At 41.3% G+C, this 71,546-nt stretch overlaps 3 protein-coding genes across 3 annotated transcripts in view; 1 reads left to right on the top strand and 2 right to left on the bottom strand.

Moving 5' to 3' along the window:
- LOC116317819 (carbonic anhydrase 12-like) overlaps window positions 1-3,509 on the top strand; it is a 4,505-nt gene extending 996 nt beyond the window's left edge. The window contains exons 5-9 of the mRNA XM_039616612.1: window positions 65-213; window positions 326-421; window positions 601-679; window positions 777-949; window positions 1,064-3,509. Of these exons, the coding sequence (XP_039472546.1) occupies window positions 65-213; window positions 326-421; window positions 601-679; window positions 777-949; window positions 1,064-1,255 (689 nt within the window). The 3' untranslated portion in view covers window positions 1,256-3,509. The remainder of the gene's footprint in view (window positions 1-64; window positions 214-325; window positions 422-600; window positions 680-776; window positions 950-1,063) is intronic.
- A 34,014-nt stretch (window positions 3,510-37,523) lies between these two features.
- On the bottom strand, window positions 37,524-51,891 carry LOC116317822 (integrin alpha-M-like). Its single transcript, XM_039616600.1, has 30 exons — window positions 51,777-51,891; window positions 50,976-51,078; window positions 50,629-50,732; window positions 49,578-49,648; window positions 49,019-49,133; window positions 46,670-46,797; window positions 46,400-46,545; window positions 45,866-46,016; window positions 44,782-44,932; window positions 44,498-44,571; window positions 44,255-44,375; window positions 44,002-44,141; window positions 43,730-43,876; window positions 43,423-43,635; window positions 43,186-43,319; window positions 42,086-42,228; window positions 41,827-41,981; window positions 41,568-41,690; window positions 40,922-40,995; window positions 39,910-40,051; window positions 39,723-39,821; window positions 39,555-39,634; window positions 39,384-39,470; window positions 39,239-39,308; window positions 39,041-39,139; window positions 38,838-38,918; window positions 38,611-38,721; window positions 38,337-38,450; window positions 38,138-38,248; window positions 37,524-37,971 (listed from the first exon to the last, which is right to left on the bottom strand). Exons 1-30 carry the CDS (start codon window positions 51,811-51,813, stop codon window positions 37,873-37,875), a joined length of 3,423 nt encoding a protein of 1,140 aa, XP_039472534.1. The 5' UTR covers window positions 51,814-51,891; the 3' UTR covers window positions 37,524-37,872.
- Window positions 51,892-59,694: 7,803 nt separating this feature from the next.
- LOC116317820 (integrin alpha-M-like) lies at window positions 59,695-71,182 on the bottom strand. The gene is made up of 30 exons (XM_039616602.1): window positions 71,094-71,182; window positions 70,558-70,660; window positions 70,273-70,376; window positions 69,846-69,916; window positions 69,242-69,356; window positions 68,491-68,618; window positions 68,220-68,365; window positions 67,726-67,876; window positions 67,213-67,363; window positions 66,748-66,821; window positions 66,456-66,576; window positions 66,096-66,235; window positions 65,794-65,940; window positions 65,494-65,706; window positions 65,255-65,388; window positions 64,432-64,574; window positions 64,165-64,319; window positions 63,907-64,032; window positions 63,258-63,331; window positions 62,641-62,782; window positions 62,453-62,551; window positions 62,270-62,349; window positions 62,109-62,195; window positions 61,948-62,014; window positions 61,770-61,868; window positions 61,571-61,651; window positions 61,247-61,357; window positions 61,001-61,114; window positions 60,811-60,921; window positions 59,695-60,600 (listed from the first exon to the last, which is right to left on the bottom strand). The coding sequence occupies exons 1-30, from the start codon at window positions 71,128-71,130 to the stop codon at window positions 60,538-60,540; spliced, it is 3,387 nt and encodes a 1,128-aa protein (XP_039472536.1). The 5' UTR covers window positions 71,131-71,182; the 3' UTR covers window positions 59,695-60,537.
- Between the last annotated feature and the right edge of the window lie 364 nt (window positions 71,183-71,546).

Below are 71,546 nucleotides of genomic sequence, written 5' to 3'. Positions count from 1 at the left end.
CCACTTACGTCTCGCAGGTTTGGTATAACTTCATCCTGTTTTTTGTGTTTCCATTCTCTTACAGTCAGAGTTAACCTTACGAAAGGAGTTAATATTACAATAGGGAACCTGTCCGATGTATACGAAACCCTACAATTCCACTTCCACTGGGGCAACGGCTCCTCTGTCCCCGGCTCAGAGCACACAGTGGATGGAAAGCGCTATCCTATGGAGGTACAGATGTTTTTTCATATTATATTAATGATATTGACATTTTTCTTTGCTAATAAAATTTTAAGATTGATATTAAAAATAAGAAAAAATCTGTATAACTTAATTTTCCCAGCTGCATATTGTGAACACCAAGGAAATGTACAATCGGTGTATAGCTGATGCCAGTAAAGATCCCACCGGAATTGCAGCACTTGGTTTCTTCATTGAGGTGAGAGAAGCAGCACACAAGTTTTTATAATGCCTGCTGTCTACTTCAGATATAGCTGTTATGTCTCAAAGAGAATTATTATGTATTGCTGCATCACGATATCTTTGAGGTGTTTTTCCTTGTTGGTCTATTTCAAACTATGAGGAAAAACTATACAATCAATATGCATTTTTTTCCAGGTAATGTCAGACAACTCAACTGGTCAGCCGGAAAGCTGGCGCAATTTGACCTCTTACTTGGCCAACATCACAGAAAAAGGTAACAGTTTTGAAAAAAAAAAAAACTCCTTTCTTGTTTCTGGCTCGAAATCGTCTCATTAATAGTTCCTTCATGTAGTCCTTGTTTCTGTCCTCAGGCAACAACGTTTCGTTTAGTTCGATTGCAGCCGGGTTTTCCCTGAAAGACCTGCTTGGCAATGTGTCTCTCTCTAAGTATTACCGCTACCTTGGATCTTTGACGACCCCCAATTGTAATGAGGCGGTGGTCTGGACCGTTTTTAAGGAACCGATTAAAGTCAGCAAAGATCTGGTAGGTGTTATTTCATTTCTTCCTTGTGTCTCCTAATTGTCATTGCTGCAAGCACATAAACACTGTTAGTGATTCATGGAGCTAACTGGAAACAAAAAAATGTCTCATGACCAGATTGACCTCTTCAGCACCACAGTTCGTGTCGAAAACAACACATCACAACTCATTACAAATGTCTACAGACGCGTACAAAATCAAACAGATAGAATAGTCTGGACTCAGAGGAGCAACGGTTCTGCCTCCACAACCTGCTTCTCCCTGGGTCTGCTGCTCCTCAGTCTTGCACTGGGCTCGAGTTGGAGCTAAAAACAGAAAGAAGACGTCATCAGCAACTTTTCTGATCAACCCGTTGCCTCACTTCAGCACATGCATTCTTTCCCCATTTAATTAAAACTGAGCTTCGCTGATTTCTAATGTAGCTCTTTATGTTTGACATGAAAAGTGTGAAAAATAATTTATTAAGGTGAAGGCTACCTCTGCTCCCATGTTATCTCTGCTATCTCTTGATTATGACAACCTGTGAGAAAGAACTTAGCTGTTGTCACACGTCAGTCTAGTTTACTTTAAGCAATGACATGCACAAGTTTTCATTTTGTGAGGCCAGCACGGTCTGAACAATTGCGGCATTTTCCACATCTCTGTTGAGCTGCCAGAGCAATGTGTGGGTGACAAACGGATGCACCTACACTATTTACAGTGTAGTTCTGGCAGTTATGAAATCCAGCGTTATAAGAATGTGCCACTTTCTGGGTAAATGTTAAGGTACGCTTTGATGTTGGCGTGTGGACCTAGTTTAGTTTACCAAGAGGTGACTGAAGGATGTAGTTACTATTTAAATTTTTCTAACCTTTCTTGCCTCCATCAGTGCAGCTACTGCTGCATTTGAAGTGCACTCGTAGTGTTGTGGATTTTATTATGACATATATACCTGTATACACTAGACAAGGAATCATAGTTACTTTCATAAATTGTGTGTAATCATATATACTCATATATACTATGCATACTCATAATGAAGTGTTTATATAGTGGAGTCACTGTGTTAAACATTTAACCCGTATGTTCAAATCACATGACCCATATATATAGGTCATATATATCTCCCAGTATATTAATGAAAAATTTGTGCCACTTGTTGTATGAACACATGTTGATTAATACTGCTTAAAAATGTAACAATGAGGGTCAGTAGGAAACCTTTGATATCTTTATGGCCTACTGTGACTAGTCCAACAAAGGGTTAATTCAACTTGGCACTGCTAAAGTATGTGCATAAGACCCTTCTTGGCATGCAGCTGCATTTAACTGTGCAGCAGAAGCATGCAGTGGTTTGAGACGGCTGTGCAGCAGAAGCATGCAGCTGTGTTTAACTGGACTGCTTCACGGCATGTGCAGCCCTTCAACTGCTGTACAACAGAGGCAGGCAGTTGTTTGGATGGATGCAAAGCAAGGGCCTGCTGCCTTTTCTGGGGCTATAAGCTAAAAAAGATGAGCCCCTTCAAATAGCTATAAGATAAAAGCATAAGCCCCTCAAACGGCTATAAGGAAATAAACATAAGGCTCCCTAAGCTGCCGAGAAGTAAGAGGTTCCTTTGATGTGAATGGCTGTAAGGTAAAAGCAGACGGCTCTGTGAATGACTAAAGCCAGAACTGTACAGCCTTTTAATATTTCTATAAGCAAAACAAACCTGGCCTCTGCAGGGCAGGCACCTGAAGTTCTGGCCCTCGCCTCAAACACCAGAAGGCAATGAAGTAAACCCTTACACAGCATGGATAGCAGCTTATGTCTAGCATGGGCGCCCAACAAAAGTGTTAGATGGATTAACTGATTAACTGCCTTTCTGTAGACTTTCAGACTCACTTTGGCCATAAAGCTGACAAAGGGACCCTATGCAGTGATGGATGAGAGATTGGTTTGCAAGAAGTTATGGTGTAGGGCTGTGTATGTCATAAGCAGAAGATGAAAAGAGAAAAACAGAGGATGAAAGGATAACTAAAAACGGGAGGGGGGATCCCTGTCCCTATATAAGATGAGTCCGATATGTGCTCGCTCTCTTCTTCCTGCTGCTTCTTTCCTGTCTGTCTCTTCTGTGTTTGTGCTTTAAGGCTCTACACTCCAGTTTGCTTCGCTTTTTCGTTTGCTTGTTTTTTATGTGTTATTTCCACTTTTAAATGTACTGTTCTGCTGTTTATATGACAATGTTTAATAAACTCTGTTCTAAGAATTCTACTCTTTTCCAGAGAATCATTTTGAGTGATTTGATTTTAATTGGATCTGAAAAGCTGGACTTTCACAGTGTTAGCGGGATAAGGTTATATTGGCTTCAAAATTTGCAAAACGACAGTAGCTTAACCCACAAAATGGAAAATGAAAACCTGCTGATTCATTTATGAAGTTCATGTTATGAAGGCTTTGTGTGTTACTTTCTCAGATGAACAAAATTATTTATCAGTGATGCACATTGCTTATGTCCTTAATACTGTACTGTATTGCTAGAACATGAAGAAAACTGTGACCTTCCTGATCTTATTAAATGACAATTAAAATTATTTATCAGTGTTTCTGCAGTTTTACTGTCTTTTTTAAATTCTTGGAAGTTTCTGGAACTTTTGAAATGATACATAGCTCTGAAAACACAAAAGTTCCCAGTTTTATTCTCTGTTGGTTCAAAACCTGTGAAGCCACCAATTTTTGTCCACACCAGTGTGGACAAAAAAGTACAGACATCCTGTACTTAAATAGAAGTACAAATGCTACTGTTAAAAATTATTCCAGTAAAAGCTGACGTACTGATTCAACTTCTTGACTCAAGTAGAAGTAAAAAAGTACGAGCTCTGAAATGTACTCAAAGTAACAAAGTAAAAAGTAGCTCTTTGGAGAATGTTTCTGTTTTTCTGTCTTATATTAACATAATTATAAAATAATATCAGTAGATGAGAATACAAACTTTAGTCTAACCTTTTTTTATTCCAACTGTGCACAGCTTGAATCTGAAGAAAAAGAAGGAAAATAAAAATACTCCATTTTCTGTTGCCTACATTGTAGAGGATGTCTTTGAATCTAAACAGACAAATTGGTACAGTTAGGGGTTAAAGTGGATTCAGGAGGTGGGGGAACTCTAAAATCAGTTTTAGTGGCTCAGTGTGGGGAAAGAATCACAACTCACAATAATTTATATTGGGTGCTACAGTAGATTTTCCTGATGTACATGCTTTGATCAGCTGACCTGCTACTCTTTGTGGATTTACACAACTGAATTCACCAAAATGACAGCAGACATTTCATGAGTTGTCCTGGCTGATTTCCCTCGCCCACACTGACTGTATGCATTTCTAGACTCTAGAAAGTTGATATGAAGGTTGAATTCAGTCACTGGATCTAATCAGGCTACTACTCAGACCCCTCTATCTCTTACTCCGACTCTCATCTGCCTTCTGAGTTCCTCCATCCATGCTGGTAAAGAATAATGCAGACGTGGCACCTTTGAAGGTCTGCAGACTGATTGCTAAGTGAAGATTTGTGTGAAGGAATCTCAAACAGGGGCTTTCGTGATTTCATTCTGGTAGTTTTAAATAGTTAGGAATAGGTGATCACTCAGCAACTGTCTGTGAGAGTTTACTGTTATTTGACCTTGTCCTAATTTTCACTCCCTACACAAACAACTCTCAAATCATGTGAATCTATAACTGTCTATTCTGTTTTATTCTGAGTGCTCAGTAGTGCAATTAACTATTAAAGTGATCTTAAAGTTATTACAGTCCTCATACCATTTGTCAGCACAGGTTTTGTAACCCAAACTTTTCTAGTCTACAACTAACTTAATAGTAAGACTACTAACTTTTCTTAAGTTAGTAACACTCTTAAGTTAGTAAGACTACTAACTTTTCTTAAGTTAGTAGTCTTAATAGTATTTGTTTTGTTTAAAATTATATTCAGATACAAGTTTTGTTCTGAAAGCCAAATTTAACACATCCATGAACCTGCTAAATGTTGAACAACTAGTTTGGTTGTAAAGGTGGGGAAAAAAGTAATTTAGCTTGTGCTTCTAAATAAACAAGTGAAATTCTATATCCGTAATTGATCATCAGAAACATTTAGGGGTAGTCTATGTTAAATATAAACATTGCCACATGTTTTATCTGGTCATTGCTTATCAGAGATTGTAATGCCAATTACAGAAATAGAAATGTCACAATACCACAGATTCAGGAGAGCATTTAGACATAGTGGTAGATGTTAAATGACTCCCACTGAAAACGCTACATCCAGATGAACAGAATCAACTTTTGGAGATGTTAAATAACTATTTTAATAATAATTACTATATGTCTTAGTGTAATTTGGTTGTATGAGAAGTACATTGACTTTCTATGTTGTAAGTTTTATTGGCTGCACAGCCATTAAGAATCAAATCAGCTAATAAACAATCTTTTGGTGTTTCTCCCTCTGCTTGCTTTTTAATTTCTTCAAGGCTCAGACCAGCACTCCACAAAATACATAAAACGCTTACAAGTCTAGAAAAGGAGCTGTTGGACAGATAGACATTAGGTAAGTGGTAAGTATTTTGATTTGCCAATATATTAGTAATCTTCATTGTCATTTATATTAATTATGCTGAATGCTTCATCATAATGGCAAGACTTTGAGCACTCACGCAGTTTTGGATGATGGGTCAGTTCTCTGGGTCATTTGTGTGCTGGCTTGAGGAAATAGTCTCTTTACTGATATTTTCCTTTCTTCTGTTATTAGACTTGAGATGTGACTGCTCTCTGATGTTGCTGCTGACTCCAGTAAATTCTACAAGACATGCTGTGTAAGTAAATACAAACAACAACAGTTTTGTCTGAATTTTTTGAAAGGTCATATCCCATATCCCCATATATATCATATCATGTCAATAGGGGCTGATCATATATAGTGAAGTCTGCAAGTTCTTACGAAAGTTCTTATGTTTCTTGTATTTTGCACACCACTGTTGCTTGTGAAGCTTGCACAAAAGAATCTCACTCACATGTGCTGTACCAGTGTACCGGTAATGTGACGTGACAATAAAAGTGATTTGATTTGATGTGAAGTTTTTGAACAGTGAAATAACTTTTTGTCCCCAAATCATTCAGCAGATTACCAGAAATAAAATTTAGTGGCGATTTTTGCATAGCCCTTTTTAAAAATAAGCTTTCATGACATTATTGTGTGTTGGGTCATGGTCAGGACTATCAAGACTGACAAATGAGACACTGAATGTCATCTCTCCGGTGGGGAGTGTGTGCAAGAGGTTGAGAGATACTCATCTCCATGCACAGCTTAGCTATCTGCAGCTGTATGTTCTTTACACTCAGTGAAGACAGGGGCTGAGCTATCAACTGCTCAAAACTCGGTGGTCAGTTGGATCAGGTGGTGGAGCAGCATGCCGGACAGACCTGGCAAGCTCAATCGTATAGTGAGGGTGCACTGAGGATGCCTGACAGAGACCCCCAGTTCAGGAGATCATCAACTCCCAGTTTCACAGCATTCTGAGGCAGGCTAGGTAGTTCTACACCTCCATAGCTGGGTGTGCTGCAAAGAGCAGCGGCCACAAGGTGGTTGATGCCTGTCGTGGTCGTAACCACCATCAAGCTGAAGAAGGGTCCTGTCGGGCTTGAATAACCATCAGATGGTGGACTCCGGCTCTCTCTGGAGCAGTTCACAGCTGAGTGTGGAGCGGTGGCAATATGAATCATCACCTCTGTGGTGTCACAAAATAAATATATTGTTGGTGCTTATTTAGTGCTTATTGTTACTTGTTTTTAATATAGTTTGCTTCCAGCTTAAGAAAGGGCCAACTTTGAGTATAAACTAGGTCAGAGGCTGACTGGAAACTGCACGCTTTGTGCAGAGAACAGGAAGCGTGCAGACAGAAAGTGAAACTAGGCAGGGTGCTGCAGAGTTGTTTTGATCGAAGCTGTGTGTGACGTATAAGAGGACTATATATACACATTTAGCTTGTAATGCTTTTAGACCTGTGGGTGCTTGCTAGCGCCTAACAGCTCTCCGTTTCCGGAAATGTACAATAAAGATGATTTCTTGAGCTTGACCACACTGAGTCCGGTCTTTCTCTGTGGGCAAAAGAATTCAAAGATCCGAATTTAATAGTGGCCATGGTCCTCAGCCGGAAAAGAATGAAGTGCACAATCTACATCAGGGATCAGTTGCTACCTCAAGTGGAGGACTTTAGGTATGTCAGGCAGTTGTTCACGAGTGAGTGTTACACCCCTGAAAACAGGGGGAAAAGAATCACGAGCGTGATTATGACTTGCGTCTCTCATGCAGTCATTTATTGCAATCAAAATGAACATAAATGTTTCACATTCTGTACTGCTTAATGTCACATGGTGGAAGAAAAACACTAAATAATAAACCAATATACTAAAGTGCTTACAATAGATGCCAGAACATGTTTTGTTGGATAGATAGCTTGGACTGGGAGGACTGTAAGGTGCTAGTTCGGGTTTGCAGCTACCACTCCCCGGAGTGTCGGCCAGAACACTGCTCAAGGCCAGAATGAATGTTCAGAAGGGAGACAATGAAGACACAGAGGATAGTGCAGACTCTTGTATTGACTTCACACAGTTAAAGGTAACAGAGGAGCAGGTATTGCATACAGGTTCAGGTGCGTGGGCATGTGTATGTGTGTGTGTGTGTGGTCTCTGAAAGGAACAGAAAGAAAATACTACATTACTAAAGTGTTCACAACAATAACTCCAGAGTACATCAACATAAACACAGGTGGGAAATAAACTAACATCCCCTTTAATACCATAGGCCATATATTACCCACGACTCACTTATAGACCCACTGAGAGAGCTAACACAGTACACAGTTATACCCAACCACACGGCAGGAGAGTTAGCTTAGCTTAGGTTAGCTTGGCACCCGCTAACGGCACAGACAGAAACATAGTCATTTCCCCCCTAACCTCAGTTACAGTCCCAAACGCATCTTATTATCACATCCTCACACATCACAAACTTACGTTGCTCATTAACGCACACTTCTCACGGAATGACCAATTCTCTGCCGGTAATCTGGAGCAGAAAAGCTCAGGTGCCTTGCCCACGTTTCTCCCTGCCCACAGTCTCTCTCATACAAAGCGGTGGGGTGAGCTCTACTGGCCACTCTAAAAAACTACAGGTGAACAACTGAACAGAATAAAACCGTAACTACGGGGCCTTTTGTACAGCCGCCCCCAAATGTATGAAGTACATTTGCTCACAACAAAAGGCAACTTTACTAACAAAGTCACAGTGATTGTCCTTTGTCTTCGTCCGGGAGGGCAGGCAGTACCACCATCCTCGCCACAGGTCGGGTGAAGGTCCGGTCCTTCACCTTGATGTCAGCAGACCTGATGTGCCCGTCGGGACTGGGGTGGACTTTGGAGATGCGACCCACGAGCCAGGAAGCGCGTGGCAGCTGAGGATCTACGATCATCACCACCGAACCTTCTGTGACATCCGCGGGAGATGACTGCCATTTCTGCCTAAGCTGCAGGCTCGGAAGGTACAGCTGGATGAATCGAGACCAGAAGTGGTCAGCCAGCACCTGGGAGTGCTTCCACCTCCGGCGACTCAGGAGCTCTTCTTTAGGGTAAGCCACTTGAGGAAGTGCTCCGTCAGGCCGCCCCATCAGAAAGCAGTTGGGGGTCACTGGATCAGAATCACTGATGTCAGATGGGACATAACATAGTGGTTTGGAGTTCAAGATGCCCTCCACCTCCACAAGGACCATGCGGAGGACCTCTTCTTGAAGGGGTTGGGATCCTACTGTAGTGTAGAGTGCCGTCTTGACAGATCTAATCTCCCGCTCCCACACTCCCCCGAAATGAGGAGCCGCTGGTGGATTGAAGTGGAAGACGATCTTCTGAGGAGCCAGGAGCTTCTGCAGGTCAGTGGTCATGGCTGCAAAGCTGCTTGGAGTTCCCTTGGAGTACAGCTCAGCTGGGGTTCCTCTCCTGGCAATGAACCGTCGAAGTGCCATTAGGAAGGCATCTGTATCGATGGAGGTTAGGACATCAAGGTGGACCGCTCTGATAGTAAGGCACTTAAAGATGATGCCCACCTCTTCTCCACACACGGCGCCCAATTTTGACCTCAAAGGGTCCAAAACAGTCCACGCCTGTCGAATAAAAGGCAGGTTTGTAAAGGCGGAGGCGCGCAACTGGCAGGTCAGCCATCTTGGGAACAGTTGGGTGGGCTCTCCATCTGCGGCATTCAAGACAGGTCCTTTGAAAATGCCTAACTGCTTCCCGGCCTCTCAGGATCCAGTGAGTGCGCCGAATCTCCGCGAAGACCCTCTCTGGCCCTGGATGACGCAGGCGACTGTCGACATCCTGGATGAGCAAGCGGGTGACTGGATGTGTTGGATCCAAAACTAAAGGATGGGAGTTGGTAAAGGCGAGATCTTCAGAGCGGCGAAGACGTCCACCTACACGGATGACCTCATTTTCGCGGTCGAACTCAGGGGATAGTGCAAGGAGACGACTGCTGCGACTGATAGATTTCCCCTGCTTAAGGAGTCAATACTCCTCAGGAAAGCTCTCCTGTTGAGCTTCTCTCAGAACGTGCATCTCCGCTTGAATATAGTCATAAGCCGATGAAGTTCCACCGCCTTTGGCCGCCCCATGCAACTGCGTAATAGCAGCTTCCAGCAGCTGTGTCCAGGTGTCATATTTGCTGAAGTTCGAGGTGGCAGGGTCAAAGGTGGTAGAAACTCCACAAAAGGTCTCTTTACGGAGCTCAGATGGGCCTGGCGGCTCAGCCAGGGTGCCGCTTGGCTCTGGAGGCCACTGTTCTGGACTTAGGAGCAGGAAAGGAGGCCCTTGACTCCATCTGTTGGGTCTGGTCAGCTCTGGAAGGGACTTCCCACGGGTTATATCATCCGCGGGGTTCTGGGCTGAATCCACATAGTGCCAGGTGTGCGAGTGAGTTACTTCCCGGATCTCAGCCACGCGGGTGCCAACGAAGACCTTGAAGTGGCATGACTCGGACCTCAACCAGGTGAGTACAGTAGTGGAGTCAGACCACAGCACTATTCTCTTTATGTCCAGAGTGAGCTCATTTCTAAGGAGACGGGAGAGATGAGCTCCGGAGAGGGCACCACACAGCTCGAGTCTAGGCATGGAGAGAATGCGTTTAGGGGCAACACGGGAGTGAGCCATCAGGAAGGCCAGATGTGAGCTGCCATCACCTGTCACTGTTCTCATGTAGGCCACTGCACCATAAGCCTGCTCTGGTGCATCACAGAAGATGTGAATCTCTCTCTCACTAACTGACTCCGTGATGTGCTTTGGGAGATAAGGGCAAGGAAGCAGGATTTGTGCAAGGAACGGCAACTCCTCTTCCCAGGTTTTCCACTGCTGCAGTAGTTCTGACGGAAGCTGCGGGTCATCCCATCCCCTCTGTTGATCCCAAAGGCGCCTCACCAGCATCTTGGCTCGGGTGGTGTACGGTAGGATAAAGCCAAGTGGGTCGTACTGGCTTGCGAGAACCTTATAAATGTTCCGCATAGTGGGGGTGCCATAACTGATTTTGCGGTGTTTGTAACCCAAAGTGTCCGTGGGGAAGTGCCAGCTAAGGCCCAGAGTTGGCTCAGAGGTGTCTGATTTGTCTTGAGTGAGCCAAAGTTCTGCACTTGTGGATCTGAGGTCTTCAGGTAGGTGGCCAATGGTGCTGGGCTCATTACTGGCCCACTGGCGAAGGACAAATCCAGCAGAAGACAGGAGGGCTCTTAGCCTGTCCACTAGGTCCCGGGCTTCTTCAGGGGTCGGCACACTCTGGAGAAGGTTATCAACATAGAAGCACTGTCCCACAGAGTGACATAGCGGATCATCTCCTTCAGTGTGGTCCCTGGTGTGGCGCTGCAGAGCGAAGGTTGCACAGCATGGGCTGCAGGTTGTACCGAAGGGGAGGACCTGCCATTCATAAACGGCCACAGGTTCCTCAGGGTGCAGATCCCGCCACACAAACCACAGGAGGGAACGGTCCTCGGGAAGAAGGCGAATCTGGTGGAACATACCTTTAATGTCACCAGTAATGGCTACGGCATGCTCTCGAAAGCGAAGGAGGACACCAAGGAGCGATGCGCTCAGGGTAGGCCCAGGTAGAAGATGTTCGTTGAGGGCTTGGCCTTGGAATTGGAACGAACAGTTAAACACAAGGCGATCTTTGCCATTGTGGCTAACAAGGTGGTGAGGGATGTACCATGACTCATCTGCTTGAGCAACCTCAGAGGGGGACACCTTAACCACTGAACCGGCCTGGACCAACTTCTCTATCTCCGCCCTGTAGATCTTAGCTCGTTCTGGATCTTTCTGGAGCCTTCTCTCCACACTTCACAAACTGGGAACAACCGCGTTAGGGCTAGCTTTAAGGTGTGGCATGTTCTGGCGGCGAAGGACGGGGTGGCATAGCATTGGATGCCCTCGACTTCTACACGAACTGTCTTCTGCTCTAGCAGGCTAACTGCATAGTTATCTTCTCTTGAACGGGTAACCACCTTGCCTTCTGGCACTGGGACGACATCTACCTGCCATAATTTCTCTACATGTTTGAGTAGCTCACTCACCTGGGGAGGAATGGTGGTCGTGAAAAGGCACTGTTGTGGCAGCGAAGAGGAGCCGATAAGGCTGGAGGGACCCTGTAGTGTCCACCCTAACCTGGTGCGCATAGCCGCGGGACCACCCGGTGGACCAAGACGGACAGCTTCAGTTGGAGTGATGAGCTGTGGGTGGTCACTGCCAATGAGAAGGAGAGGTTTGACCTTCTTAAAGGACTGGAGAGGCAGGCCTCTGAGGTGTCTGTACTTCCGCTGCAAGGACTCCACAGGGTAGCTGTGCTCGGCTAGGTCGATACGAGTGGCGGTGAAGGCGTTGCGGACCTTATACTTCAGCTTAGGTTTGCCACCAGGGGAGATCACGAATGAGACACACGATCCATGTAAAGTTTGCACATCTTGCCTTATAGTGCGCAATGGAAGTGTCTCTGGGATGCCTTGAAGGTCAAGCTTCTGGGCAGCGGTGGGTAGCGGTGGGTAGCTTGGCCTTGTCCAACCCAGCTGTAAAACTCAGAAACCAGTCTTACTTGTTATTATCTATCGTCCACCTGGGCCTTACACAGAGTTTCTCTCTGATTTCTCAGACTTTTTATCTGATTTAGTGCTCAGCTCAGATAAAATAATTATTGTGGGTGATTTTAACATCCATGTAGATGCTAAAAATGACAGCCTCAACATCGCATTTAATCTGTTATTAGACTCAATTGGCTTCTCTCAAAATGTAAAAGAACCCACCCACCACTTTAATCACACTCTAGATCTTGTTTTAACATATGGCATAGAAACTGAACATTTAACAGTGTTTCCTGAAAACCCTCTGCTGTCTGATCATTTCCTGATAACATTCACATTTACAATAATTGATTACACAGCAGTGGAGAGTAGACTTTATCAAAGCAGATGTCTTTCTGAAAGTGCTGTAACTAAGTTTAAGAATATAATCCACCCACTGTTATCATCTTCAATGCCCTGTACCAACACAGAGCAGAGCAGCTATCTGAACGCTACTACAACAGAGGTCGATTATCTTGTTAATAATTTTACCTCCTCACTACGTACGACTCTGGATACTGTAGCTCCGGTGAAAACTAAGGTCTCAAATCAGAAGTACCTGACTCCGTGGTATAATTCTCAAACACGTAGCCTAAAGCAGATAACTCGTAAGCTGGAGAGGAAATGGCGTGTCACAAATTTAGAGGATCATCATTTAGCCTGGAGAAATAGTTTGCTGCTTTATAAGAAAGCCCTCCGCAATGCCAGAACATCTTACTATTCGTCACTGATTGAAGAAAATAAGAACAACCCCAGGTTTCTCTTCAGCACTGTAGCCAGGCTGACAAAAAGTCAGAGCTCTACTGAGCCAACAATCCCTTTAACGTTAACTAGTAATGACTTCATGAACTTCTTCACAAATAAAATTTTTATCATTAGAGAAAAATTACCAATAATCATCCCACAGATGTAATATTATCTACAGCTACTCTTAGTACCATTGATGTTAAGTTAGACTCTTTTTCTCCAATTGATCTTTCTGAGTTAACTTCAATAATTACTTCCTCCAAACCATCAACGTCTCTTTTAGACCCCATTCCTACAAAACTGCTCAAAGAAGTCCTGCCATTAATTAATTCTTCAATCTTAAATATGATCAACCTATCTCTAATAATCGGCTATGTACCACAGGCCTTCAAGGTGGCTGTAGTTAAACCTTTACTTAAAAAGCCATCTCTAGACCCAGCTGTCTTAGCTAATTATAGGCCAATCTCCAACCTTCCTTTCATATCAAAAATCCTTGAAAGAGTAGTTGTCAAACAGCTAACAGATCATCTGCAGAGGAATGGCTTATTTGAAGAGTTTCAGTCAGGTTTCAGAGCTCATCACAGCACAGAAACCGCTTTAGTGAAGGTTACAAATGATCTTCTTATGGCCTCTGACAGTGGACTCATCTCTGTGCTTGTCCTGCTAGACCTTAGTGCTGCGTTTGATACTGTTGATCATAATATCCTATTAGAGCGATTAGAACATGCTGTAGGTATTACAGGTACTGTGCTGCAGTGGTTTGTATCATATCTATCTAATAGACTCCAATTTGTTCAAGTAAATGGAGTCGTCTTCACACACTAAGGTCAATTATGGTGTTCCACAGGGTTCAGTGCTAGGACCAATTCTATTTACATTATACATGCTTCCCCTAGGCAGCATCATTAGAAGACATAGCATAAATTTTCACTGCTATGCAGATGACACGCAGCTCTATCTATCCATGAAGCCAGGTAACACACACCAATTAGTTAAACTGCAGGAATGCCTTAAAGACATAAAGACCTGGATGGCCGCTAACTTTCTGCTTCTTAATTCAGATAAAACTGAGGTTATTGTACTTGGCCCTGAAAATCTTAGAAATATGGTATCTAAGCAGATTCTTACTCTGGATGGCATTACCTTGGCCTCCAGTAGCACTGTGAGGAACCTTGGAGTCATTTTTGACCAGGACATGTCCTTCAACGCACATATTAAACAAATATGTAAGACTGCTTTCTTCCATTTGCGCAACATCTCTAAAATTAGAAATATCCTGTCTCAGAGTGACGCTGAAAAACTAGTTCATGCATTTATTACTTCCAGGCTGGACTACTGTAATTCTTTATTATCAGGCTTTCCTAAAAACTCGCTGAAAAGCCTTCAGCTGATCCAAAATGCTGCAGCAAGGGTACTGACAGGGACTAGAAAGAGAGAATTGAATTCAAAATCCTGCTCCTCACATACAAGGTCTTAAATAATCAGGCCCCATCTTATCTTAATGACCTTGTAGTGCCATATCACCCTATTAGAGCACTTCGCTCTCTCTCTGCAGGCCTACTTGCTGTCCCTAGAGTATTTAAAAGTAGAATGGGAGGGAGAGCCTTCAGTTTTCAGGCCCCTCTTCTGTGGAACCAGCTTCCAGTTTGGATTCGGGAGACAGACACTATCTCTACTTTCAAGATTAGGCTTAAAACTTTCCTTTTTGCTAAAGCATATAGTTAGGGCTGGACCAGGTGACCCTGAATCCTCCCTTAGTTATGCTGCAATAGACGAGGCTGCCGGGATTCCCATGATGCATTGAGTTTTTCCTTTCCAGTCACCTTTCTCACTCACTATGTGTTAATAGACCTCTCTGCATCGAATCATATCTGTTATTAATCTCTGTCTCTCTTCCACAGCATGTCTTTCATCCTGTTTTCCTTCCTTCACCCCAACCCGTCGCAGCAGATGGCCGCCCCTCCCTGAGCCTGGTTCTGCCGGAGGTTTCTTCCTGTTAAAAGGGAGTTTTTCCTTCCCACTGTCGCCAAAGTGCTTGCTCATAGGGGGTCATATGATTGTTGGGTTTTTCTCTGTATTTATTATTGTGCTATCTACTGTACAATATAAAGCGCCTTGAGGCGACTTTTGTTGTGATTTGGCGCTATATAAATAAAATTGAATTGAATTGAATTGAATTGAATAGCAGCATAGTCCTCTCTGACCCATCATCCAAAACTGCGTGAGTGCTCAAAGTCTTGCCATTATGATGAAGGATGACTGGGACAACCTTTAACAGGACTTGGCCACTCTCTGTAGGATGATCGAGGTACAGGACGCCCGTAGGATTCTCACCTTCTCGTGGGGGAGCAGACACTGGGCCATGTGTCTTTAAGGGCTTAGAATTCACGTCGTGAAGGACCTACAGATGATGACCCTGACACAGGCTGCAGGGTTTCTTGAGGGTACACTGTGCTGCCTGATGGGAGCGAGCGCAACGCCAGCACCTCTTGTTGGTCTTTATCCAGTCTGTGAACTGTTCGCGGCTCAGCTTGATGACCTCCGGACACTGACTCAGGTGATGGGCACGGTTATCGCAAAAGGCACAGTAGGGCTGCTGCCTAGCTTTGTTTGGAGTGGTACCTAGTGACCTGGGTGAGGTCTCTCCACCGTGAAGAATCGCAACAGAGCGCCTACTTGGTCTGACATCAGGCTTCTCTTTGGTGATCGTTGGAGTGGGCAAGCCGTCATAGTCCTGACACCAGGATTCGTACTTTAACCAGGTAGCCAGGTCGTCCAGGGTGTAAGCCTGACCAGAATGGTTGTACATGCACCGACGGAAATCAGCTCTTTGCTCTGAAGGAAGCTTACTAAGGAGTCGAGCCACATGGGAGCCACACTGGAGTTCGACCTCCCCATCAGGGCCTAAAGTCTTCAGCATGCCCACGAGCGACTGGATGTGGAGAAAGAATCGCTCGAATGCGGCTGCATCCCCTCGGCGGATGTCCGGTGAGTCCATGACAGCAGCAATTCTTCTCAGGGCAAGCTGGTGGGGCTGCCCAAGCCTGTCGTTAAGAGCATTCATGGTGTCACTGAAGGACGTGGCAGAATGGAGGTAAGCGTCCGCTATCAACTTTGCTTCCTCCAGGTGTAGGTGATCTAACAAGACTTGGTACCTGAAGAGCTCTGAACTCTCCGGGGGCAATAAGTTCTCTAGCGCCATCTTTAGACGAGCAAATTCCCCAGGATCACGGCGTGTGAGCTTAGGAATGCCCGGACGAGGCCCCCTGTAGGTCAAATCTGGGGCCGCTGCTAAGCCGGGGGGTCTATACATCTGTGAGGTCAAGAAAGGAGTAGATGAGGACGGAGGTGGAGCTGGCAGTGGTTGCAATGGAGGGGGGTGTGCTCTCGGAGGTGGCGCTGGAGGGTAGGTGGTCCTTGGCTGAGGAGAAGTGAACCCTGGCTTAGATTCATGTGGGGGGATGATCTGACTCTTCTGTGCAGCCATAGACTCCCTCTTCAGATCCTGGAGCTCTTTCATCATTGTATCGATGCGGTCCGCAACTGGACCCTGGCTGGAGACAGATTCCTCCTTGAACACAACTGGAGGAGGTGGTGGAGGCCAGTCCTCTTCCTCTTCAGCAGGGGGTGGCTGGAGATGAACAGCAGGGGCTCTGGGCGGTGGATTGAGCTGCAGACTCTCTGCACGGTCCAGCAGCTGCAGCAAACTAGCATGAAGGGCCTGGAAATCAGCCAGCCCGGCTCTCATCTGGTCATGGGACTGCTGGAACAAGAACCTTTCACGTTGCATATCTTCTAACTCTGCCCTCAATGGTGTGACATGGCCGTGTGAGCGGTCATCAGAGGGGTCAGACGGAGGATGGTGGGAAGAACGGGTGTCGCCTCCTGTCTCACTTTCCTCTTGGTAACCTGCACCAAGCCCGGGGAAGTCAGTCTCATAAGCTTCATAGCGGAGGGGACGATGTACATTACGCCGTGGGCGCGCACCAAGGGCTGAGAAGTTCTGAATATCATCCATCTTCTTAGAGTAAAGGCAGCTTACATCCGGCTCGAAGGACCATTAATGTTGGATAGATAGCTTGGACTGGGAGGACTGTAAGGTGCTAGTTCGGGTTTGCAGCTACCACTCCCCGGAGTGTCGGCCAGAACACTGCTCAAGGCCAGGATGAATGTTCAGAAGGGAGACAATGAAGACACCGAGGATAGTGCAGACTCTTGTATTGACTTCACACAGTTAAAGGTAACAGAGGAGCAGGTATTGCATACAGGTTCAGGTGTGTGGGCATGTATATGTGTGTGTGTGTGTGTGTGTGTGGTCTCTGAAAGGAACAGAAAGAAAATACTACATTACTAAAGTGTTCACAACAATAACTCCAGAGTACATCAACATAAACACAGGTGGGAAATAAACTAACATCCCCTTTAATACCATAGGCCATATATTACCCACGACTCACTTATAGACCCACTGAGAGAGCTAACACAGTACACAGTTATACCCAACCACACGGCAGGAGAGTTAGCTTAGCTTAGCTTGGCACCCGCTAACGGCACAGACAGAAACATAGTCATTTCCCCCCTAACCTCAGTTACAGTCCCAAACACATCTTATTATCACATCCTCACACATCACAAACTTACGTTGCTCATTAACGCACACTTCTCACGGAATGACCAATTCTCTGCCGGTAATCTGGAGCAGAAAAGGTCAGGTGCCTTGCCCACGTTTCTCCCTGCCCACAGTCTCTCTCATACAAAGCGGTGGGGTGAGCCCTACTGGCCACTGTAAAAAACTATAGGTGAACAACTGAACACAATAAAACCGTAACTACGGGGCCTTTTGTACATGTCTTCTTACAAAATGGTTGACAATAGCGGCGTTTTTAGCTCCTGCCGTTATCCTAATGGCCATTATACAGTATAAAACTGAGGCTCAAAACCCCCACTTCTATGTGCACCAAACTGTAGTATAATGCTTCTAAAGCTTAGAAAACAATGAAGGATTACCTCTCAAATATCTTAACAGTGGACAAATTGGAAATATATCAACTTTTAAACACTTTTACTTGAAATCAGGGGGAAAAGAATCACGAGAGTGATTATGACTTGCGTCTCTCACGCAGTTGTTTATTGCAATGAGGAGGGCGCGCGCGAAATCCCCCTAGTGGAGAATAGAGACACTACTAATCAATCCCAGAAAAGGCTTACTAGCCAATCAGTGATGTATGGATTGCAGTTCTCTTAAATAACATGAAAACCATTAATATAACATGAAAAATAATAACCTCTTAACCATTTTCTTACCATATTTACATTATTCGTGTCCTTATATTAACTAATATGAATTAGTATTAACTGAACAGTTTTATATGCAGTAGTCCTTCAACAGTAGTCCTTCAACCTGTCACATGAGCAAAGAGGGGAACATACAATCGACAAATAAACTGTTGAGGTGGTACAGACATCTGACAAGAATGATTCCTGGGCGTCTGTTGGGTGAAGTGTTCTGGCCATGTCCTAACACAAAAGGCCCCGAAGCAGAACCACGACCTGCTGGAATTGCACTGGAGGAGGTGGCTGGGGAGAGGGAGGGGATTCTTTAATTAGGCTGCCAGCCTCCTCGCAGTAAGAAAAGTGATGGATGGCATAACTGTTTATATCAAAGTTACAGTATTTCTTTTGGTAATAGGTTAATAATGCAGCTACATTGTCAAAATTAAGGTCTTTTCTGCAGCAAATGCAGAAAAAAATGTTTTTAAAAAGTAAATATAACTTGGTGTTCTAAAGAATATGATTGTTTCCTTGCAGGACACCAGGACAGATGAGCTCTCCATCTCATTGCATCTCCAACCCACATCCACTTCCACTGTACTTAAGGGAAGTTACAACATTGTTAAAGACTTTCATCATTGCATTGCATTTGGATCACCTAAATCCATGACAGTCATTCAGGCAGTAATGCCAGGGCTGGGAAACAAACCATCATCACAAATGTTACAATATACCAAGCTACTGTATTTGTTTGTTAAACAATTGTGTTGTTTGTGTTATGTGTAGGCTGTGTGCAGACAGGAAAAGGACCCAAAGTGCAGACTACGGAGACAGACGTGAACTCAAAACAGCTTTAATGCTGAACTCAAAAGTGTAACAAAACTAAGAATACAAAATACACTTACGTAGACAGAACACACAGCAAGATAAGGGTAGATCGCGACAATGACAAACTGAAACACAGGGCTTAAATACATAGAGGGAGCAATCAGGGAATGGGCAACAGGAGGGAAACACGGCTGGGGCAAATCAGGACTAACGAGACAAGGAAAGCAAAACTGGATACACTAACATGAAACACGGACTTTCAAAGTAAAACAGGAAGCATAACACAGAGACGCGAACTTAACAAGGGGATACAGCCGACAGGGGAGACAGAGCAGCTATAGAACACAGAGACATAAACCATAAGACGGAACTCTAAGAAAGAAACCAAAGACTAGAAAAGATAAATAATATAATAAACTCAAAAGCCCTGGGTCAACGACCCAGGCATCCTAACTGTTTGAGCTAGAGAATGTACTTGTGGCTGAAAAATAAATACATTTTATATTGATTGTATCAGTAGTGTAACTTGAAATACAAAGTTTGGGGAGCTTAAACCTAGTTTCTGTCATGGTCCTGGGTCGGTGACCCAGTGTTTTTGGTTGTGTACTTTTACTTTTGATAGTTTTTGTATTATGACTGTTGTTTTGGGTTTCTTAGGGTTTAGTTGTGTTCCCTCTGTTTGGTGTCTTCCCTGCTTGTGTATCCCCTTAGTTTAGTAGGTCTCTGTGTTTAGTCCGCATCTCTGAGTCTGTGTCATTACATGTATATGTTTCCTGTTTTACTTTGAAGGTCTCTGTCTTATGTCAGTGTGTTCTGTTTACGTTTCCCCTGCCTCGTCAGCTGTTATGTCTCCCAGGTGTGTTTCCCTCCTGTTTCCCATCCCTTGATTACTGTGTGTATTTATAGTGTGTGTTCACCCGTCCTCGTTGCTGGTTCGTCTGTGTTGTTCCCCTCCATCTTCCTGCGTATCTCCCTCCGTGTCTCTCCGTGTCTCTCCGTGTCTCTCCGTGTCTCTCGTCATCTCTGGGTTTGGTTTTCAGTTTGTTTTGTTAGTTGTTCCAGTTTAAGTTATTCTCGCCTCGCCATTTGTTTGTTTGTCTTCCTCCTGGCTAAATAAAGCTCACTCTCGTCACAAGCTGCTTCTTGGGTCCTTATCTACTAGTCCACATGTCTGCCACGCCAGACGTGACAGTACGAGCCAGCCAGCATGGACCCAGCAGTTTGCAATCCATCTGAGGAGCTAAGGGATGACATTATTTTCACTGTGGAGAATCCTCTGAGCCTGTGGCTGGAACACCCCCCGGAGGAGCTTCGTTGTGCTGTGGAAACACGCCTACAGCGGCTCTTCTCTGTTCCGGCGCGTCACTCCACAGCCGGACGTGGGGACTTCAGCATTGCTGGCTGTGGTGAGTGAAGACTCTTTTTCTTTTTCGAACTGTGGGACTATTTATTCAGGGGCTGTGTTTTGTGCAGCAGACAGCAATAAGCACTGCTTATCCGCTGCAGCCACCTTCAGCTCAGTTAGCTGCCCAGCAGCCACGTTCAGCTCAGTTAGCTGCCCAGCAGCCACCCTCAGTTCAGTCTCCAGTGCCTCCACTGTCACCCGTAGCTCAGGCTCCAGTGCCTCCACTGTCACCCGTAGCTCAGGCTCCAGTGCCTCCACTGTCAACTGTAGCCCAGGCTCCAGTGTCCCCGCTACCCGTAGCCCAGGCTCCAGTGTCCCCGCTACCCGTAGCCCAGGCTCCAGTGTCCCCGCTACCCGTAGCCCAGGCTCCAGTGTTACCAGTTTCACTCATTCACTCCATCTAGGGAGAAAATCTGATTGCCACCCATGGAGTTTCTCGCGCTTTAGTTGCTTTGGGCACAGTTATGCACTCCAGGGCCTCCCCAGAAGCTAGGTTTCAGTCCCCAGCTGTTTCTGGACCCCTGAAGATTAAGCAGCCCTCAGAGAACTACTCCGTGTCAGCGCTGTCTGGCCAGAGCCAGTGCTCAGCACAGCACCCATTGCCTTTGTGTCTGCCAGAGGACTCTGTGCCTGCTGGCTTTGTGATAGCCTCTGCTGGAGGGCCCAAAGGGCCTGTCCGGCCTTCGTCTCCTGTCTCCGCTGGAGGGTCCAAGGGACCGCTCCGGCCTTCGTCTCGTGTCTCCACTGGAGGGTCCGTGGGACCGCTCCAGCCTTTGTCTCCTGTTTCCGCTGGAGGGTCTGAGGGACCGCTCCGGCCTTCGTCTCCTGTCTCCGCTGGAGGGTCCAAGGGGCCCGTCCGGCCTTCGTCTTCTGTCGTCGCTGGAGGGTCCAAGGGATCTGTCCAGCCTGCAGTGCCACCACCTGCGGCTTTCACGCCGCCGCCTGCAGCGCCTCCGTCTCCGGCTTCCACGCCGACGCCTGCAGCGCCTCCGTCTCCGGCTTCCACGCCGACGCCTGCAGCGCCTCCGTCTCCGGCTTCCACGCCGACGCCTGCAGCGCCTCCATCTCCGGCTTCGATCAGGATCTGGGATGCGGGGCCTCCCTGCTGCTGCGGAGCCTGGGGCGGTCTGCTTGCCTCCACCCCGGGGGAAAGGGTAAGATCTCCTGGGTCTAGGTGCTGTTTCCCCCTCCAGGTGCAAGGGTACCTGGACCTGGGGTATAGAGTTTGTTTGGGGAGTGTGATTGTATGTACGGTGTCCATGTATGTCTATCCCTACGTTGGGTGAGTGCTGAGTATTTGTATATGTGTGCATGAGGGTGGGAATGCATGTTTGTGTCTGTGTGTGCCTGTTTGTCCATGTTTATATGTCAGGTCGGGTCTTACACTCCACCCATCTGGGAACTCCCAGGCCCTCCAAAGGCCTATCTCCCCTCACCACACTCCCTGCCGGTAACTGATGCCCTCAGGGGCCGGTGGGTTGGTGGTTCTTGGTGTCCGGGGCTGGGCGCTCAGGTATGTACCAGCTCACTCCCAGTGACTACTTGGCGGGGCCTGGGCCCTGTTGCTCGCTCAGGCCTCTTCTGGGGCAAAGGGGGCCCTCGGGCCTCCGGCCTCTGGGCCTGCGGCTCGGTTCACTCTGGCACAGCTGGCTGCTGGGAGAGCCGGCGGGCACGCCACTGCAGCCCCCTCTGGCTTCTGCTCCGTGGCTACTGGGTGACCCCTCATCTGGGGCTCTCCTCAGCTCTTCCCAGGAGGGTGGCACGGATGCCCCTCCGGTGGTCCTCCTTGGGCTCTCGCACTCTGGGGCCTCTGGATGTCTGGAGCCTGGATCTCCTCCATGCCTGCTTCATGCCCTGGGGGACAGGGCTATGGCTCTCTGCATCCTCTAGCAGACCATTACATGGGGAAACTTTTTGAATACAAGCGCGCTGATCCACACAGGTGTGCACACGGGTATTCACTGTTCATAGACATAAACTACACCTTTATTGGCTGCTATTTCCAAGCACATTGTGCGCTGTCGTTCCTGCTTGCTACACAACAACATTCAGTATTTAGTATTTACTGCTGTTTACACTTAGCTAGATTAACATGATGGTGTTGTGTTTAGTATGTTGCTCTGTTTTTTTTTGTTGTTGTTTTTTTGCTTGTTTTCTCTTCTTTTTCTCTCAGCAGGTGATCCAGGAGATTTTTTTTCTCTCTTCTTTCTCTTTTTAAGTGCCCTTTCTCACTGTCCCTCTTCCCCTCTGTTTTTCTTTTCCTTCATCTTTCTCCCTTTCCTATCCCTCAGTCATGTCTGTCCCGTCTGTAACAACTGAAAATAAAATAAAATAAATAATAACAACAAAGGTCGATCAAATGGACCAATACGGCAAGGCCGTGATGATCCATTTGGCAAAGTAAATCCATTGGGTATCCTTGTTGGTCTTCAGACAACAATTCTGACGGCTAAAGAACCAAATGGGACAGGCAAGAAACCCCCCCAAAAAAACATAATGTGATTGAGCTGTATTCAATTTATATGTAAGCAAAATTAAAAATAGCAAGTTGCCAAAAATTGTTTTTTAACACTGGTATTTGATGGCATTGAGATAAGTAGGTCACAACAGTTAGGGAGAGCTTTTCCTAATACAGCTTAAACCGATCAGTAACTAAACAATGCACAAAGGGAACTGCCACTGGAGAATGACAAGTATTTGATGAGTGGAAATGATAAAAGCGGTGACGTCAAAGAAATGTGCTGAAGGTTGGCTAGCTGCCAAGGACAAAGGTACAAACCTTCACAAAGTGAATAAATTCAGCATTTTAATCTTTTCTCATCACTTCTAAAAGCTCCCATTTGAGATGAATTTTGTATAGATTTTAGAAAATTAAAATTCTCATTTTACAGTAAGTCTATCTGACATAAGCAGTGAAAACCATTAAAGCATTTACTGTTATGCTCCATCTGGAAAGTTGAGCATCTTAGTGACACGTCACAGTCTTATTAACAAACCTCAACCTTAAGAATATTGAAATATCAAATTTAAACAAAAAACATTTTAAAGTTGACAATGACAGCAATCAACATGAATGGAAGGGAACCAAAGGTTTGTATTTAAATTAACAAAAAAACACACAAAAAAGTTTAATTTACCAAATTCCAGATATGATTGTTCACTATTTGGTGATTATGTATCGGAATTTCAGGAGTGGGACCACGCCTCCAAACACACTCCTTCCGGTTCTCATCTATATAGGTTCCCCCAGTTCTGCAAGCTGTCATTCTCGTTTAGGTGCCCCACTCTCCCTCCCCTTTTCAATTCTTTAACGTCTTCACTTCTATTCAGTACATGGGGATCTGCCAGACCTGGGAGCCGTCGCCAGTCCCCTTCGAGACCTTCCCCAAACCGCAGCTCAATTCATGTCCAAGCCATTCACCTTTATAATAATAATAAGATAATAATAAGATACCTTTATTAGTCACACGTGTGGGAAAATTGTTGTTAAGGCTGCCAACCTTTGCCAGCGCCATCTTACCCTTCCGACCATACATACATTACACAAACATCACATGGGGAAGACAGGTCAGAGAGGTATAACAATGGAAAATGCACAACATGAGGAAAGACAAGGAGAAAAAATAACTCCCCCCAGACTTAGCTCCAACAGGGAGATCAGTTTGAGAACAGAAAAAAAAAACACCTTAGCACATAAATCATCACATCTCACAACATAGAAGACATAAGCTTCGAAGGCGTTTGGAGGGGGTGGGGGGGGTGAGTGTAGGTCTGTGTCAGTGTACATGTGTATCTGTGCGTGTGAGTGTGTGTGTGGCCCGTGTTCAACCGAGAGAAAGTGTCCCTTCACCCGATTAGGCAAAAGCCAACAGTCTTCGGTCGACGCGGGTGGCCTTGAATGAGGAGGGAGAAAGTCACAACACAGTCTTGTTATCTAAGGGAGAATTGTTATTTCCGCCAGCTTTTGCCTTGGGCATCCAGCTGGCGCCAAGGGGGCCACATGAAATGAAGATGGTAGCTGTTTTGGTTAGTGCGAACAAACTGCTTCCAATTTTACAGTTGTCTAATGTCCGTCACTGGTCACAAGTCTCTCGTTGGAGAGCTGTGAGCCTCTCCACGATGTTATCCATCCATGCCGAGATGTTATCCAGTTTGCTCATAGGGCATGAGTGTTCACAACCAGTGTTGGTCAAGTTACTTGAAAAAAGTAATCAGTAACTAATTACTGATTACTTCCCCCCAAAAGTAATCCCGTTACTTTACTGATTACTTATTTTCAAAAGTAATTAATTACTTAGTTAGTTAGTTACTTAGTTACTTTTTAAAAACACGATTTATAACCTGAATAGGTAATAAAGTCATAGATCTTTCAGTCCAATTCTACTTTTTCTGCATAATTCATCATACAAAATGTAATCAAATGGAAAAGTCTCTTTTTAAAACTTGATTTATTAGTTTTAATCTTTTAACTTTATGCATCAAGCAAAAATTAAATTATATGCAACATTCTCTGACTGGAAGAAATTTGTTTAACATTTAAACCTATTTTCGGCACATTCCAACACATAAAATAAAATATTTTTTTTTGTGTTTACACTCACTCTTTCAAATAGATGCAAGTAAAACACAGAAGAAAATAAATAAAATCAAAGACTAGTGGTCCTGTTGCTCTATTTTCACCTATAAAGCAGGAGTGGGTTAGGCAGAGGTTTACCCTGGTGCAGGTGTGCCGCAGTGGTCAGTGGAAGAATCTGCGAGTTTCTCTGTGAATTTCACATTACGTCGTAGCGCACTCGGTGCTTGCTTGGAAGTTTAGGGGTTTAAAAAGAAGTTTTCTTCCCATGCAGTGAACAGCGGACGCTAATGTTTTTGTCACTTTTTATGGAATCAAACTCAAAGTAAGGTCAGTACTTCCACGCTTTAAACGCTGCATGCTCATACTCTCTCCCGCACTCGATATATTATCCATTGTGGATCTGCAAACAGCTGTTGTCACGAATGTCGCACTCGCTTACATCACTGTCATGAGACATTCTCGCAAAAAATCACGGTTTTAGTAATGCAGCGTTCCTACGTGAAAGTAACAGTAATCTAATTACTGTTTTTGCAATAGTAATCCCTTACATAACTCGTTACTTGAAAAAAGTAATCAGATTACAGTAACGCGTTACAAGTAACGCGTTACTGCCCATCTCTGTTCACGACAGCCGTGAGCCTCTCCGAGATGTTGTCAGATGTTGTCAGTAGGTCTTAGTACTCACAGCACCCGCAAGCTTCTCCAAGATATCATCCGTGCTGCACCTGATGAGCCCATTCTGAGAAGCCACAGCTTGCTCCATCGTTCGAATCAACATAGCGGGCAGCTTGTGAGGATTCGAACAGCCGTTTCCGCTTTCTTTATCCTTCGATTAAGCCAGGGCCAAGCCAGCGCCGATCAGCAAGAAACCTGTTATCATGTTTCCGAAAAGGTGTCTTCAATGTCTTGTCACGGGCTCTCCCGAACCCAGGCTTCCCGTCGAGAGGAGGGTGTCAATTGCATTCAGGGACCAGTTCATCAAATCCATAATTCTTTAGGTTTTTAGAGAACATGTCTGGGAGACTCTCTTAGGGTTACAGAATAAGCGAGACTATACAAAAGACATGAGAAGCCAAGCAGGAAAGATAAGGGATAGGGAGAGGGGAGAAGGAGAAAGTGCGACCGCCTCCGTCAAGAGCCAAGAAAGAAAAACACTTCTTCTAAAACACTGTCAAACCTAAAATGAGGACGTGGGCCCAGCTAGTGAAATATATTTTTGATCATTAAGAAACTGATTGATCTTCATCCAAACATAAGGCAGTTAAATAAGACCTTGTTCTGAGGAAGTAGCCTGCGTGCTGGTTTGTGGTGTGAAATGTCATTGCTTTCTTGACATTGGCTCTGTGTAATCCAATAGTAAAGGGTAACAATATGTTTCAGATGAGAAAAATTATGTTAAAAAAACTCTTTGGCATAAAAAGGCTTTTTATGCCACTGAGAATCAGTTTGAAACTGCTGCATGAATAGTAATTTTGAGTGAGTATACGATGAGATAAAGTCTCATTAATAATAGTGGAATGTAGGAAGTAGAAAAATTGCACTCAAACAAAATTACAAACTCAAGTTTCCCCTAAAATCATTGATTATTAATATGACAGAGATGATAAGGACAAAACTGAGATATATTCTTTATCATCCTGCTGTAACACAAAAACTTCCCTTTTGGGATCAATAAAGTATACAAATAGTACAGTCTACAGTACACAACAAATAAACAGCAAAGATGAATAAAAGTGGCACAAGCCCCCAGTAAGGGGCTTATGTTATGAGATGGTGACACTACCGGTCAAAAGTTTAGACACACTTTCTCATTTAATGGTTAGTCTTTATTTTTACTACATTGTAGAGACATAAAGAAGACATCAAAAATATGAAGCAAAATATATTGAATTATATAGCAAAGAATATTTTGATAAATAACTCTTAATATCTCTTATATTTTAGATTTCTCAAAGTAGCTACCTTTTGAATTGTTGGGAGCGCTGCAAACCCTTGGCCTTTTCTCAGTGAGCTTCATGATGTAGTCACCAGTGAGTGAATCAGGTGTTCATTTGTGGAATTTCTTGCCGTCGTAATGGGGTTGGGACCATTAATTGTGTTATGCAGAAGTCCGGGTTGGTACACAGCTAACACCCCATTTTGATAACTGTTAGAATTCATATTATAGCAGTCCAGAAAATTGCTAAAACTTGAAATGTGTCCCTAAGTGCAGTAGCAAAAACGATGAAGCGCTACGATGACACTGGCTCACATGTGGACCGCCCCAGGAAAGGAAGACCTCTGCTGCTGAGGACAAATTTATTCGTGTCACCAGCCTCAGAAATTGTAAGGTAACAGCACCTCAGTTCCTCAACAGCCTCCTGTACTCCAGTTCCTGCTTACCCTTAATACGCCCAACCACTGCGGTGTCATGAGAGAGCTTCTGCAGGTGGCATGTTTCACAGTTGTACTAGATATCTGAGGTGTGAAAAGTAAACAGGAATGGAGATCTGTCCCCTATGGTGCCCCAGTATTACTAACTACCAGATCAGATAGGGTGGCCCCCCAGCCGTAGAAAACTGAGGCCTTTCTGACAGACAGCCAGCAATCCAGGAGACAGTAGAAGTGGTGACATGCATCCTGAGCAGCTTCCTACTCAGCAGAAGTGGATGGATAATATTAAAGTTTTCAGTGGCTTTATTAAAAATACTACAGTTATAATTACAACTAAATGAATAAGTAGCCAATTATTGGTCAGTTAGAAGGCATCCAAAGATTTTCATCAAATGACCCACCTGTTAATTTGTAATGTTTGCATTCTTATTCTTGTATGAAATTTGCTTGTGATTCTGTGTACATATTATATTTAAGTTTACACTGTATGTCAGTGTAAAACATTATTTAGATTTCATTACCTTAACACTAATCATCTCTTTCATGTCCTTCTATGACTTATTCCCTGGAATGTTTTTGTGTGAGAGCTGACAAAAGCCATGCATCAAAATAACTGCTCTGTCATTGTTATGTATTCATCTAGAACATTTTCTCACTTCTTGGGTGTGCCAACTGACAAAAGCCATTCCTCAAAATAACTTCCTTGTCATTGTCTATTCATCTAAAACATTTTCCCTTGAATTGAAACTCAATGCTCAAGCTGGAGGGCTGTACCAACAAACTGAAATGCTTTTTATAACTATTGATGACAGTGTCACTTTCTCCCCAGCTAATGATGCCAATGAGAGTAAACCTTGAATGGTTCAGCCCAGTTTGACTTCTTGCCCTCTAACTCTCTGGCATACCTGGCTTGTCAGTTTCCATGGTATGGACAGCTAGGCCTTTCTTCATCACACCTTTCTAAAGGTTTCTGGAGGTGTTGCCATAATCCCACATTCATATCTTCTATTAGACCTTCAGACCACTTCTTGTAGTCATGGTAAGCTACCACGAAGGGTCCAGGTTTTCAGCTTCACTACGATTTCAGGTCAGTTGTTCTTACGGTCAGCACCTTCAACATGCTGGTTGTACTTGGGGCTTTTTACCCAGTCTCAGGTGAGGATCAGCCCAATAGCGGTGGTGTCATCTGCAAACTTCAGGAGTTTCATGGATGGTTCTCCGAATGATGCTATGCCAGCTCCACGCTGCTATCTACTTGAGAAAAAAATTTAAATCCAGCATCTGCAGAGTGCATTCCTGGATGTGTTCACTGAGCAAGCTTTCAGTGAAGCAAAGAGAGGAGAATCTGTGTTTGCCAGTGATCAGTGGTTCGCCAGGTGGGGGCATGTAGGGTGTCATTTTGCCTCCAACCAGAATCAGGGTCGACAAAAACTGGGGGAAAAATACGTAGAAAGGACTGTCCAGTGATTAATAGTTCCTCTCTGAGGGTATTGGCAGAAAGCAGAATAATGCACAGAAACATACCAAGCACAACAAAGCAGTATCTTCTGTATGGAGAAACGGGTCCGATTTTCTAAAGAAGCTCAGATTCTTTATTGTTGGCAGCAAAATGTTGGAGATCTTCTACCAGTCTCTGGTAGTGAGTGCCATCTACTTCGCTGTTGTCTGCTGGTGGGGCAGCATCTGTGCTACAGATGCCAGCAGGATCAAAAACTAATCTGCTAGGCTGGAAGCATCATTGGTCAGATTTTTTTCCCCCCCAAATCTGTGCCATAAAGAAGGCTTCAGGAAATCATTCCTACTGTTCTATATAAAGCTGTATAACTCTTCATTCTGTGACAGGTTAACACACTTGCCAGACATAAAATCCCAAACATACTGTGGCGAGCTCAGACAAGGAGGAGACAGAGTTTTCGTTCGGTCTTGCTTCCCCGCCATCTTAGCCAGGGAGCACAGCCATTTATTTATATCTGCCAGAAGAACACTGCCGCTAGCTAACTGCTCAGCGCGGCAACAGCACAGCTACAGCAACAACAAAAAAAAGGCGCTCTCTCACCGGAAAAACACAGTCGCCGAGAGAGCGCGACCTGTCACCATGGCAACATGACAACAAAACATAACTGTAAAAACAGAACCCCGAACAGCCCTGACCCGCTACATAGCCCCCACCTAAGGGGTCAGTCGTCCCCGACAGCCCCATTACCCCACACAAAGTCCTGCAAATGTCCAGGTGCCTTCTTTTGGCGCACCAGCCGGTCTCGACCGGCGGGGGAAAAGTCACTCGGATCAGAACATGGGGTGCCACCAGCATCCCCTGCCCCGGCGTCTGCCGGAGCGAGTGGTCGGTACGGTGAGAGCCTGTCCCGGTGCAACACCACCATGCGCCCCGGGCCCGGCATGCGGATACGGTACACCACTTCTGTTAGCCGCTCCACGACTTCCGCCGGCCCTTGCCAGTGACTGCACAGTTTGGGGGACACTCCTCTCTTGCCAGTCGGCCAGTCCCGGACCGCAGCCACCTTTGCGGGATCGGTGGCAATACCTTGAGCGCTGATCACATGGCCTAAGAACGTGGTCTCTCTCGCCAACAGCCAGCACTTCGCAGGGTTGAGCCGCATCCCAGCTCGACGGATGGCACTGAAGACCTCACTCAGGTGAGACAGTGCACTGTCGAAGTCCCCACCGTGCACCAACAGGTCATCCAGGTACACAACACAGCGGCTACGAGGGATGTTCACGAGCACCCTCTCCATCAGCCTCTCAAACGTCGCTGGCGCATTGCAGAGCCCAAATGGCATGACCCTGAACTGCTACAGCCCCTGTCCAATGGTGAATGCAGTCTTAGGCCTTGCTTCAGGGGCTAGCTCCACCTGCCAGTAACCGCTGCGTAGGTCGAGGGTGTAATCTAGGGCCTCGTCAATCCGTGGAAGCAGGTACGAGTCCTTCTTGGTGACTGCATTGAGACGGCGAAAGTCCACGCAGAACCTCGGGCTGCCATCCTTCTTCCCCACCAGGACCACAGGTGCCGCCCATGGGCTATTGGAGGGCTCGATCACCCCAGCCGCAGCCATCTCACGGATCTTTTCCTCCGCCACCTGCCGTTTTGAGAGGGGCAGCCGGTGTGGGCGCAGACGGATGGGTTGAGCAGAGCCGGTGTCGATGGTGTGCTGGACCAGCCCCGTCTGCCTGCAGTCTTTGTCACTGGTGGCAAAGATGTCCACATTCTCGTCCAGGAAGCACCTCAACCGCTGGCGCTGGTCAACATTGAGACCTACGCTGCTGCGCTGCCACAGGTCACCAACAGCCTCGGTTGTCTCGGTCGAGGGAGATTTGTCGGGCTGAGAGGCTGGGGCTGAGGTGAGTAGAGATGACCCGGAGCCACCGGCACCCAAAATCTGCTGAGCGGCAGCTGCCCGACGCCTGTCTCGTCTGGCTCTGGTCCCCTCCGCTCCCTGCTTTTGACCGCACTGGAGGGCAAGACTCTCTGTGCCAAGAGTGATAGCCCGCTTTGCGGTGTCGACGCAGGCCCCCTAGCGGGTCAGCAGATCAAGGCCGATGATGCACTGGTCTTGAATGTCAGCAAGCCAGAAGTCGTGCACCAGCTCCAGATCCTTCACTCGGATCCGCAACGGTTTCTTCCCCCGCATATCAGTCCTCTCCCCCGTCACTGTCATCAGCTGGGTGTTGGTGGGCAACCAACCCTTCACCAATGGCCCGGACGTTCCAGGGAGCACGCCAGGTCGTATCAGGGAAATGGTAGACCCCGTGTAGTGTGTAGTCCTGGTCTTTGGGGCAGGTGCTGGGCAGTCACGCGCGACGTGGCCAGGCTCACCAGACACCTCCGGGGCACCGAGGGTTGCAGCTGGCATATCTCGGCGACCTCCCCCTCCCCGTCGCAGTCTGCGACTCTGATTTGGGGGTAGTTTTGGGGGGGCACCTGCTGGTTAGGTCGCGAGGTGAACACCAGCTTGGCCCTTTCAGCCTCAAGGAGCGCCTCACGGAGGGTTTGAGGCATGGCCAGGCTGATGTGTTGGCGTAGTTGCTCTGGGAAAAGTCCTTGCAGAAAAGCATGAAGGCTAAGCTCCTCACGGGCTGCTGCTGGGAACTCCGGGTAGCCACGACGAGCATACAGCAACACATCTGCTGCAAAGGTGCCCAGGCTCTCCCCCGGCCGACGGCTCCGGTTGGTCAGCTGCTCTCTGCTCTGATCAGTGGAGTGCCGCTGCCCGAATCGCCTCTCAAGTGCCGCGGTGAGGGTCTGGAGCTCATGCTGCTCTGCCAGGGCTAGGTCAAGGAGTATCTGCAGTGCATCTCCCTCTAATGCTAGCGCTAGGTGTGTAGCAGTCTCCTCTTCGCTCCAGCCACTATGTCTGGCGGCCAGCCGGACTTGTGAGAGGTAGGGCTCTAGCGGGGTTAGCCCGTTGTATTTCGGTACCTTAAATGGCGTGGTAGGCATAACTGCTCGTGGTTGGGTGTGGGTCGACAGAGGTAGCCCATGAAGCACTGCCCTAGCGTCTGTCGCGACGGGCCGCCACCGCGGTGCGCTCGCGCCATCGGGACCCGTCGGGGGACTTACGTGGCCGCTCACGTCCTCTCTCTTCAATCGCCAGCTTCCCAAGCGGGGAATGTTCTCCTCGACAGCTTGCTCCAGCCTCTGAATGTCTCTCTCCATTATGGCGAGGGTGAGCTATCCCACTTCTGACACCAATGTGGCGAGCTCAGACAAGGAGGAGACAGAGTTTTCGTTCGGTCTTGCTTCCCCGCCGTCTTAGCCAGGGAGCACAGCCATTTATTTATATCTGCCAGAAGAACACTGCCGCTAGCTAACTGCTCAGCACGGCAACAGCACAGCAACAGCAACAGCAAAAGAAAGGCGCTCTCTCACCGCAAAAACACAGTCGCCGAGAGAGCGCGACCTGTCACCATGGCAACATGACAACAAAACATAACTGTAAAAACAGAACCCCGAACAGCCCTGACCCGCTACAATACTTTAAAATTATACCTTCAGGCAGCTGTTTTTATTTATATTGTACATATTATTTATTAATGAGAAGATGGTGCAGATGTGTGTGGCATGTCATCAGGCACAGTGGACTTTGTGTTTGTTCCTTTTTAAAAAAAAAAAAAATCATAATTCAAAATGGCAACTCTTTACTTGTCTTTGATTAACAAACTCTTCTGGATTTATTTGTTTTGACCAGGAGCCTAATAATGATGGACAGCAAACCTCACCAACTCTTCTATTAGAGATACCTGCTTACCTTTGCTGCTCCCCGATGAGGAAACACCAGCATTGCAGGGGGAAAACATAAGTAAAACTAACTGCCATTGCCTTGTGTCCCCCAGCCGCTGTACAATTTGGCCCGGTGAACACTAGGTCACTATCTTCACACCTCTGCATCATGGAGACCTGGGTGAATGCTACTGAGTCCAGTGTTTTCTCTGAACTTTTACCATTAGATTGCTACCATTTCAACTTTCATGTTGAGCCGAGGAGGAACAGTGACTGCTTAGAAGCATCTTCACAGATGTAAAACGTCTTTCATGACTATCCTTTCTCCCGCTTTGAACTTTATCTGTTTGAACTTGGTTGGTCCTATCTTCTACTGTGCGCATTAATATACAGACCACCCAAATACAGTATTGACTTTTTAAATACATTTTCTGAACGTTTGGCTGAAATCATGCCTAAATATGGTGTGTTGGTGATTGCAATACATGTGTGCTGTCCTGGAAAAACATCAGCTAAGGACTTTAAAAGCCTTAATTTTATGGAGTGTGTGTCTGGGCCCACACGAGAACGGGGAAACGCTCTTGACATTTTTAAAGTGTCTGTTTCTAATGTGAAGATTTGTGACACTGTTCGGATCTACATGCCTGGAATGACATTTGACATTTTCTCACATGGGAACATTCTTAAACCTCACGCTCCTGTTCAGCAAGTTATTCTTTGGTTTTCAGCTTTCTTTGGAACAGTGTTGTTTGCATTGAGGCTGTGTCATGATAGATGATTTCCGCTCTTGGTTTCACTCCACTTGTCATACAGTGTTAGATACCATGGTTTCACTAAAACCCTGGTAGCCAATACCTATTCTAGCCTTGGCTGGATGAAACAACTTGTGCTATTAAGTGTGCTTCTTCTTATACCTACCTACAGACAGATCAAATTTTAAAGAACTGCTGTTATTGCTGTCAGACAATTGTGAAAGATGTCAGAAGGAAATATTTGTCAAAGATCATTTGGTCAAACTCCAGTAAGCCTTATATTGTTTAATACCATAGACACTCTTCTTGATGTTCCACAGCCTGCCTGCATTGAACCTTCATTTGAGACATGTGATAAATTTCTTTGTGGATAAGGTGGCTAATGTGAGATCGGGCACAGTATATTACCAGCCACATCTGTTGTGGAAACTCCCCTCTTGATGAGTGCTCTTGGAATATGACTGAATTTGTTGCGTGTGGACCAAAATGCAGACAAATGAAGGCGGGCCTGAGCTCAACAAATAGCGATCCTTTATTATGGCTGATGGAAAAACACAGGCAGAAGCAAACAAAGAGAGCTAGCAGTAAACTATAATGGGAAAACAAAAAGTAAACCCTGGACACAGGGAACACAGAACATGACACTTAGGCTACGTTCACACTGCAGGTCTTAATGCTCAATTTCGATCTTTTTTGTCTGGTTGTTCACACTACCAATAAAACGTGACAGCAAACGCGCTCTAGTGTGAACGGTTCACGGCCCTCAAAGCGGTCCGCATGCGCAAAAGAAGACATCACACACAACGCGCTCTGTTTATGGAAGTAAAAATGGCAGCTACAGAGCAAGTAGGTGTTGTTGCAGCAGTCTATCAATTTCTGCACTGTCATAACCGACAGAATTTTGACAAATTAATTAGAGAAAGAAGGACACTGAGAAAAAAGAGAGCCCGTGCTTTAACAATGGCCTTGTTTGGAGCAGTGGCTGCTACCTCCGTGCAGAGGTATATATGGGCACGGAGCTTGAATAGAATTGTCTCCACATATGCTAATCAAGTCCAAACCCTCAGTTTCGGTCCATTGACTTGCTCTGCTTCCAGTTTCCCCTGCCATGCTTTCTCGTTTGTCTTCTCCGGTGCTGATAATTGGCGTCTGTCTCGTGTCAGTGACGTAAAAGACGGATTTAATGCAACATGACCATTCAAACAGCAGTCGCTTTCTAAAACATCAGATATGTATCGGATTCAGTACCACATACGAAAGTGACCTTGGTCGGATTTGAAAATATCGGATTTGTGCTGTTCAAACTCTCATACCATCATCGGATATGGGTCGCATAGGGTCAGAAAAGTCGGACTTGATGCCCTTTCGCTTGCAGTGTGAACGTGACACCTAGACACGTAGAAACTAAAACATGAGCACCTGGAAACATGACACAAGACAAACAGACAACCTGACAATGAACATAGGGAAACTAGCACAAGAAATCCGCATGGGTGACGAGGGAAGTGGAAAGACATGGGGAACACTGGGGAGAATAAATATAATGGTAAATGGCCTGTATTTGTATAGCGCTTTACTAGTCCCTAAGGACCCCAAAGCGCTTTACACAACCAGTCATCCACCCACCCATTCACACACTGGTGATGGCAAGCTAAATTGTAGCCACAGCCACCCTGGGGCGCACTGACAGAGGCGAGGCAGCCGGACACTGGCGCCACCGGGCACTCTGACCACCACCAGTAGGCAACGGGTGAAGTATCTTGCCCAAGGACACAACGACCAAGACTGTCCAAGCCGGGGCTGGAACCGGCAACCTTCCAATTACAAGGCGAACTCCCAACTCTTGAGCCACGATCGCCACGATAATGACATAGGGGTAAGCAAAAATGAACACTGGATGCACGACTGTCAAAATAAAACAGAAAACATGTAGACTAAGGCACAAAGACTTGACTCCTGGACCGGGGGGAGAAAAAGACATCGAAACAGCTGGACCTTTAGCTAGCAATACACTGTGTGACAAACTGCACACAAACAGTTTGTGTGCTTCCTATAGTCATGTGCAATACCACTGCTTTCCTTTCTGATAAAAAGTAAAATTCAAGCAGCTATTGATGATACTGATCTAATAATAAACCATTTTAAATGTTCTACTGCCTAAATCTAGGCCAGCTGAATTTATATGAGGTGATCTCAGGAACACATATTACTCCAAGTTAAACTTATACAGCCATTTATGTCAGGGTGACCTAAAAGCTGGACACAAATGCAGCCTTCCAATGATCCAATGAATTTATTTAGAGTAAATTTAAACAAGAGCTCAGAAAGCTCGAAAAAACAGTTGCTGTCCCAGCCTCCCCAAGCTCTTTCCTCCACATTCACACAGATCCCAAACAGGATTCAGAAAAGGAATCCAGCAGGTAAAGTACAAACAGTGCATTGAGGAGAACTTCCACAATAACTACCCACAAAATATGTGGAGATGCATCGGGAGCACAGCACACTGCAAACACAGCAACAGGTCAGCCATGATTCAACTTTTCCCAACACCTTGAACAGTTTCTTTGCATGCCCTGACAGCAACACTGAGACTGTACATCGCCCCCGACTGGAGGTGCAGCGGTAGCCTCTTGCAGCTACACCAAGTGAGTTCCACTTTGAGGGGAATTGATATCAAAGCTGCAGGGCCAGATAAGGTGTCAGGCAGGACTCTGAAGACATGCACTGACCAACTGGCAGGGATTTTTCTGGACATCTTCAACCTGTCCCTTGCAGCATGCCACAGTCCCTGTGGACTGGCATCCTGTCCCCTTATCAGTGTTGTGGGTGGCCTGGAGCTTATCCCAGCTAACAAAGAGCAAGAGGCAGGGTACACCCTGGACAGTTCACCAGTCTGTCACTGGGCTAACACAGAGAGGCAGACAACCATTAACATCTATGTGCAATTTAGAATCACCAATTAACCTGACCACTTGGCAGAATGTTCTTTTTATGTGTTAGTATTAAAGATACAGGAGCATGATCGCTGACAGCTATAGGGTGTATTCTCAGTGTCTTAAATGTCACTCAACAGTGAGCTGCTGACTAGGAAATAATCCAGATGAGAGTAGGAGTGATGGACATGTAAGAGGAAAGTATATTCTTTACGGTTGGGGTGAAGGAAGTGCCATGCATTGCAAGGTCCGAAATCGCTCATGTACGGTTTAATTATATTTGTGGACTCCCAGTTGTCCTCAGTTCTTGCTGTATTGAGCATATACATGTCTTCATTTAGTCCAAAGTTGAGGTTGCCCCCAGGAACAAGTGCGCAATCTAGGTGTTCAGAGAGTGCACTAAAAAAACATGGAAGGGGTCATCAACATTTGGGCCATGTACACTTACAATACATAGCTTTTTGTTAAGTATAGATAATTTAATGATTAGGAATCTACCATCTGGATCTATAACTGTGTTGAGCACTGTGAAATATGAATAATATTGAATATTTTTATGTATTAAAATTGCTACTCCTCTTTGCCTAGAGTTATAGCAGGCTGAGAACACATTAGGAAACTCAGGTGTTTTAAGTTTGTTTGTAACTGTGTTTGACCCTGTTTTCCTGATTATCCAGAAGAGACAACTGGCAGGGGGAAACAGTGAGTAGTTTTGGTTTCAAGGAATTGATTCCAGAGAGGTGTGGAGAATCTTGCCAAGGAGACCAGTGTATGGGTACGTGCTTTGAGCGTACAGTCATAGCTCACATCACATCTTCCCTGCCTGGTACACTCAGACCTTTTAAGTTTGCCTAAAGGTCAAACAGATCCACAAATGATGCAATAGTGCTGGCTGTACACACTGCCCTCTGCCACCTGGGCCATAAGAACACATATGTGTGGATACTGTTTAGTGACTACAGCTCCACCACAAGGTGTACATATAGGAAGTGTCACATCATCTACACTGACGCTCAGCACCAGTGCCAGGACTGTGTCCTCAGCCCCCTTCCGTACACCCTGTTCACCCACGACAGTGTAGCCACACAGTTCCAACACCATCATTATATTTGCAGATGACAACACTATCATTAACAGATGAAAACAAGTCTACATACAGAGCCCTGACATGGTGTTGGGACAACAACAGCAAGACCAAGGTGCGCATTGTGGACTACAAGAGACTGTGGGGTGGAGGGCACACCCTCATTTACATCGAGGGGACAGGGGTGTAATTTTATAACACAAAGCTGAAAATATCTTTATTCCCGAATAAAACAAGTAACATTACAAAATTTTAAGCATCTCAGTTGAATTTCACACATTTTCCAATACATGATCATTTAAATGTTTTTTTTCTGTTCAAGAAAATTGTAGTTGTCAGTTGGAACAGGTTTAATCTGAACACGTTTCAAGTCCTGAAAAAGATTTTGCCTTTCGGTTTATTTTGGGATCCTGTTTTGATGGTCCTGACAACTAGGTAGAAACGTTTTTTTGGGTCAATTAGTCAAGGAGTGATGTAGTTTAGACACAGCAAGCATTTGGACATTTCCGGGGCATCATTTTTATTAATAAAATGTTATGAAAGATTTCGAGGATCCAGACTACAAATGTGATCTTTGTTATTCAGCAGGTTTTGCAGCTGCATCGACCCCTGGACCTGGACTCTCTTCTTCATTTTCATTTATCATCCGTTCGTATTTGCTCTTGAAAAATCCAGCCTGGGAGCAAAGAAATCAAAAAAATGCATCAGTCATGTGTTGCAATAAAAAGGAATGAAAATAACCAAGCTACATGAGTTAATATAATAATCTTTTTTTAACTAGATATTTTCTATAATAACTTTGTGAGGCTGTGACACTGACTGAAAAAAAAAATCAATCTTACCTTATACAGGCCAGCAGTGAGTAAAGCTAGAAAAGCCAGCCCTCCCAGGGATCCTCCAATGATCTCTTTGGTGAAATTTGGCTGAGGATACACTTCTACCTCTGCTTCAATCTGACAGACAAGGTAATAGAAAGTGAATAAATTTAAATTATTATATAACTGAAAGAAGAGAAAACAAGAGAAGGCAATTTGCAATCACCTTGCGAACAGGAGGATTATTGTTAGACCCTGATGAAAAGTAGATGTACTGGTTTTCATCGTACTCCAGTCTGGCTGTGCTGGTCAAGAGGAATCTGGCAGATTGAAGTCCAATCTAAGAAAAAAAAAGTGGAATAAATTGGGGATAAATTAGGTGTTGCTTGATTTAACAAGGAATGATTATATTAAAAGATTTAAGAAGTTACTTCTACATAATCATCTGTAAAAATAAAAAAATGTTAATGAATATTGAACATAAAATTCCTGTCAGTTACCTGCTCTATCCATCCTGAGCTGAGGTTGGCAGAGATTTTGTATGTCCTACTCTCCCGTATTCCCATGGATGTGCTGCACTTGAACACTCTGCACTTGGCTACAGAGCAGTCCTGTGGGTCATTTAAAGAAGAATAAATGCAACACAAGTTTTGATCCAGTGCAATGTGAATTTTTAACTATACAATCAGGTTTAATTTCAACAGGTAAAGTGCAGAGGTATACGTACCACAACTTTATTTTTTTGTATCTCAGGAACAAAAACTTTCACAGGTGGTTCTTCATCAATTCCTCTCTGACAATCTGGAATCTGAGATATATGTCTTAGTTATATACGTTTGGTTTTATTTTAATTTCTCTATACCCATTCATCCATACACAAGCATAGGTCATTTTTGAGTCTGTACCTATCAATTCTCAAACACATATTACCCTTAGACTGCTTAAATCCGCCCAAATGTCTTTTTCACCAAGCTTCACTGGAACCCTGATCACCACAGTGAAATTAAGCGCTCTGATATCATTTGTAACCTAAAATGGAAAAACAAAAGTATAACCCAGCATTAAAGTTAGGTCTACATCATACAATGAATTTTTGAACTACAGATATATGCAGAAGTTATATTTCACCTTGACCGATTGTTGGATTGGTTTCTGCAAATCGTTCATCCCAAATGTAAAATTGTTGTAGCTGAGGGAGCTAAACAGATATATTTGAAATATTAAATGCCAGGTAAACAAAAAAAACATTTACAATTTTTAGAAAAACACATACTTTTCAAATGTCATAAAAATGCTGTATTTCACATCAACCCATGTCTTTTTGTAGAGTTCCCTTGTTGTGGCATGCTCCTGATTTCCACTGAAAGAGAGAAAATAAATTATGTGTACTGTATCTATGGGACTATTGTTTTAATGAGAAGTACCTGTAGCAAAATGACAGTACCTGGTGGCATTCACAGTGACAAAGATCTTCCTCTCAAGTTGACTATTGGTGTCAATCCCATAGGAGACAATGAAGGAAGCCTTAATTGAATGAAAGAGATAAGAATGAATCCTCTTTGTCTGTAAACTGTGTAAAAGTGAAAATGAAGGAGTGAGAAAAGATGTTCACCTTTGTTTTGCTTTTGAAAATTGGTTTGTCAATAGTGCAGTCTGTCCTTCCTCGTGATAAACCATCTTCACTGTCCAACGAGTTGCACGCAATTCTTCCCTTTATTAGAAACAAAATGACTGCTGGATGTATTGGAAAAGCAGCAGATCAGTGATGAACTGATACAGACTTGATCTTGGTGTCTTACCTGCTGAATGGTGAACTTCCTGTAGGAGAGTCCAGCTGGGTACGTGAGAATAACACGACTGTTGTAGGAGTTTTCTCCTCTGTTCTCCACTGTGACTGTGACATTCAAAAGCTCATCAATGCCCACTTTAACCTCTGAGGATCTGTCAGAGTATGAGGAAGCACAAGTAAAATGGAAGGAAAATAATAAAGTTACAGCTATACTAATATTACTCCAATTTATTCAAAAGTAACAGCAGAAATTAAAACCACAAATTGGTGCCAAAAGGGACATTAAGAAGAAACTTTGTTGACCTGTTTATATGTGAAGATTCTCACCAGATGACTTCAATAATTAGTGATTCTATCAGTTATATTAAATTACCTGGCACTCTTTCTGTCTTCTTGGACCCAAGTGTTTGAATTTTAGTGGGTTGATTATTTCTTTTTGATTTCAAAAATGTTCAGGCATTGTCGACTTCTGTTAAATGTTTGATTTTATGTTCTCTATTTCTAATGAGCTTTTATTATTGTGTCCTGTTAGTTTCTTGCTTAGTTCTTATTCTTGATAGTTGATTCTTTTGTGATCCCTTTGTGTTCCTCCAGTTTTGTCTCAGTGTTTTTCTTTTGTCTTTGTGTGTCAAGTTTGGACACACAAGCTTGTGTCTTGAGCTCTACTTCCTTGTTTTGTTCTCTGTGAAGATTACTAGAGGACAAATCTGGTCTGTATTTTATCTTAGTTTCCCCTTGTCATTTGGTCCTTCCAGCCTAACATATTCTACATTTAACAACACAGTTTTGGCACCCAGAATACATCTTATATTTGGTGATATGGGAAGTGAGACGTAAATACAACCCGGATCTAAAAATGCATCTTAAGAAAAACAAGTTGGGTTTTTTTATAATTTATTTATGTCTGTTCACTTCCAAGTTTTGTCATTTTATTCCTTTAAATTAATTAATCATTTTAGACATACTCTTAAACCTGACATGCTACCAGACACCAAAGCTTGAGTTATGCACCTGAGCCTCACCTGGTGAAGTTGAAATCCACTTTTAAGTTATCAACACATTTGTTGTCAGTGCCGCAGTTGATCTCAAACCCTAACTGTGGAAGAAAACAATGTAAAACATATTTTTATTATATTATTTACAGACTAAATTTAACATTGAACAAATGAAATCACCACTTTGTGCGTTCCACCATCTAGCTGTACTTTTCTGCAGAACATTTCTGTTCTCAATCCACTTCTTGAAAATATCTTGGTCCTCTGCACACACAGGAACCTATGTATCAGGTGTGATCTCAGACAGCCACCCTTCATAAGGTAAAGGCTTGTATATTTTTAATTCAGTTTTTTTTTTCAAAGTTGAAGTTTGTCACTAGGTTTGAAGCAGTTGAGAAGTGCACAGTTTCTCCTTGGCCTCAAAACTAGAGTTACGTAGAAAGTAAAGTCATAGTAGAGTTTATAATGCATTTACTATATAGAGAGCTACTACTACAGTGATGGTAACTCATTTACTTCCAGTCTCTTCAATAGGTATTGCTCAAACAGATGCCAATAATAACATTATTTCAGACAATTTAAGGGCAAAACACTAACATTTCGTAACTTCATAAACTTCATAAAGACTAGACTCAGATGCCAAGTTAATAAGGTGTCTTTAAAGGTTCCTCACAGGATGAATAGCTGTTGCTTGAGCCTGTGGGGCGAGACTTGGTCTAAGTTTTTTTGAAGGCAAACCATCAAATGTGAATTTGAGCTCATTGGAAAGTTCACTGACAGCATCTTCTGGACAGGCCTGCAAGAAGAGAGCAGAGTTAGGTTCAGATTCAGTGTTCGAGGAAACTTAAAAATATAAAATTAGTTAAACAACATCTTTTGTTTGATGAATTGGTCATAATAGTTTTTTTTCTGATGTTGTTATTAGGTTTTACCTCAATAAAGAATTTTACAGTTGAACACAGTTTGCTGGTTAAGTTCACAGCAACTGATCCAGATTTCGCTTGTTGTTTCCCACTGATGTACGCTCGGTTGTTTGGAGGTTTGCGAGTGGCATCCAGGGTTAAAGTATAATTAATCCTTGCTTCAGCTGGAATATCAGAGTTTGATTTCAATGCTACAAATTTACACAGAAACCATCAAACTGCTGGATAATGGCTTTGTAGTTAGAAAAAAGTGAGGAGAATGATGAACCTGTGTTGACTGTAGACACTCTGCTCATGGTAAAGCAGACTGTAGCTGTGTTCTCCAGTGGTTCTGAGCAGGTTGTATTCTGAGTAGGGATTTCGTTTGGGCTGAAAGACACCTCAGCTTTAACCATTACTATAGGTCTTGATCTGTAAATGGACATCGAAGGAAAATATATGTGAGCTATGTTAACCTTCAATAACAAACTAAAAATTGCTCTCCATTATTGGTGTTCTGACTTGGATTAGTAACAAGACTTCCCAGTTGTCTAATCATGCCTTTGCTCTAACGTTTCATATTTTATCAATCCCTTACCACTTTTGAGTCATTTTGTCATATCCTTTTGTCAATGAGAAAAACACTTTTTTTTCTAATATTATATCAAATTAATACGAAGTCTTCCAAATGACAGTTAATTATTTATGAAATAATTTATCATGAATGCTTTTTAATGGAATAATGTGTCTGTGTTAGTCCCCATAGGGAAATTACTCCTCTGCATTTGACCCATTCACCCAGTGAAGCAGTGAAGAATATCTACATAGGTGCTACCATCAATGTGTTCTCATGGTGACATTGTATCAAAATAATAACTATTACAATAATAATAACTATTTGCTGAACTACACAGTGTTTAGAGTAATGCATAATTTGCATTTCTGCATCAAAGTCATTTGTTAGAACAACGTTGTTGCTATTAAAATGTAAAATAAAATATTATTTCACATTTTTTTTAAACTCAAACCCACACAAGTTGTTTTTCCAGGGGCTTAACTGACAAATCTATTGCTTCTTCAATCATGAGAGAAACCATGATTATCATGATGTAACAAGATGATTAGAAAATTTTTTTTATATTGATTAGTGACCATTTTAACATGATAAAATTCATTAATATAATGTGACCTCTAAAAAGATGTCAAAAACCCATTTTACTCTGCATAAGTATTGGATTAAAAGTCATGAATCAATCATGTGCAATTCTCATAAAATTGACCTTGCAAACTGAACAAACTAAACTTTTGACCAGTAGTCCAGAGTAGTTGCACATCAATATCAATTGCTATAAATAACAATAACACATAACTGGAGTATCTTGGACTTACCTCAGTAAGACAACTTTGCCCTTTGAACCCACCGCTAAATCAGGTAGTTTATCACCACTCTGGTCAAAAGATGACTGACTGATTGATACACCAAAGAACTTCAGTCCTGACTCGACCTCAGAGCCAGTAATTCTCTGTGTACATGGAAATATTTTAATTAATCAATCTGCAGATTATTTAGACATATTGCAGGAAAATACAATTAAAACTATTTGTGAGTTCTTTGATGCTGTGCACCTGTGAGTAAGTAGGACTGATTCTTCCTCCTCCTTCACCATTAAATATGTAGATGCTGCCTTCACCATGATTCTCCAAAGGTGCTCCAACTGCCAAATCCCTGAATCCATCTGAGTTTAGATCAGGCAGTACAGCAAGAGAAGAGCCGAACCTTCCTTTGACAGCTGCATGTCCTCTTAGTACTAATGGATCATCAAAATGACACTCCACAAACTAAAAGCAGGAAGTGAGTGAATAGTTTATGGTAATAAAAAGGTTGATTATTAAACTGATTAATTTAACTGCAGTAGATAAAACTGTGATTTACCAAACCAGTTAATCTGCAAACATAAACTCTTCCCTCTCTATCAGGCTCCATGTACATTGGGGCTGATATGAAGATTAGATCAGTGATGTCATCATTATTTATGTCCATGGTACACACCTCTGCCCCGAAATATTCACCAGTCTGATACTGTGTAAGGAACAAATTACTAATAAAAGGGTTCATGTTTAGGAAAAAAAACTACAGATTTTATTTGAGAAAATAATTTATATCTAGTTTACAATGTCATTCCCATCTATCTTGGAAATACATACCTGTGATGAAAAGGGCTCAATCTTTTGGTTTTCAAAGCTTTGTCTGTTAACAGCGACCACAACTCCTCTGTGTTTATATCTTGGAGCACCAACCATTGTCAGTGAGCCACTTTGGGTTTTAGCAATTGCCATGGAGTAACCTAGAATTTAGGTAGCCAAAAAGAGAACATAGATATAAAATCTGATATGCATATTTGTGTGAAAGAATTATAGCAGTGTATGAGTTAGATTGTTAAAGCTGTAATATTCTTACCAAGATAACTGTCAGGCTCCAAAGACACATCCTCATATGTTTTCAGCTTCTCCCCTCCTGTTGTGTATTGCACGTAGCCTCCCTTCCACTGGTTTGCACCAACAATAGACATCTGAATTCCCTACAGAGCAGACAGAAAATACAGTTTATGACTTTCTGACTAAATTGTATATAAAAAGTGCCACATGTGAACCTTTTTTGTATGACTAGACTGTCTGGTGCATTTCAGGTAGTTTTAATTACCTCAGGCACATAAACTGCACTGAATCCCTCTTGAGACATTTCCATTTTCAGTGTCTCTCCACTGCTTTGAGATCCTGTAACAGAAAAATAAATGAAAAGATGAAAGACACAATATAACACATTTCACTTGTAACTTCATAATTTTGTAAAGACAAATTTTCATTATGATTCAAGTTTTTTTGCTGTTTATCATAAATGTGTCTGAGCACTTTTATAATAAGCAGCATGTAGTAATAGTAACAGAAATTTGTAACAAAGTTGAGACAATACATTTATGTTTGTACCTTCAATGGAGAAAATTTTTTCCTGCAAATTTTGTCTTATTATTTCAAGTGCGTCGAAATTCTCCACTTGAAACACATATTTGTCTGAAGGAGATGATGCAATGGTGTGCAGTTCTCGTTTTGCTTCAGTTTTAGTGAATGCATTTCCCACCTAGGGTTGTTTAAAAACAATACATCTAAGTTCTCATACTATGCAAGATGCCTTGCTTTATCAAAGCACAGTTTTTAATAAACTTAAGGTTTTATAGCCATTTATAATGCATTTTACAGACATGTTTTATATAGTGTTAAACTCATTATACCCAAATCCAGAATACACAATATTCGTGCTCCAATCAGTAATTCTGCATTGCCATTTAATTGAGAAACTTCATTTCAACTTTATGTATTTAGTGGGATATGCTTTGATTTAAAGATGCACACACACACACACACAGACATATATATATATATATATACAAAAATACAGAAGTATAGCCATATATATACTCAAACCTCTTGATCCTTGTATTCATCTAGCCATGCAGTATTTCTGAATGAAAAGGCCATTCTAAAGTGCTCACAGAATCTAACAGTATACCACTGCTACAGCAAGTCAGTTTGTGTTTGCTTCACTCCATCAACTATAGGGGCAACGCAATATCACGGTAAACTGTGTAACAGATGCGTCGGTACAACGTGTCCATATCACGCTTTGCCTCTCCAAAACGTGAAATGGGCACTATGAACTGGTGTGTTTATTACATGGTTTGCCATGTTACTGAGTTGATAATTGGCATTACTTCAAAGTGGAGCATTTGGTAACCACAGCAACTCAGTCATGGAGTAGGAGACCACATAAAGTTACAGACTGTGGTCACCGAGTGCTGAGTTGGATAGTGTGTAAAAGTCAAAAATGGTCTGCTGACTCAATAACCTCCAGTGTTGGGGAGTAACGGAATACAAGTTATTCGTTATCTGTCAGTTATTCAGTTGGCCCAGTACTTTTCTCAATATAGTGCAGCATCAGTCTTAGCCCGACAACTGACCAAAATACATTTTCAGTATGGCACATTCTGTAAGTTGAAATAATGGAAGTACTTACCCCAATAGCAAATCGAACAATGTTTTTACTCTCTGCTAGCTGTACTGCACCATCCAGATAAGTCCGGTCATTAGATTGTCCATCAGTAATTACTATCAAGACCTTCCTTGCACTAGGTCTCATACCTTCTTTTGGTATGAAAACAGTGTTTCTGTGAATTAAAAAAATATATATCTAATGTCAATACATCTTTTTTTTTTTTTTACAGTGGACGTATGATCATGGGGTAAATTGACTGTTATTTTTGCATCCATCATTCTTTTTTTTTATATTTTCATTTAGCATTACAGAGATTTTTCTATTTTTTCCAATGCAGAGAACCCAAGTATTCGATTTTCAAATTGAAATAAAATTGAGCCTTGGTTAAGAGCATCTCTATGGAGGTCTGTTTATGTTGTCTCTTTTGAAAGACTGGCATTTTAGTCCACACTGTATTTAATTTGGTAAGAGTCCCAGAAAACCAGAGTCACCTGGACAGGAACTCTGGACATTAAATTTAGCATAGTGCTTCAGTGATATAATTTCCTTCCTTACACAACATGTCTGATGGCCTTAGCTGTGAAGGTAGCTCCCCTGTATTGCTTGATTTCATTGATGTCAGTCTCCACTGATCCAGATGAAGAAAATGTTTTAAAATAAAAGTGAACCCATGGTGAAGTAGAGAACTGGGAAACAGAAAACTGAAGAAAAGGGAAGACAATAAACATATCAACCTGTCATGCTTTATGGATCTAAATGGAAATAATAATGTAACTGTTTTATGACTGTGCTACTAATAACTAAAGGGGGCCTACAGCGTCTTACCTGTGCATCATTTAAGACAAATGATTGGATTAGATCTTTCACAAACTTCGTCATTTTTTGAAAATCAGGAGACGATACGCTGCCTGAACCATCCAACAGAAAGGCAATGTCTACTTGTGGTGGGCACTCTATCAAAGAGATGGAGTCAAAGTCCAATTAATTTTTATGGGCTAATTTTAACATGTTTCTTCACATCATGCAAGCAAAAGGATTCTGAGGCTTTCATTAAGACAGTATTCAGTAATGAATATCACACACATAAGGAAGATCTTTACGATGCATGGAGGGTTTCACTCCAAGTCCAGCACCCTGAGACTGAACGCTAAGTGGAAGGAAGGAGGCTATTGCATCAGAACCATGGTCCAGGTTGAGACAATGAACATCCATGAGTACATCAGGAAGATGACCATAACTGACCGCTTGCTTTGTAAATACCTCGGGTAGTAGAAACCCAAGAAAGAGGACCGGCGTTCTTATGCTACGTGCTGGGTTATGGATGAAATGATGCTCCTGCGGTAATACACGTTCCAGCCATGTACTCAGCTCTATATTCTGAGATAATGGAATATAGGGCTGGTTAAGCGTCTATATACCAATGATTTGTCACCCTGATTTGTCACCTAGCATAAAATGTTACGCTTTGGGAGTGAGAACGTGTTGGGAATGTTCAAGTTCCATAGCTGAGTTCTACCACACCAGGTAAGACCGCATGTGCAGGCTGTGTAAAGATGCCGCGGAGACAATCCAGCACATAACATTGTGCAAGATGCTAGCAGGCAGGGCACACATGAAATGCCACAACCAAGTGGCTGGCACGGTATACAGGAATATCTGTGCCAAGTATGGCCTGGAAGTCCTGAGGTCAAAATGGGACACGCCCCCATGGGTGGTCGCAAATGACTGTGCTAAGATCCTGTGCGACTTTCAGATACAAACAGACAAACTGGCAATAACCAAACCTGCTAATCAAACGGACATAGTAGTGCTGCACTAGGAGAGGAAATATATAGACAGTTATCCTTAATTTTTGCATTTATATCAGTTCTAGCCCAGCAGCCAGGTATCAATAGGTAACAAAGGGAGTGATGAGCAGTCAGGCCTGTAGCATTGTAGTTTCTATTTCTACCTGCACTTGTTTCTAGTCTGTATTTTTTCATTATGATAGGAATTAGTCTCAGTGTGTGTGACTGTAGCTGAAGATTTACACTGCTAACTCATCAGTATGTGCATTTCAGAATGTGTTAGAATAGAATAGAATAGAATAGAATAGAATGAATAGAATTCAACTTTATTGTCATTGCACATGCACAGGTACAAAGAAATGCAGTTTGCATCCATCCAGAACTTTAGCCGTGTAGATAATTACAATATATTAGATTATATATATTACATATGTGTTTCAGAGAAACACAAAAGTAATGTAACAACTAGTGAAACAATTAAGATTACAGTTCATTACTTTTAAGTAACAACCTCAAATCTGATGATTTTTGAATAGCCTATAACTGCTTTTTTTCTTAAAAGGAATCTAAAGCTTCTGAGTTTCCTACAGTAATAAGGTTAGTTTTCTTAGAAATCTTGAGTGTCTGAACTAGTCTTCTTGCATTTAGGCATAAGATTTAGACATTAATTTTATATAGAGACATTATTCAATTGTGAATAACAGAAACCAAAAAGAACTTCCCACTTCAGACTACCTCCAAAAATATTTGGGGACCTAGGAATAAAATTATTATTATTTATACTCTAGATTTAATCTTCAATATTTCAAAATACCTCTACTGTATTTGCTTCACAGTTGATGAATTACACATAAATCACACCAGAAAGGTTCCTTGGATAGTGCTGCAATTCAGCTAATCCAGTAGCTCACTAATTATACAGACTATCTGAAATAAAGCAATGGTGGAGAGGGGGCAACTAATTATTTATAACAACCTTATTTTGATGTTAAAATTTGTGTAAAATGTGTAAACTTGATGTAAGTGATTTTTTCTGGTGGCAACTTGGGAAGTCTGTGGCTACAGGTTAAGCCTCATCTGCCATTTTAGTGCACCAAATCATGCAAGTCATTCATACAGAATGGCATCAATATCATCCACCATTGGTGCGATCTCATCTTCCACAAAAATGATTTTAGATTTATTCCGTTGCCTTCTCTGATTAATCCTTAATTGGTTGGATATAAAAGGGGAAGTCTCAGTAGAGTTTCAATTTATCTGAGATTTAGAGAATATGCAAGCACAAAGACAAATGATTATAACACTACATTAGATATAAAATGCAAAGGCTTTGTTATTAATGGCACACTAGGACTACAGTAATGGCACAAGTTCCATTTACTGTTACCTCGAAGAGAAGAAGGTATGGGAGATCCAAATGTAGTAACACTGTCTATCTGAAAGCACACACCATTGTACATGGTGATACTTCTGCAATCCTTTTGAATGGTTGGACCACACACCTGAGGAGACAAAGTTAAGTTGTGAGTAATATGGCTGACCGATTATTTCCAAGTGCTTTAAACATTGGTTCATTCCATGTAAGATCAACCAAATCTGAAAAGAACAAGACAAATAAAAAAACAAACAAACTGGGAATCATGATTTTTCTTTTTTAAATAACTGTAGCGTATTTAAAGAAAGTATAGGGGCCAGGTTGTGTACCTTTTAACATAAATATGTAAAAGTTGAATTAAAAGGAACCAAATTTAGATGAAGCCATGTATAACTAAATGTGCTGATGTTATTGGTGACAGGTGAGAGGTACATTGTTTTTCATGGAATGACCTTCATGCATTTTTAATTTTTAACAATCTATTATAACATCTTAGACACAGAAGACAGAGCTTTTTGGTTATCACTGATTTTAACAAAGCACTGGTAATGTTTGCAGTTCAGTAACTCACCACAGTGTTTGCAGTTGTAGGATCACTTTTCATCGTCAAACCAAGGGACATGTTGACTGCAAATCTTGGTGCTGTATTGACACCAAAATACAAAAACACAGAACAACTGTGAAACTGATTGCTAAAATTAAAACACTTCCCTATTTAGCATGATAACAATTGGAAGCAATATCTCCTCTAGGCTGGAAACTAGCATAAATCAGACACTTTTAATATCTATTATTATGGTGCAGATGATACAGCAGGAAGGAATTCTTAATAGAATTTAATTTCACTATTACTTTATTTTAAAACTTTGAAAAAATTGAAATGTACATTAATTAATGTTATATAATAAGATCTGCTAAAGAAATCTACTATAAATAGTGTGGTCAAGAAAGTCAAAAAAGAGAAGGTGAGCATTTAATGCTGAAAAGTATGGAAATTAACAAAAATCTCATAAAAAAAGAGAGAACCTATGTATTGCCAATACCCAAAAAACATTATGAATACATATCTGTGAAGAAATGGAAAAGTAGGACTAGGGGATACACAGCTGTGTGTCCAACACAACAAAGGACAAAGAAAGACTTAACATTATATACACAAGAGGTAATGAGGGAAACTGAAACGTGGGGAACTACACACATATGAATACAATTAACATAACGAGCAGGGGGAAGTAAAACTATACAAGACCTAGACATGACACAGTGGGCATATAGAACAGAAAGGCAAAGGACAACACGGAAGAAAAAACTCAAGAGAACTCAAGGGAAAAAATAAAAATCCAACTCTTATGAATAGACAACTAAATATATACAAAAGCCTCTGGGAAGTATATTTCATAAAAAAACAAACAAACATAAACTATACCGACATCCTAATTTTGAATCCCAAATACTGTGCATTCCAAAAAACTAAATGAACCAAGAACTCTTGAAAAGCTCAAAACACTTCCTCCCAGACCCAGTGATCATGACACTATGATTCATTTCTTTGAAGGCAAAATACTTACTGTCAGAGATTCAGGAAATGCTGTAAGGAAATTTATAGATGAGTGGTTACCTACCTTCAAATTGCATGTTTTGGCAGCTTTGGTGAGAAGTGGTGCAAATATATATTTTCCCCCTTCCATTTTGTGAACACTGTTCAAATGGGGCACTGACAAGCAAACTAAGGAAATAAATGATACAACGATGAGAATGATATGTCCAGCATGCAAACTGTAGTTACAGTAAATAAACTACATATGTTTAATAAGTATTTTATCTGTGTTTAAATATTGCTGTGAGGAATAAGTGGGGACAGTTTTGTTAAAAAAATGAGTGAATGAATGAATAAATAAATAAATATTAGTAATTTTAAACAGGCTATTATAAACCTGTATTCAACATATCAATGCATGTTCTGACTTACTCCGATTGTCTTTGAACCACCTGGTAGCCAAAACCAGCAGCAGAGCTCCTCAGGGTCTTCCAAGCCACAGGTTCAATATTGAAGCCAAGTGCAATATTTAAGACTGAAGATTAATGAAGAAAAAGCATCATTATTATTCTTACTTGAAGCCATTTTATAGAACAATGTGTTTGCAGCACCTCTAAGTATAACCACAAGTATGAAACATGTCCAGTGTTACTTTCATTCTTTTTTTTTGTTTACCACATTGTTTTTTTCATTACCACTTGAAAGCACCATCTGACATTTGAAAGTTCTCAACACTGTTGCTCAGAACAATTATTCACTTGAAAAAATAACCTGTATAGATTTGCTTGTCCGCTGCACTTTAAAAAAAATGCAAGTGGCTGGACAATCCAGGACAATCTACCTCGCATGCAAAAAGATGCCTGTAGCAAATGTGAGTACAGTGTTGGAATAATGAGTAAAACTAAAACAAGCAGGTGTATATGATGACTGCATGAACATATAGGACAGTCAAGGCCCGACTGAGCTAATCACACATTTCAGCAACTAGTGTGATCCGCAGGAGATAAAATGTATATGAGGAAATGACAATCTCAAAAGTGTTTCTGGAAGATATTTTTTAAGTTATCAATTTAACACCCCTGCTGGTTTTTAAAAATAAAAGATGTTTTTTATTGAAAAATAATGCTGTGCTGTGGCTAGCAGTGACTTTCACTGAAATGTCCACTATTTGCATAAATGAATTTATTAATTAAAAAACAACAGACAGAATAGAAGGCCATTAATTTCTCTTACCTAACAAGGATATTGTAGCACTAATTATCCAGTTCATTGTGTTACTCCCATGAAGAATAAATGACAGATGAATGAGGAATTATTTGAAAGTGTCAGGAAAGGAGTTGAAACCAAAGATGCAGAAATCATAGTGTGACTGCTCAAAGCTAAGAGAGTCATTTGAAATAAGTGTTATGTAGGAGGAGTTACAGACAGACAGCACTGTGTTTTATATGATACAGCAGACTGTGGTGAGGCTGTTTAATTTTGATCCAGTACCTCAGTAATGTAATTTTTCAGTAAATATTACTAAAATTTAAAGTAAACACATTGGAAAGTTTATTAGTGTCTGGGAATTTCAGTCATAAGTAAGGTTGGTTTTATTCAGTTAAAAATATATTTCTTTTCCCTTCAAATTCTGCATAAGAAATAAATTCAGGGTTATTAAGAATATAGTTTCAGTTTAAAGTACATAGAAAATTGCTCCATTTCCTCTGATAGTTACAATAATAAAATATAATAAAAATTAATAAAAATAGCAGATTACCTGACCCACCACAGTATGGGTCAGACAAGCCTCTTCATTAGAAAAAGTCAACAAAATAAAAAAAGGTTAATTTATCTTTTTTCTAGTGCTGTCATCGTTAATCTCGTTAAAATGACGTTAACTCCATAACTGCATTAACGCGGCAAATCTCCGTTAGCGAGTTAGTCATTTTAATGAGATTAACTCTGACAGCACTACTTTTTTCCTGACTTGCTCTGCATCGATTCTGTCAGTCAGAAAATCTGATGGTTTGAATCCTGTAAGATACAGGAAGTATGAGTTGGTTAAATAGGCATGGAGTCAATAAGTGGCTCCTTCATGTCAATGGCTAAAAAGGGAAGTCAAGCTAAATAACCTGTGGGCCTAATATGCACATGTAGCCAAAAGTGAAGCCATCTACTTGCCTATCTAGTTGCCATAGCTAATTTAATCTATGTGGCAATTTAGGGTTAGAAAGATAGTATTCAGTATCTTCAGACTACAACTGTGTTTCAGGAAGTCAGCCTCTGTTTCTGCAAGTGTCCACCAATGATAAAATACACTTATCAACACAACCTAATGATCTGAGAAGATCTGAGGTGTAAAGTTTCACATCTGTTTTTTTTTCTGTGCTTTCTCTCTTAGTCAGAGAAATTGAAACCAAAGCAAACTTTGAATGTGTAACTTAAGCCGGGTTTGGTGGCTTACCCAGTTTGAAACTTCCGATTCTTCTTTTGCCTCTGCCTGTTAGAGGTCACCACATCTGAAAGCTGTCCATACACAAGGCCTTGGAAACTGGCAAGCAAAGACTCACAGCCTTGGTCAGTCGTTTGAACAGGTATACCAGAGAGATAGAAGGAAGGAGAATAAACTAGCTGTACTCCAGTGAGCCATCCAAGGCAGGAGAACAATATGAGAGCCACGCCAAGGCTTGGGCAATACTGGAAGAGCATATGGGAGAAGGACGCAACCCAAAACAACAATGCTCAGTGGCTAGTGGATCTAAGAGTTGACCACAGAAACTTCCCTGAACAGGATCCAGCTACCATTACAGGGGCAGACAACCATAAAATGGTCTCAAATATGAAGAGTTGAACTCAACAAGCATCTGCAGCACAAATTAATCAGGTGTTAATGGATGAGAGACACCCAGAATGGTTAAATGATAGCCAAACAGACCTGATCCCCAAGGATCCCCAGAAGCTGAGCCAATACCTGCCTCAGTATAACATGAAAATTCCTATTAGGCATCATAGTGGCTAAGATGAATAGGCGCATTGCACTGTACATGAGTGGGGCTCAGAAAGGAATTGGCAGAAAAACCAGAGGGATGAAACACCAGCTACTGGTAGGCAGAGCAAGACTACAAAACCAGGCTGACTGACCTGTGCATCACCTAGATTGACTTAAAGAAAGCCTATGACTCAATGCCTCACACATGGACCCTGGAATGCCTTGAACTATAGAAGATCAACAGGAATGGAGGCTTGATCAGCCACATCCTACACATGGATGACATCAAGCTGAATATCAGGAGTGAATGAGACATTGATCCATACCAAAAGGATCTAGAGCAATGACATCGAAATGTCATTTTGATGGGAGAAGTGTATTCAGGTGGTAACAAAAAGGGGGGAGGTAGTCAGAACTGTGGAGATTACAATACCAGAAGGCAACATTGGAGACACTGAGGACAGTTCCAAGTACCTGTGAATCCCACAGGCAAATGGGAACCACAAAGAGTCCGCTAGGACCACCAAATAGAGAGCGTAAGGCAAGTCCTGAGGAGTCAACTGAATGGGAAGAACAAGATCTGGTAATCAACATCGAAGCCTTGCTGGTAATCAGAAAGTTCCTGATCATTCACCCCGAATCCAGCACCCTGAGACTGTATGGTAAGGAAAAAGGAAGGAGGCCAAGGACTAGTGAGTAGGGCTGGGTATCGATTTTGATTCTGATTCACAAGGTCCCGATTCGATTCGATCCCCAATTCAATTTTGACTCAGTCAGAAATATCATAATTCTGATCATTTATCAGTACATATCCATATTTTTACATCTATGTATAAAAACAAAGCTGACACTTGTGAGACTTCATCAGAGGTATAAGCATCACAGCAGATGCCTTTGTATCAAAGTAACTGAGGATAAAACACAGAAAAACATGAAGGAGATTTTCCTGTCCTGGCTTTTTATAGCAGATAACTGCCTTAGAAATATTCTGCAGTAGATCAAAAATGGAAGAAAACCACGAATCAACACCTGATTCTGCAGAATTGAAGCACATCAAAGTTACAGAGGTTTTATTAGAGACACAGTTAAGCATTTTGCCATTTGGCATAATTTAAAAAAGTTTAAATTTCTTTGGTATTGAACAGCAGAAATTAGGATTTCTTGTTGGAGGTCATTTTTGGAGAAAAAAAAAACAGCGGCCAACAGCACTGTAGACAACAGTAGAATGGTGCATAATCAGCAAGTGAATAATGCAGAAAACAGAGATTTGAGATGGGAAACTGGTCTTGAAGTACCCTGAGACTGAGAAAGAGCTGTGCAGGAAGTGTAATTTTATTGTGGTGGAAGAAAAACAGCCAAAGTAATAGGGAATTCATGACGATGTTCATCAAATGTGAAGCGTAGTTTTGATCCTCTTGTGCTGCTGGTTAAGTGAATTTTGGTCAGAGAGTGACAAAACCTGCAGCATCAGAATATGTGAAACGTCGACTTTTAGCACCGACTGCGTGTCTGCATACATGCTGTCAGGTGAACGATCCGTGCTTTGTGTTTACGTCTTTGTTCAGTTTACCTGCTCTCATTTGCTGTTTTAGCTGTTTGGCGGTTGTTAAAATAGTTTTGTGAGCGCCAGGATTTAATGAATTGATATTCCTTTATTCAAGCTAAAATTGATTTTAGCTTGATGACAAAGGTGTGCAGACAACTGAAAAGTTGGCTGACGTGTGTGCCGAACTGGGAAAAGTCATAGGAGTCGCTGGTGGGACTGCAGGAGCAAAGCTTTCATACTGTGGGGGGTATCCTGGTATCCTGGAGGTGGTAACTCTTGGTGTACCAGGTTTCTGGAGTCTTCAGTATGTCTTATTCTCCTCCGATAAACCGCCAGCAGATTGTTATCCCACAGTTTCAGTTTAGTTAAAGTTTTCTGTTTTTCTTTTAGTTATTTAACCTTTTTTAAATTGCTATCAGGCAGGGCATACATGGAACGCCATAACCAAGTGGCTGGCATAGGTAATCGAACACTTGGGGCAATGATCACCAAGCCGGGCGTGTGGCTCCAGTTCAGCCCAGGAACAAGATCTGAAATCTCTATCCAGAAGAGCACAGTCCTAGGGACAGAAAAGTTACTGTGCAGGACCCTCAAGATACTGCACAGGATACTCTGGTGGAGGGCTCAAGCTTGAAAGATAAAGACTGCCCACAGGGCAAGAGGGGAATTTTTTTATGTCCTCTTTCAAACCATCTGTCTGATATCACTTCCCAGGCTCCTCAACCCCCACTCACATCTTGCGTCAGGTGACCTCAGTAGTTCACAAGATAAGTTCTCACAAGATCTCACAGTATTACTACCAGAAGCCTCTGGATGGTAAAGACCCATGCATTTTTCACACCTTGGCTCATGCGATGACGCACATTATTAATAGTTGGTCAACGAACACCTAAAAACGAAACCGTACTAGGGTTTAAGTATGTGGGACTTGTCACATTTTGGTTTTGGGACTGTAGAAGCATCTTGAATTAGAGTTGAAACATCTTCAGCAAACATAAAGAAGTCCAGTTATCTATTTTTAAACTTCTAAGACTGCCATAATGTTGCTGACTGAGAATAGTACTGAAATCAAACTGAGCAATCACTTTTTGTGTTTGTATGCCTAATCCACTTCGGGAAAACATCTTAGTCCTCTGCACACCCAAGAAACCCATCTATCATCACCGTGATCTCAGAAAGCAATAATTTGTGTATTGTGAATATAATTTGAATTTCACTGCTGTTGAATCTGCTGAGAAGTACACAGATTCTTCTTGATTTTTACCGGAAGTGACCAGAATGGAGAGACAGCCATTCTCACTCCCAAGGTGTAATATAATAATGATTTGTCAAGTCTCACGGCGTTCCTGAGGAATGCGAAAGGTGACTGTCCGCATCTGGGAGAATAGTATATGAGGAAATAAAAACTTGAGGCAGCAGTTTTGACACAAAATTAGAGAGGCAAGGCTGACATGGTTTGGGCATGTGCAGAGAAGCATTGAGGTCAGATGGCCCAGGGTGTGAGTGGGCGGTAGTGGGCGCTAAGCTCGTCTGGGAAGGGATCTCAAAACTGATCTCCCAGACGCCTTAACGCCCACTCACACCCTGGGCCATCTGACCTCAGGAAATCACATGATAGGGTGGGGCTAGGTTTCACAATGAGCTCACCCGAAACCCAGGCTGATTGTGACCCACACCCGTTTTCACACCTTGGCTCATAACTTATGAACAACACTGTCATATGCAAAACTAGGGTGGCACTTGGGGTGGCAAGAAATCATTTTAAGGTGGCACTTGCCACCCCATGCCACCCTTCTAGATCTACCCCTGGCTGGAGATCGACAGACGGATTGGTGCTGCAGCTGCAGTGATGCAGACGCTGCACCGGTCCGTCGTGGTGAAGAGAGAGCTGAGCGTAAAAGCGAAGCTCTCAATTTACCAGTCAATCTACGTCTCTACCCTCAACTATGGTCATGAGCTGTGGGTAGTGACCGAAAGAATGAGATCGCGGATACAAGCAGCGGAAATGAGCTTCCTCCGAAGGGTGGCTGGCCTCTTCCTTAGAGATAGGGTGAGAAGTTCAGCTATCCGGAAAGGATAGAGTGGGAGAAGAGGGTTGCATTGACAATCCAACACAATGGGCAGCACATTGAACATATTTTATAATTGGTCAGAAACTTGTAAATAACTCATGAAAGAATAAAGTTACGTTGAAACCAAGCACACCATTGTTTTTCTTGTGACATTACCAATAAGTTTGATGTGTCACATGGCCCTCTTCCTATTGAAAAGACAAAAGTTGTATCCAAGATGGCCGACTTCTAACTGGCCACCATGGTCACCACCCATCTTAGGAGTTTGCCCCCTCACATATACTAATGTGCCACAAACAGGACTTTAATATCACCAACCATTCCCATTTTATTACGGTGTATCCATATAAATGGCCCACCCTGTATACTAAACTTTTGTCTCATCAAAGTAGCCACCTTTGGCAGATATAACAGCCGAACACACCAGTGGCATTCTTTCTACAACAGAAATCAAATATTCTTTAGAAAGTTTTTCCCATATCTGTTGCAGAAGTTCCCATAAATGTGTGGCACTTATAGGTTGCTTTGCTTTCACTCTTCTGTCCAATTCATCCCAAACCAGCTCTATGGGGTTCAAGTCTGGAGACTGTGCATGCCACTCCATGTTTCCAAGCTTACCATCTTGTTCTTTCTTTCTAAGGTAGTTCTGGCATAGCTTGGACTTATGTTTTGGGTCATTATTTTGCTGTAGGATGAACCCTTGACCAAGAAGGCAATACCAGAGGGTACTGCATGGTGCTGCAGAATGCTGTGGTAGCTGTTTTGATTCAGGGTGCCTTTCACTCTGTCCAAGTCACCAACCCTGAATCCAGCAAAACAGCCCAAGACCATCACACTTCCTCCTCCATGTTAGACAGTTGATGCCACACACTGTGGAACCATCCTATCGCCTACTCAAAGGCATACAGAGGTCCTGCATGATGAATCGAAGATTTCAAATTTTAATTCATCAGTCCATAATACCTTCTTCCCCTCTTCAGTAGTCCAGTGGTGGTGCTTCATTGCCCAGGCAAGCTTTTTTTTTGTCTTATTCTGATGTCTTAGCAATGGCTTTCTTGCTGCAACTCGTCCTGTCTAACCTACAGCTCGAAGTCTTCTCCTCACAGTTGAAACGGGACTTGCTTACTACGACCACTATTAAGCTGTGCTTGATGCTGTTGTCCTGTGAGCCACCCATCATGCAAGCTGTTAACTCTCAGAAACTTGTCCTCTGATTCAGTTGTGGCTTTGGGTCTGTCAGACCTCTTCCTATCAGAGTTTGCCCCATTTTCTGAGTGCTTTTGATGGTGAAGGAAACTATACTCACTGATACCTTAACTTTCTTTGCAATTTCTCTGTAGGAAAGACGTACATTTTTAAGTGTCATTATGCTCTGTCTCTCTTCCATTGTTAATTGCCTTTTTCTCGCCATTTTTGTAGCAACACACTACTTTCTGCAGTACAACACTGTTCAACTGATGCTCATGAGGATATAGTACCACAGTATGTTCCAACACTGCTTTAGGGTGCTGTTCTGCACCTCCATTGATGCAGAACAGCTTTAAATTGTTAACCCATTTTGTGTTCCCTAAAAAAGTATTGTATAATTCTGAAATGGATATTATTTTTCAGTTTTGGGTGACCTTTTTTTAACCTCCTGCAATTCACCACTTACCTTTGTACAGTTTCAAGCTATTCATTGGACACATCCAGCCTGCCATATAATATCCGGCCTGCAAGAGGATTTCATATGTCAGTTATTAATGGCCAGTCTATATGTTGGAGCTGAATTTTCAGCCCTCCTAAGAATCCATGCAGGCAGAGGTGGAACTTTATTTTGATGGGAATACCATGCGGCCAATCATTTCATCATGAAAGAAAGAAGGGGGGCAGTTTTCCGAAGACAGAAGGTGTAGTTTTTTTTTGGGTTTTTTTTGTTTTGTTTTTTTACTGTTGTTGTTTTCCCAAAAATAAACTCTGGCAATAAGGCCTAATTTCTGATATTCAGTGTTGAAGTAATTTCAACTTTCACAACTTATGCCAAATTGCAAAACTCTTAGCTATGTCTCTAAAAAAAAACACTCTGTAACTTTGTTACAGAGTTCTAAACAATAATTGTCTACTATAGAAATTTCTGTTTTCTTTTTTTCACAATTTAAGTCCAAAGAGTTGTGCTAACAGAATTCTTTCTTTGTCACAACAGTCACAAAAACCGTTAAATATGTAACTTCTATACACTGACTGAAAGGGGAGTTTCACTGGCCCGCAATGTAAAATGAGTTTGGCATTCCTGCTTCAAAAGGACTCATCAAACAGTCATGTCTGTCCCATCTGTAACAACTGAAAATAAAATAAATAATAACAACAAAGTTTGATCAAATGGACCAATACGGCAATGCCATGATGATCCATTTGGCAAAATAAATCCATTTGGTATCCTTGTTGGTCTTCAGACAACAATTCTGACGGCTTAAGAACCAAATGGGACAGAAAAGAAAAAAAAAAAAAAAAAAAAAAAAAAAAAAGGACTCATCAAGAGTGCATTAATTTGTATAATGATGACACAAACTCATTAGCCAAGAATATGTTTATTACACTATACTTTTGTTTTTCTTATTAAAAATGTGTTAATGAGTCATATGGAATCAGTAATTAAATATTATGTTTACATACAGCAAATGACATAACACTTAACATTGATGTAGGAAATACCTTTTCATATAGCACTCACAAGACAAAGCTGAAAAATCTTGTAATTTATTTCTGAATAAAGCAAGTCACATTTGTCAAGGTTTTATAACCAAGCTAAGTATTTGAATATATCCACCGAATATCATATATTTTACAATACATGATGGCATGAAAGTTGTTTTCACCGAGCAAAAAAATTCTAAACAATAATTGTGAAATGTTTGCAGAAATTTAAACTCACACAAGTTACACTGTAGAAGAGCAATATGATTCCTAAAAAATATACAGCCACTTTGAAAAGATCGACCACAGGATTGGATCAAAATCCCTCTATTCTTCACCAGTAGTTCACTAAATTTAGTCTTTTCCATTTTATTTTAGAGTCGGAACTATATATACTTATGATGCTTTGCCTTGAGGTGAATGTGTGACATATAAGCAGTTATCGACAATTATGTTTTTCTGCTCAGACATCTTAATTTGGAGTTTTTTCTTATATTAAGATGAATGTGTATGATCCCGCAAAAGACTATAAAGCACTTCTGAAGGTACTTTGTAAAAAATAAACTTTCTTTGACATTTTAGGTTTATATTGTTACCCAACTTTTAGGGTCATGACCACCAGGTAGGAACCTATGTTATAGGTAATAGTGAATGAGTGAGTGAAGGAATGATTTCAGACACAACAAGCTGTTTCACCCCTTTTTTGGTAATTCTGCTGGGGATGCATCTGCATTAGCTGCTGTCTTTTACATTTTCAGTTATCATCTGTTTAAATTTACTCTTGAAAAATCCAGCCTAGGAATGCAAGGAAAAAACAAAACATTTAAAAATGCAGCAACTGTGCAATGGAGTTGCAATAAAAACGGAAAATAAATAATATAATACAATAATAATATAATAAAAAGTTAGTAACTAAAGATAATAAGCTTTGAAACAGTTTCTTTAACTCTTTTAAACATTTTTAAAATTGTGACATTGACTGAAAAAAAAAGGAAACTATCTCACCTTATACAGGCCAACAGTAAGTAAAGCCAGAAAGGCCAAACCTCCCAGGGATCCTCCAATGATCTCTTTGGTAAAATTTGGCTCTGGATACACTTCTACTTCTGCCTCTATCTGAACGATGAGGTGACAGAATGTGGATGACTTTCCAGCTCTTGTATAACTGAAACAAGAGGGAGTATTGTGTACTCACCTTGTATACAGGAGGATTACTGTTGGACCCTGTTGAAAAGTAGATGTACTGGGTTTCATCATACTCCAGACTGGCTGTGCTGGTCAAGAGAAATTTGGCAGATTGAAGTCTAATCTTTAAAAAAAACAAAAAAAACAAAGACTGCGTTAAGACTAAATGTCTAAACATTTAATGAAGTTCAAGTACAAGTACATAGCAACAGTTATAATTTTTTTTAAAAATTACCACAAATTACCCTTTAATTACCTGCTCTATCCATCCTGAACTGAGGTTGGCAGAGATTTTGTACATCCTACTCTGCAGCCTTGCTGTGAATGTGTTGCACTTGAACACTCTGCACCTGGCTACAGAGCAGTCCTGTGGGTGGTTTAAATGGAGTGCACATGCTCTAATCCAGTGTAATGTGATATATTCAGTTCAATCCAGTTTTATTTATATAGTACCAAATCACAACAACAGTTGCTTCAAGATGCTTTACATTGTTAGATAAAGATCAGTGTAGTGTGCAATGTGTTTTTAACTCTACAATTAGTCTGATTTTCAGCAGCTAAAGTGCAGAGGGCTACTTACCACCACTTTATCCTTTTGTATCTTTGGAACAAAATCTGTGACACCTGGTTCTTCATCATTTCCACTCTGGCAGTCTGAAATCTGCAGTACATTTGATTTATGTATGCTTGTTTTTGCCATGATTTCCCCACACCATACATACCTACACAAGAAGCCATTTTGGAGTCAGCAGCAAAAACCTCTGACATATATATATTACCTGTAGGCTGCTCAAATCCACCCAAATGTCTTTTTCACCAAGTTTCACTGGAACCCTGATCACCACAGTGAAATTAAGCGCTCTGATGTCATTTGTAACCTAAACAAGAAAAGAAAAGGACAACCAATCATTACGTTCATTCTAAATCAAGGAACTTAAACAAAAAGTTATTTCATACCTTGATTGACTGTTGAACTGGTTTCTGAAATGTCATCCCAAATGTGAAATTGTTGTAGCTAAGGGAGCTAAAAAGAATATATTAAAGATTAAATAAATACTAGACAACATTTGTTAAGTTCTAACTGACTTTTTTTTATTTTTAAACAGAACAGCACACACCTTTCAAATGTCATGAAAATGCTGTATTTCACATCAATCCATTGCTTTTTGTAGAGTTCACTTGTTGGGGCATGCTCCTGATTTCCACTGAAAGAGAGAAGTGAAAACATTTGTACGGTATCTATGCTTAAATGAATGTACTTGTACCAAAGGAACAGTACCTGGTGATATCTGCAGTGACAAAAATCTTTCTCTCAAGTTGACAGTTGGTTTTAATCTCATAGGAGACAATGAAGGAAGCCTTAATTGATTGAGAGAGATAAGAGTGCTTTGTATTTAAAACTCTCACTAAAAGTGAGAAAAGATGTTCTACATTAAAAAAAAAAAACATATAAAAAATAAACCTTAGTTTTGCTCTTGAAAATTGGCTTGTCAATAGTGCAGTCTGTCCTTCCTTGTGATAAACCATCTTCACTGTCCAAGGAGTTGCACTCAATTCTTCCCTTTGTTAGAAAACAAAATGACTGCTGGATGGATTGTAAGAGCAGCAGATCAGTGATGAACTGATACAGACTCGATCCTGATGCCTTACCTGCTGACTCGTGAACTTCCTGTAGGAGAGTCCAGCTGGGTATGTGAGAATAACACGACTGTTGTAGGAGTTTTCTCCTCTGTTCTCCACTGTGACTGTGACATTCAAAAGCTCATCAATACCCACTTTAACCTCTGAGGATCTGGTAGAGTTTGAATGAGGATGAGACGAAAGGGGGAAAAAAATAAGACTGCTGCAACACAAAAATTATTGAAGTGTCATTCTATTCAGCTTTGAGCCTAATGCTAACATGCTATTTTAAGATTTGTTTTCAGACTATTTGTCTTTATTCAGTAGCTTAAAAATGAAGAGACAGAAAAGAGAGAGCAGAGGAAGACAAGCATCAAAGGGCCATGGGTGCAATGTGGTAATGTATTTTTACTATTCTAATTTATTGAGTTGTGCTAAAATTTGCTGACGCAAAGAACCATTGAGGCTGTCATCAGTTTTTCTGGTTTTATTAATGGTATGTTATGGAAATTGGGGAGGGGGCCGGGAGAGTTAAAAGTTTAACAAAGCACTTAAACTGAGGGGACATAAATTGGTGCAAAAGGGGATATTAAGGAGACATTCTGGTGATCTATTTATGTAGGACGATTCTCAGCAGATCAACTCACCTGGTGAAGTTGAAATCCACTTTCAGGTTATCAACACATTTGTTGTCAGTGCTGCAGTTAATCTCAAACCCCAACTGTGAAAGATGACATGATGTAAAAAGCATATACTAAATATAATATTTACCGGCGATATAAAACATTGTTTAGGTGAATCAAATGTCAATGTTTTCATATTTATATTTTGAGGAAATCCTCATTCAGGATGGAACTTCCCACAGTAGTACATGGCTCTTTCTTGCTAGGTGTTGAGCAAACCCAGACCTTTGGCTTAGCTCCCAGCTTGTCCCATTCGTGAGGAAAGTGGACTAGCAGCTACATCCAGCCATGGGAGGGTCAAATCCTTACTGGCTATGGTGCCAGTAATGTGCGTATAGTGACTATGAAATTGAAAAAGCCGCTCTCTGATCTGATACAAAATACACATTCTTTCATTTTCTTTCTTACTTTTTGAGTCAAGTGGAGACATTTATCACATCCTTTAGCAAGCACCAGCTAAGAGGTGTCCTCTTCAACACGACTGACATGTGAAGGAACCGCGTCACCCCTTGCCACCAAAAGGTAAGGACAAAACTAAAGTTGTTTTCATTAAGACGAGGCTCAGTTTTTTAGACTTATGTTTTTGTTAGTTTGTTTTTTAAAGTTCACTTACTGGATACATTGTTGTTGTTTGAGCTTGCTGGGAAAGACTTGGTCTGAGATTTGTGTTGGAGGGCAACCCATAAAACAAAAATTCAAGATCATTGGAAAGTTCATTAAGAGCATCTTCTGGACAGGCCTGCAAGAAGGGAGCAGTGTTAAGTTTAGATTCAGATTTGGAGGAGTCTTAAAAATAAAATTCATTAAACAAAATCTTTTGTTTGATTAATTGGTCAAAGTATTTTTATCTGATATTGTTGTTGGGCTTTACCTCAATAAGAAATTTTACAGTTGAACACTTTTTTCTTCTTAAGTCAATAATAACTGATCCGGACTCCTCTTGTTGTTTCCCACTGATGTAAGCTCGGTTTTTTGGAGGTTTGCGAGTGGCATCCAGCGTTAAAGTATAATTAATCCTCGCTTGAGCTGGAATAAATGAGTGTTTGATTTCAATGCTGCAAATGTACATAAATAAATAAAAAGTTAAATTGCTGGGCAGTGGCTTTGTAGTTCAGAAAAACCAAGGAGAATGATGAACCTGTGTTGACTGTAGATTTTGTACTCATAGTAAAGCAGATTTCAGCTGTGTTCTCCAATGGTTTTGAGCAGTCTACATTCTGAGTAGGGATTTGGATTGGGCTGAATGACACCTCAGCTTCAACCATTACTATGGGTCTTGATCTGGAAAGTAGGAAAACAAATGAGAACAAGATCTGGCTCTTTAAATAGTACCAAACTAAAAGCTGCCCTTCAATTTTGGTGTTCTACCGTGAATTAGCATCAGTCAAATATTTGCTTTACCAATATTTCAAAGTTTCGGAACATTACCACTTTTTTAAGATTACCACTCTTATGTTCCAGTGGTGCAACTTCATCGTGTTAATAGCCTCACTAAATAAGAACGATTTGAACATTATGGTCTTCTGAACTACGTGCCGTTTTATGACATCTTCTGCTTTCAGGTAATGTATGCATTTGTTCATGTTTGTTAGTAAAAGGCTACTGTTATGCATTTCATATTTCATTTTGAGATTTGAATGAAACCTGCAGGAGTTGTGCTTAATCAGCCACATTTATTGCGCCTTTAATCAGCAGAGCACTTCTTATCTTGTGGTAAGCCAATTCCAAAAATTCCAATGAGCTGTGAGGATTTTAAAACAAACTTTAGTATAATGTGATAGCTGTATGCTATTAAAATTTAATAATCCCTTATCATGAAAAACCTGATCATTTCTGACCAACTTAATATGCGCTCTTCTTATAATATTGAGCATATAAACTGACCTGAACTTTATACAATTAGTGTATTTATTACGGCGGACCATCAACAATAGTGCATGACTGGAGTATCTTGGACTTACCTCAGTAAGACAACTGTGCCCTTTGAACCCACCGCTAAATCAATAAGTTCATCACCACTCTGGTCAAAAGATGACTGACTGATTGACAGGCCAAAGAACTTCAGTCCTGACTCGACCTCAGAGCCAGTAATTCTCTGCATACATGGAAATATTTTAATTAAGCTGCAGATTGTTTAGATATTGGATTTGCGTGGTAGATGATTTCAGTCATCTTTTGTGAGTTCTTTGATGCTGTGCACCTGTGAGTAAGTAGGAATGATTCTTCCTCCTCCTTCACCATTAAATATGTAGATGCTGCCTTCACCATTATTCTCCAAAGGTGCTCCAACTGCCAAATCCCTGAATCCATCTGAGTTTAGATCAGGCAGAACAGCAAGAGAAGAGCCGAACCTTCCTTTGACAGCTGCATGTCCTCTTAGTACTAACGGATCATCAAAATTACAATCCACAAACTGAAAGCAGGAGAGTTTTTTATGGTCATTAAAAAGTAGACAAATAAACTGATTAATTCCATGGCAGTAGTTTCATATGCAATTTACCAAACCAGTTAGGCTGCAAACATAAACTCTTCCCTCTCTATCAGGCTCCATGTACATTGGGGCTGATATGAAGATTAGATCAGTGATGTCATCATTATTTATGTCCATGGCACACACCTCTGCCCCGAAATATTCACCAGTCTGATACTGTGTAAGGAACACATTATTAATGAAATGATTCATGTTTTTTTTTAAACAACAGCTTTTGTTTTAGGAAATAATTTATGTGTAATTTACAAGGTAATTCAGATCTGTCTACAATTTTCAGAGAACATTCAGATATGTCTAGGTTTGATACATACCTGTGATGAAAAGGGCTCAATCTTTTGGTTTTCAAAGCTTTGTCTGTTAACAGCGACCACAACTCCTCTGTGTTTATATCTTGGAGCACCAACAATTGTCAGTGTGCCATTTCTGGTTATAGCAATTGCCATGGAGTAACCTAGAATTTAGGTAGTCAAAAGGGAAGACTCTTTATTGTGCCTTTTTCCATTTTGCAAACTGATACATGTGTTTTGGTCAATTAATTGCAGTAGAGCTGTATATATATATATATATATATATATATATATATATATATATATATATATATATATATATATATATATATATACACACATTTATGCAAAGACACATATATGAATTCAATTGTTAAAAACTACCAAGATAACTGTCAGGCTCCAAAGACACATCCTCATATGTTTTCAGCTTCTGGCCTCCTGTTGTGTATTGCACGTAGCCTCCCTTCCACTGGTTTGCACCAACAATAGACATCTGAATTCCCTACAGTGCAGACAGAAAATATATTTAAAATACAATTTACTTTGCATTTAAAATCTGGATGGTGTTCAGTTGTATAACTGTCTGTTTGCCTTTAAGTCACAAAATGTGGCGCACAGGAATCTCTCTTTCTATGACTAGACTGCCTGATGAGTTTCAGGTAGTTTTAATTACCTCAGGCACATAAACTGCACTGAATCCCTCTTGAGACATTTCCATTTTCAGTGACTCTCCACTGCTTTGAGATCCTGTAACATAAAAAACAAGATGATAAAACACATAAAACAAATTTCACTTTGCAAATTTTGTAAATACAAATTCATTATGCTTCAAGCAAGTTTCAAATGATTTTTTTTTTGCTATTTATTATAAACAGAAAAATAAACTAGAAGGTAAAGAAGAGACACAATACAACATTATAAGTTAATTCTTTCATTTCTTTCATTAAGTTTGAAATAGCAATTAGTGTTCAGTTTCAATAATGTATAGTGATGAGATATTTTGCCATGACACAATAAAGTAATATAGTAAATAAAAAGGTTAATACAATGTATTTACAATGTATGTCATTTTAGTCAATAGGTTGGATAACAAACCAATAAAGGAAACAAAGCTCTAGCAATAAATGTATGTTTGTACCTTCAATGGAGAAAATTTTGTCCCGCAGATTCTGTCTTATTATTTCAAGTGCGTTGAAGTTCTTCACTTGAAACACGTATTTGTCTGAAGGAGATGATGCAATGGTGTGCAGTTCTCGTTTTGCTTCAGTTTTAGTAAATGCATTTCCCACCTAGGGTTGTTGGGAAATTATGTTTGCATTGTCATGCTATGCAAAATGATTTGGTCCCTTTAATAAAATGCAGTCATAAACCTAAGGTTTTCACCCCTATTATAATATTTTATTTACAGACAGGAATTATACGTTATTTGTTAAAAATATGTTTGAGTTTTGATACTACACATGATTACATGCTCACTATAATTAAATACAGCGGTGCTGAGGTACATAATGCATTGGAAACCCCCTGCTTACGCAATAATTTTATCTGGTATTAACAGCACAAAAACAGTGCACTAAAACCTTCATTGAATTGGTTTCGATGGTCAAGCAACTTTACACATTCTGCAAGCTTAAATAATGGAAGTACTTACCCCAATAGCAAATCGAACAATGCTTTTACTCTCTGCTAGCTGTACTGCACTGTGCAGATAATTTCGATCATGGGATTGCCCATCAGTAATTACTATCAAGACCTTCTTCACATTTGGTCTGGAACCTCTTTGTGGTATGAAAACTTTTTCCCTGTTAAATTAAAAAAAAAAAATCTAATGTCAAAATATCTTGAGAATTACTGAGTATTATTTTAGCATGCATCTTTCTTTTTCATATTACCTTTCAATGTAGAGGGATTTTTGTACTTAGTAAATTTCTTTATTGGAGGTATTTCTTTTTTTTCAAAATTAGCTTTGCAAGTATTTGAATTCAGCTTTTCTTGGGGCCATCTCACAATTAGTAGAATACCTCCAAACACAATTCTTTCATTGTCTCTTTCAAAAAGCTTGAACACAGAAATTACTGTATGGACCACAGTGTGGTCAGATTTACAGAATTAGGGAATAAATAATAATATACTTGCATCCCTTACACAACATGTTTGATGGCCTTCGCTGTGTAAGTAGTTCCTCCTAGTTTACTAATTTCTTTGATTGTAGTCTCCAGTGATCTAGATGACGAAAATCTTGTGCAGTAAAAATGAACCTGTGGTGAAGTAGAGAACTGGGAAACAGAAAACTAAAAAGGAAGGGAGAAAAAATATTTAAAACATATAAAAAAGCCATGTTTTGTGGAGTTAAATGGAAGTAATAATGAAACTATTTTATGTGTGTGCTAGTATTTAATGGATTACAGCACCTCACCTGTGCATCAATTGAAAGCAATGACTGGATTAGATCTTTCACAAACTTCTTCATTGTTTGAAAATCTCTAGAAGACACACTGATTGAACCATCCAACAAAAAGGCAATGTCTGCTTGGGGCGGGCACGCTTTCAAAGAGATAGATTCAAAATGAAATTCATTTTTAATGGGTTAATAGATGTTTTAATGGTTTCATTTAAATTGGTTTAACGGCCATTTAATGTAAATGTTTGACAGTACAACATTAATTTAAAATACTTTCAGTTATTGTTTGCTATCTGGGAATATACAAAACATAAAGTCACAACACAGTTGTGCTGAGATTTAGAGATTACACTATACTATCGAATTATTCCCCAGAACTTTAAAACATTATGCAAACCTGTTGCCTCAAAAAAACTAAGTAATGCTTACTTAAAGAAGCTTTACTTATAGAATAGAATAGAATAAAATAGCCCTTTACTGTCATTGTACATGTATAAGCCCAACTCTTCAGTTGTAAGTGAAAAAAAAAGTAAAGACATCAGGAATAAATAGCAAACGGAAGAGATATACAGTCTAGAGGAATATATACAAACTAGAGGAATATGTACCAAATATTAGAAAGGCACAAACATAGAAGATTTTGACACTATGCAAATATAAATAAATAAAATATATATAATATAAATAAAATGCAAGTGTTTTTGTTTTTTTTAGGCAGGATTTTAATGGTTTGGGGTATATTTTTCCAAGCTCCATGTACTGTTACCTTGAATAAAATCAGGTCTGGATGTTCCAAATGTACTAGAGTGATCCATCTCAAAGCACACACCGTTGTACATGGTGATACTTTTGCAGTCGTTTGGAATGGTTGGACCACACACCTGAGAGGAGACAAAGTCAAGTTGTGATTAATACACTGGGTTGATTATTTCCATTTCCCTTAAGCAATAGTTTGCTCCACATAAAATCAACCAAATCTTAAAAAAAAAAAAAAAAAAAAAATCCCACATGAGCACTCAGAATATACTTAGTCCCCCCCCCAGTATTTTAGAGCCTTGTAACTTCCTTTTAGGGTGGAGAAACACAGTCAGTTTTTCATACAGCTTAAATGGTAAAAACCTGAATTTCAAAGAAAAGGCCTTTAGGCCCAGTTTTATTAATTTTTATTCGTTTTAGCGTATAAAGGTAACATTTTGCATGGCTTGATTAAATATTCTGAGGTTATTGTAACCCAACCCATCCCCACCAAAAAAATACTAAGAGCATGCCACAAATTTATGATGTATTTTCTAACTATAAGAAGACATTTGTGACACAGAGGACATTTCATCCTCTGTGGTTTTAACAAAGCACTGGTAATGTCAACTCACCACAGTGTTTTGTGCTGTGGGATCACTTTTCATTGTTAAACCAAGCGACATGTTGACTGCAAAACCTGGTGCTGTAATGAAAGTATTTTATATTTGTTATAACACTCATAAAAAAAAAACTTTTGAAAATTCCAAAGTACTACAATTAAAGAACACTTCCTTTTTGACATGACAGCTATAACAACTGAAAAATTAAAAAGAATAATCTTAATAATTAGCTTTTCTTTGCTTGGTGTACTTCATCAGTAATATCCTTTTAGACTACATTACTGTTACATACTAAGATATTTTTTGGGGAAATCTACTCAAACTATGATTTGATTCAACCAATTCACCAGTGAATTGGTTAAATCAAATCATAGTTTGAGTGCTAGGATGTGGAAAGTCCAAGTTTTAGGACATCCTGTCAAGACAAACAGTTACCTACCTTCAAATTCAATGTTTTGGCAGTTTTGGGAGGAGGTGGTGCACTTATATATTTTCCCTCTTTCATTTTGTGAATACTGTTCAAGTGGTGCACTGACGAGCAAACTAAGGAAATAAATAACATAATAATGAGAATGATGTAAGTCTAGAGAGCAATAAACTCAGAAATATTGTATGCTTGTTTAATTATTTCTGTTGGCCATAACAGAGATGTTTGTTCCAAAAGTACTAAATACATAGCAGTTGCAAATCCACATTAAACATAATAATCCTTGTTCTGTCTTACTCTGATTGTCTTTGGACCACTTGGTAGCCAAAGCCAGCAGCAGCACTCCTCAGGGTCTTCCAAGCCACAGGATCAATGTTGAAACAAAGTGCAGCATTTAACACTGAGAATTAAAGAAGAAATGTCTCATGTAATGGACGATTATGTAGTTATAGCACATCTATATATAAGGTATACAAAAAAATGCATACACTATGTGTCACTGTTTTTTTTTACTTCAATGGGTCTTGTTTATTTAATTTTTTATTAAAACTAAGGAGCAACAAAGTCATGAATTTTGAAGCTCTGAACATAGTGAATGGGAGCAATTATTCACTTATAAACAAGCATACAAACATTTTCTTTCCTGAAGAACTGAAAAAAAAAACCACAAATAAAAAAAAAAACAGTTGAATGTGGAATTCCATTTGCTTATAGATTTTATTTAATGGAAACACAGCTTGCAGATTTAGTCAAAATGTCAATTGTATTTTCACTATTTGCAGACGATTATTAGAGAATAAAAGACTAAATCAAAAGGCACAAACCTGTCTTACCTGACAATAAAGTTGTAACACTTATTGCCCATTCCATTGTGTTACTCCCATGAAAAATAAACGACAGATGAGTGAAGTACTACTTCTGCTGAAAGCATCAGAGGAGTTGAAACCAAAAATGCAGAAATTATAGGGCGACTGATCAAAGCTAGGAGAGTCATTAGGAGGAAGTCTTATGTAGGAGGAGTTACAATGTTGACAGCACTGTGTTTGATAAGACACACTAGACTGTGGTGGTGTTGCTTAATTTTGATCAAGTTCTTTAAGCATCTAATTTTTCAGTAAACAACAATAATCCTTAAACTAGCCATTCTGTTTATTATATTAGTTTCTGGGCTCCCTGTTCCCTTCAACAGGAGTTCAGGAGAACTGGCAAGTTTGTCTGGTCGTGGTGGGTTACCCAGCTGTTAAGCTCAGGTTTTTCTTACAGCTAGTGTCTGTTAAATGCCTCAT

The sequence above is a fragment of the Oreochromis aureus genome, linkage group 8 (genome assembly GCF_013358895.1).
Source record: "Oreochromis aureus strain Israel breed Guangdong linkage group 8, ZZ_aureus, whole genome shotgun sequence".
Classification (NCBI taxonomy): Eukaryota; Metazoa; Chordata; class Actinopteri; order Cichliformes; family Cichlidae; genus Oreochromis; species Oreochromis aureus.
The sequence above is the reverse complement of the archived record's forward strand: the minus strand, read 5'-3'. Positions and strand labels throughout refer to the sequence as shown.

What these genes read in the sequence shown, in the direction of transcription:
- LOC116317822 (XM_039616600.1), bottom strand. Translation starts at nt 51,813, where the DNA reads ATGAACTGGATAATTAGTGCTACAATATCCTTGTTAG. An exon ending in AAGCAACAGCTATTCATCCT is followed by an intron (nt 40,996 to 41,567) that starts GTGAGGAACCTT and finishes TTTCTTCCACAG; the next exon opens with TTAGGGTTTGAGATCAACTG. An exon ending in CGGATTTAAGCAGTCTAAGG is followed by an intron (nt 38,919 to 39,040) that starts GTAATATGTGTT and finishes CATATATCTCAG; the next exon opens with ATTCCAGATTGTCAGAGAGG.
- LOC116317820 (XM_039616602.1), bottom strand. Translation starts at nt 71,130, where the DNA reads ATGGAATGGGCAATAAGTGTTACAACTTTATTGTCAG. An exon ending in GTCACTGCAGATATCACCAG is followed by an intron (nt 62,196 to 62,269) that starts GTACTGTTCCTT and finishes TCTCTCTTTCAG; the next exon opens with TGGAAATCAGGAGCATGCCC. An exon ending in TACAAAAGGATAAAGTGGTG is followed by an intron (nt 61,358 to 61,570) that starts GTAAGTAGCCCT and finishes AACCACCCACAG; the next exon opens with GACTGCTCTGTAGCCAGGTG.